The sequence below is a fragment of the Lagopus leucura genome, unplaced genomic scaffold, assembly GCF_019238085.1.
Source record: "Lagopus leucura isolate 7727_CA_CO unplaced genomic scaffold, USGS_WTPT01 Super-Scaffold_100043, whole genome shotgun sequence".
NCBI lineage: Eukaryota > Metazoa > Chordata > Aves > Galliformes > Phasianidae > Lagopus > Lagopus leucura.
The window spans coordinates 3,717,483-3,784,227 of record NW_024962290.1 but is presented as its reverse complement, the minus strand read 5'-3'; the positions used below and the strand labels follow the sequence as shown (position 1 = coordinate 3,784,227).

General features: G+C 49.9%; 6 protein-coding genes across 15 annotated transcripts in view; 3 read left to right on the top strand and 3 right to left on the bottom strand.

Annotated features, from left to right (window-relative positions):
• Window positions 1-3,553, bottom strand: part of LOC122187140 (apoptosis facilitator Bcl-2-like protein 14) — a 4,065-nt gene extending 512 nt beyond the window's left edge. For both annotated transcript variants that reach the window (XM_042884412.1, XM_042884413.1), the window contains exons 1-5: window positions 3,514-3,553; window positions 2,064-2,785; window positions 1,417-1,536; window positions 946-1,007; window positions 464-727 (exon numbers count right to left, since the gene is read on the bottom strand). In XM_042884412.1, the coding sequence (XP_042740346.1) occupies window positions 464-727; window positions 946-1,007; window positions 1,417-1,536; window positions 2,064-2,785; window positions 3,514-3,521 (1,176 nt within the window). In that variant the 5' untranslated portion in view covers window positions 3,522-3,553. The remainder of the gene's footprint in view (window positions 1-463; window positions 728-945; window positions 1,008-1,416; window positions 1,537-2,063; window positions 2,786-3,513) is intronic.
• A 2,798-nt stretch (window positions 3,554-6,351) lies between these two features.
• ETV7 (ETS variant transcription factor 7) lies at window positions 6,352-10,384 on the bottom strand. 3 transcript variants are annotated; one of them, XM_042884388.1, is made up of 8 exons: window positions 10,023-10,384; window positions 9,096-9,216; window positions 8,821-8,985; window positions 8,510-8,617; window positions 8,140-8,388; window positions 7,578-7,720; window positions 7,293-7,393; window positions 6,352-6,895 (listed from the first exon to the last, which is right to left on the bottom strand). In XM_042884388.1, exons 1-8 carry the CDS (start codon window positions 10,041-10,043, stop codon window positions 6,643-6,645), a joined length of 1,161 nt encoding a protein of 386 aa, XP_042740322.1. In that variant the 5' UTR covers window positions 10,044-10,384; the 3' UTR covers window positions 6,352-6,642. The 3 variants fall into 3 exon arrangements, with proteins under 3 accessions (XP_042740322.1, XP_042740324.1, XP_042740323.1); XM_042884390.1 differs by having other exon boundaries at window positions 8,140-8,331; XM_042884389.1 differs by having other exon boundaries at window positions 9,105-9,216.
• Window positions 10,385-11,161: 777 nt separating this feature from the next.
• KCTD20 (potassium channel tetramerization domain containing 20) lies at window positions 11,162-30,919 on the top strand. 6 transcript variants are annotated; one of them, XM_042884088.1, is made up of 10 exons: window positions 11,186-11,200; window positions 12,435-12,631; window positions 13,678-13,736; window positions 23,402-23,592; window positions 23,931-24,201; window positions 25,058-25,160; window positions 25,627-25,747; window positions 26,555-26,752; window positions 27,240-27,350; window positions 27,903-30,919. In XM_042884088.1, the coding sequence occupies exons 4-10, from the start codon at window positions 23,451-23,453 to the stop codon at window positions 28,193-28,195; spliced, it is 1,239 nt and encodes a 412-aa protein (XP_042740022.1). In that variant the 5' UTR covers window positions 11,186-11,200; window positions 12,435-12,631; window positions 13,678-13,736; window positions 23,402-23,450; the 3' UTR covers window positions 28,196-30,919. The 6 variants fall into 6 exon arrangements, with proteins under 6 accessions (XP_042740021.1, XP_042740024.1, XP_042740022.1 ...); XM_042884087.1 differs by lacking the exon at window positions 12,435-12,631 and having other exon boundaries at window positions 11,162-11,200; XM_042884089.1 differs by lacking the exon at window positions 12,435-12,631 and having other exon boundaries at window positions 11,196-11,213.
• A 153-nt stretch (window positions 30,920-31,072) lies between these two features.
• STK38 (serine/threonine kinase 38) lies at window positions 31,073-43,100 on the bottom strand. Its single transcript, XM_042884093.1, has 14 exons — window positions 43,003-43,100; window positions 41,914-42,046; window positions 40,073-40,124; window positions 39,812-39,934; window positions 39,465-39,548; window positions 38,351-38,474; window positions 38,054-38,208; window positions 36,988-37,090; window positions 36,326-36,387; window positions 35,726-35,843; window positions 35,417-35,540; window positions 34,650-34,745; window positions 34,327-34,421; window positions 31,073-34,127 (listed from the first exon to the last, which is right to left on the bottom strand). The coding sequence occupies exons 2-14, from the start codon at window positions 42,042-42,044 to the stop codon at window positions 33,997-33,999; spliced, it is 1,398 nt and encodes a 465-aa protein (XP_042740027.1). The 5' UTR covers window positions 42,045-42,046; window positions 43,003-43,100; the 3' UTR covers window positions 31,073-33,996.
• A 7,263-nt stretch (window positions 43,101-50,363) lies between these two features.
• Window positions 50,364-56,233, top strand: SRSF3 (serine and arginine rich splicing factor 3). Its single transcript, XM_042884426.1, has 6 exons — window positions 50,364-50,485; window positions 51,193-51,400; window positions 52,128-52,262; window positions 54,416-54,454; window positions 55,106-55,192; window positions 55,418-56,233. The coding sequence occupies exons 2-6, from the start codon at window positions 51,195-51,197 to the stop codon at window positions 55,443-55,445; spliced, it is 495 nt and encodes a 164-aa protein (XP_042740360.1). The 5' UTR covers window positions 50,364-50,485; window positions 51,193-51,194; the 3' UTR covers window positions 55,446-56,233.
• An 8,519-nt stretch (window positions 56,234-64,752) lies between these two features.
• CDKN1A (cyclin dependent kinase inhibitor 1A) overlaps window positions 64,753-66,745 on the top strand; it is a 3,033-nt gene continuing 1,040 nt past the window's right edge. Inside the window, exons 1-3 of one of the 2 annotated variants that reach the window (XM_042884352.1) lie at window positions 64,753-64,790; window positions 65,924-66,334; window positions 66,714-66,745. The exon at window positions 66,714-66,745 is cut by the window's right edge and continues 1,040 nt beyond it. In XM_042884352.1, the coding sequence (XP_042740286.1) occupies window positions 65,929-66,334; window positions 66,714-66,745 (438 nt within the window). In that variant the 5' untranslated portion in view covers window positions 64,753-64,790; window positions 65,924-65,928. Of the gene's footprint in view, window positions 64,791-65,291; window positions 65,675-65,923; window positions 66,335-66,713 lie in introns of those variants that run through there. The other variant, XM_042884353.1, reaches the window with a different exon arrangement.

The window sequence follows — 66,745 nt, the reverse complement described above, 5'->3', positions numbered from 1 at the left end:
GAGGAAACAGCCGTGAGGCCCTTCCCAAACCAGACGGTGCTGTGGGTCTCCCCTACTGGTCAAGGAGGAACTTCATTCCTATATCTCAAGATGAAACTTCTCACAGTGCAGCTCGTATCCATCGCCCCTTCTTTTCTCCTTGCCAAGAGCCTTCATCCTCTTTGCAGCCACACTTTAAATGCTGGCATGCTGTGACAACCCCTCTTGAGCTGATGCTGCCATGACCTGAGCTTTCTGCTCTTCAGAGTGAGAAGACTCACATCCTCCAGGTCCCCCTCGCAGGGCAGTCCTCCAGCCTTTGGCTCCTCTCTTACAGCCACACTCCCATTGGAGAGCCCCTGTCCCACAGGTCTCCCGCTCTCCAGCATTGTGTCTCCATGCCCCATCACTCCCAGCATGATCCGACTGCCCACCCTGGCTGTCATCACACCCTGACCCCATCCTCTGCCCAAGCCCTCCTTACCTGGAGGACTTTGCTGTAGGACAAGGGCGCAAACGAGTCTTCCAAGTAGCGGGTGCCGAATCCCATGATCCTGTTCACAGCCTGGTTGCAGATGCCGGCCACTTTGGCAGTGAGGTGCACTGTGAAGGCAAACTGGATCTCCTGGGGGTTGACGTTGGGTCGGCTGGCCGTCATCTCCCGGCGGACGTAAGCATCAGCCAGGTTCTTGAAGGAGCTGTAGGACATGTCTCTGAAAAACGTCCGCAGCCGCACGTCTTCCCTCACCTGTTGGAGAAGCAAAAGAATTGGGTTCATTGAGGGCAAACAACGCGGTGTGTCAGCCTCGAGTTGACGCCTTCGCATCTCGTGAGGATTGCAGATGGGAGAGGGCAGGCAGACAGGATCACACCCTGGTGGGGAATTCGAGGGCACCGTTTCCTTGATTTCACTCAGTTGTTGCACTGTGTCAGAGCGAAGGTTCCCCTGGCCCCATAGGCTCTCACCTGCCTGTCCAGCTCATCTCCAGCCTCCTGCAGCAGGGCCACAATTTCTCTGATGGCTTCATCTGCAGAGAGAGCACAGCCCCACGTCACCTCCAGCCCCACGTCACCTCCAGCCCCATGTCACCTCCAGCCCCACATCACCTCCAGCCCCATCCCCAAGCCCCATCCCCAGGTGCTCTCTGGGCAGCACAGCTGCTTTGCCCTCCTAAGGATCCCCCAAGCAGCACACATCACCCTCCATTCCCATAAAAGCCATTCCAGCTTGTAGCCAAGTGCTTTGCCTGGAAGAACTGCCCTCTGCCTTTGGGTTTGTCCCTCCCCAAACCAAGCCCTGATGCCATAAATCCCCCCAATGGTTCCCTATGGCTCTTTATGTTGCATCCTTGGGACGCAGAGACGAGTTCCACACAGGCTCTGCACGGGGACAAATCCCACTCCACAGTGTTTTCAGTACCAAAGTGCAGCACTCACCGACCCCATCGGTGCAGGTCGGCCCTGGCAGCCGCTCAGCCCTGCGCTCCCCACTGCCCTGCACGATCAGCCCGACCTCCTCCGAGACCCGTGCATAGTAACCCTCCGGCTGCTCGGCCTCTGCAGGGAGAAAAGCACTGGTCAGAACCAGGGATTGATGGAAAGGCCGGCGCAGACCCCGTTGGCACGGTGCCTGCACCCACCCCAGGTTGTGGGATTGCCTCTCCTGTTGGCGTTTAGGAAGGGGTGAGGATGTAACACAGGCGCTGCTGCCGTGGTGGCTCCCACCCTTCCCTGCAGCAAAGCAAAAGCAGCAGGGGATGGCACTTGGGTGGTTCCGGATTCAGTGTCTGGTCTCAAATGCAGGTTGAAACTAAACTAGGGTGAACTGTTTTTGCTGCAGGTGCACATAAAATTCTGTGCGTGGACAATTGCCCTGGAGCAGCGTGCAGTAACTTGCTGCATCACAAGTCACCATAACAATGCATAGTTGTGCTCCTCACCCAGGGGATCCAATCAGTTCAAGCAAAATTGACCCTTTCCTGGGGCAGCGAGTCAAGATTGGAGCTTCCAAAGGAACAAGAGGGTGATTCTTGGGTAGGGTCAGCACTCCCACACCCCAGGTCCTGTTGATGGAGGGCTCTCACCTGTAGGGCTGGATGCAAGGACGTGCCGCAGGGGCAGGCAGCTGGGGCGCTTGGCCCTGGCCCCCGCCTCACCACGCTCCTCCTCCACGTTCTTCTTGAAGGAGAAGACCTTCTTGAGGCTGGGTCTCTTCCTGGAGGCTTTGCCCAGTGTAGGGGATGTGCTGGTGTCGGCTCTGGGTCTCCTGGGCCCTTCTGTTTTGCTGCTGTAAGGAGTCCTGACATCTTTTTCCTTCACTTTTTGCCCAGCGTTTTCCTTCTGCTCCTCAGGACTCCTTTTGAACAGCAGATTTAAGAAGCTCTTGAACCAGGTGCGCTGGGCCTTGCCCTGGGGAGAGCTCTTTGTGCTTTTCCTCTTAGGCTCCAGCTCCTCTTTAAGTTCCTCCCCAGGAGCCGACGCTTTGCTCTCCTCAACCACAGCCTCCTCCAGCCCCAGCTCCTTGGCTGCCTCCTCCTGCTCCTTCTTCAAGCTGTTCTTGGCATGCGAATACTTGCCAAAGTCGCTCTCTGACCTTTGCAGCAGAGCTGCTTTCCTCCCTCGTGCTTTGGCTCCCTCCTGAAGCCTTTCCTTGGCCGCCTGCGTGTTCTCACAGCAGCTCAATGAACGCCTGACGTAGATCTCCAGCACTTTCTTGGCCCCTCTCCTGTCCAGAGAAAGGATGGATCCCGATGGCTGCCATGCTGCGTCCCATCGCTGCTGTTCTGTGGGCACAACCCGCGTTTTGCTGCAGAGGAAAACAACATTTTCAGCCCAGTGTTTGCTTTCCTGAGGACAGAGAGTGGGTGGGATGGCTATGATGGAAACTGCTACTGTTTTGACTGCAAGCTGAGGGTGTTTGAGGTGTCCAAGGGCGTATGCGCCCTTGGTAAATGATCAACCTCTTTTATAGTGTTTGTGGATGTAGGCTGCACGCTTAGGGTTTTATGATGGGGTAAAGACAGTGCTAATGGGAGAAGTGAAACTGTGCAGAGGATGAACTCATCTGGTGCCAAAGGGGCTGCTGGGTTTGCACAGGTGTAACAGGCATATTGCCCTGCTGTGTCTTCCCATCACAACACAGCCCCTAAGCCCAAATCTTCAAGCATCTCCCCTTGAAGCTGCTAAAAAAGCCAACCACAGCAAAAACAAACAAACAAAACCAAACCAGCCACAGCTGTGCACCTTCCAGAGAGACAGACCCAAACCAGTCTGCTTCCACTGCTGAGCAGAGCGCGGGAAGCCAACAGCAAAACCTGTGGGCTGAGCCATGCAGAGCGCGGAGCTGCTTGCAGGGCTGGGCACACAGAACACACATCTACCCCACACAGCTCGGCTGTTTTCCGGATCAAAAAGACAACCCCAAACCCACCCGTGTGAGCACCATTCGTAAATGCAATCACAGCAAAGCGAACCCCATCCTCCGATTGACTCCCACTGGGAGCATCGTTCTTGATTTGCTCCTTTGCTATTTACCTCTCCATTGGGATCGCTGCTCTTCTGGACGCGTGTGGAGGCCAACTCCTCAGCACTGAGCAAGGGGAGCCCTGGCCCCTCCAGCTTTATACCCGCCTGCTTTATACCCTTTGGGGCCGCTGACTCAGCCCTATTTTTAGCTCTCAGGACGGCACTTCCGCATGGGAACCGCTGTGCGTGAGTTTCAGTAGAAAGGAGAATCATTTCCTTGTGATAACCGACAGCAAAACAGAGCAAAGCATCCGTGTCACCTGGTGCACCTTGGAACCGTCCATCCCAGCCCGCCGGCTGGTGGTTTTTGTTTATTTATTTTTATCTCTTGTGGGCCGATGAGCCGTGGAGGCTTTGGAGAGCTGCTTCTGTAGGAAGAAACCGAAGTATCTCAGAGAAATGGGGCCTCGGAGCAGCGGCAGGATCTCCCCACTGCCACCCCAGCAACACTCAGGACATGGGGGCCACATAATGAACATGGCCGGGATGCAACATCCTTGAAACCCCCCCCTGGGGCCCTTCAGGCAGCCTGCTTGCCCACCCTCAAACATGAATTGGGACCTTAATCACAGAACCGTAGAATGGTTTGGGTTGGAAGGGACCAGAGAGATCACCTGGTTCCAGCCCCCCTGCCTCCCTCACACCTCATCCACCTGTGTCCATTGCCTCCTCCTGCCGGCTGCTGCCTGCCATCCCCATTGCTACTTTGCCATCTGATGGCAATATTTTGCACTGCACCTTGCACGGCGCTGGACACGGATGCATTTGCTGGGTGGTGATCTGTGCAATGACTGGCACGGTGATTTTGGAAAGTCCTATGGGGTTTCCATGCGAGCAAGTGCTTTGTTTTCTCCAGCTTTCAGCCTGGATGACGTGCTGCCCAGAACCATCCTGGATAGGAACAGTCTTTTCTTGATAACCGGTACAGCTCACAATTCAATGTGTCCACAGTTATTTCCTTTCAATCTCTTTCTACATTTTCTCTGGGCTGTAATTTCCTACTGCTTGAAGAGAAACAGCCCATTTCCCTCCACCTCTTCTGAACGCTGGTGCGTCAGTCTGCTATCGATTAGGAAATACCCAGTTCTGTTTTCCAGGATCCCCACCTGCTGCTGATAAACAACCCATCCAGCAGGAGCTCTGGGGCACCGAGTGGCACGTGACCACAGTGAGTGATAAGAACTTTCACAATCAACTTAATCTGCTTTTCCCCTTCAACATCCAGCTAACAAACAGCCACATCACTCTGGGAATGGAGCACAGTTTGGCCACCTCTTGTTTGCAGGTCATCCAGGATGAGTCTGTAAACGATCCCTGTTGGTGGCGGAGCTCTCATGGCTGCACGGGGATCAGCACTGATCAGCATTGAGTTAGGGCCTCTTCCAGGCTTTCCCTCTTTGTAGCTGCATTTCTGGATGTAGCCTGAAGATGCCCAAGGCAGTTTATTTAGAGATAACCAAATATAAAGCATATGATCGAGAGTATTGTCCAGTGCCTCTTGAACAACAAGCATAGGGCTTCAGCCACCTCTATGGAGGCCTGCTCCATCCCTAGAGTAAGGGATTGAACCTTCTCTGGTGCACAGGGTTTGATTTTGGGTGGCCTGGTGTGAAGCCAAGGGTTGGATACAATGATCCTTGTGGGTCTGTTCTACAGCTCTATGATATGACTCCATTCTGTGGTTTGCCCCAGTCACTGACCCTGGAGGTGATCCAGAACACGGAGACGTGGCACTGAGGGATGCGGTCAATGTGCACAGTGGGGATGGGTCAGTGCTTGGACTCAATGATCTTAATTGTCTTTTCCAACCTTAATGATTCTGTATTTCTATTTGACTGACCCAAGCAGATGCTGTGTTTTAATTGTAAGGACACCGGCCACAAAGATCCCTCTGAGCCCTGGGCACAAAAATATCTGCAGTTCAGACCTGAACCAAGACGCAGAGGATGGAGGCAGCCCAATATGGGCTGAAAAGAGAGCACAGCCAACTCACAGCACCTGCATGGCTTAATGAAACCTCTGCTCCAAGGTGCTGGTGGGCATGGGCACACGGGGGAAGCATGGGACCCCTCCCCACATGTTACCACATGGAGCACAGCCACAGCAGAAATCCCCAGCACTTCACTCCCTCTTCCCACGTGCACATGTTGAATTCCCCAGTGCAGGTGGCATTTGCTGGGCTGTTTACTGAAAGGGATGGGTTGTGTTCCAGGAAAGCAGAGTGTTTATGGCTGTCTCACCTGCATACACTGTGGGAAGAGCAATGGCCGCATTGCCCTGGGACAGAGAGACACGAGCTCATCCTAGAAGCTGGGAAGGATTTCTCATGGCACAGCCCATCCTTGCAAAAATGCCCTTTGCTTTTTTGCTTTCCGAGATCACTCCATAGCACAGCGCAGCTCAAGGAGGGCTGAGTGCACCTGGCAGCTTCCCAAGCTCAGGAGGAAATCCCCATCCAAGTCCAACGGGATCCTTAGTCATCGTTGGAGGAACAGATGGAAGGCAGCCACACGCACTGCCTGTGTGTGCTGGGGTCACCACCAGCTCCAACGAAGCCAGCTGTGCCAGCCTGGGGAGCCATGGGTTGCTCAGGAGTCACCAGGGCTGCTTCCACAGCAAGATGGGGATGGGAGAGCAGTCAGAATAAAGGCACCCATGAGTGTGTATCTATCCCAGGAGTGGCACACGACCAGGATGGGAGCCCCACTGAGCAGCTTGGCTGGTGCTGAGTGACCTCCAGCTTTTGCTCCTAGCAGAAATGTTGGCATCCTTCCCTGCCAGCACCTCACCAAGGCTGTGAGGCAGCGCTCCTGTACCCCAACAGAGATCACATTCGCTGCTGACCTGTTTCGTGTCACATCATTTAGCAGTATGGTTACACAAAGTGTGATTAAAAGCAGTTAAAACAAGACCCAGTAGAACATCTGTACAGCCTGAAGCTCCAGCCAGGATTCAGACCATCTCTTCAGCACATTCCCACCCCTAATCCCAGCTCCACAGGAGACAGATCACAGTGCACAGCACATCTGCAGGGTGAGTCCTACAGCAGGTCAAGGCAACATCAGTGCACTGGTGACCCTGCACGTGTGTTCATCTCACTGCAACAACCAAGCAGCCTTTCCCAACAGCTTCGAGGCATCACAGCTTTGGCTCAAGGCAACTTTTGGAATCCAGGACCCCCTCTGCTGCCTTCTGTGCAGGGAGCAGGAGGTGCTGGCACTTCCCAGCAGAGCACAAGTCCCCCTGCACAGCACTGCACACACAGCTTTCCGTGGTGTCCTGCACTGAAACCTCCAGCAGCTCTTCCCTGAGCTCCTCATGCTCCTCGTTCTCCAGCTGCTCCAGCCTGCTGGATTTCTCCTGGATGATCTCCTCGGGTGTCTTCAGAAATCTGCAAGTCGTTTTTAGTTGTTCTAAGCACCAGGCTTTGAATGCTGGAGCCCCTGCCCTGAGCTGAGCTCTCGAGCTCTTGCTTTGCCCTCAGGATGCACAGAGCTCTCAGTGTTAAAGCAATAAATGGCACATGTCAGCCCAGCATGGTATTTTAAGCCCAGGGTAGTCCCAGGGAAGCAGCCAGCACTGGAAACAGTGGGCTCACAACTTATTTCCATCTGTTCTGTCCATAGGTGGGCTTCAGATCCACGTCCCCATGCAGTACCCCAAATGCACACAGCCAAAATGCTGCAACTTCAGCACAGCTCTGCCCCATCAGAGATCCAGATGCCAACACCTGGAGCCCAGCACCTTCCCATGCCCCATCCACACTGCTTCTCTGATCTTCAGCTCACCTGAACAGCAGCTTCTGCCCCGGTTCCCTTTTGATGATGTTAAGCTTGTAGTAATGTCTGAGCGCTCGGGACATCTTCTCATAGGTCATGTTCATGCGGTTCTGGAAGGAGAAATGAAATCTGGGGCTCTGAGCCAAAGCAAGCGCCCATCCCTGGCCTGGATCTGCAGCAGGACCATCAGGGTGGCTGCCATGGCACTGCAAGCCTTGGCACAGCTCTGCAGCCCGCATTTGCCTCTGGGCCCACAGGTCCCATGGTTTCTGGGGCTAACACCTCCCTCTTTACCTTGTGGTTCCCCCAGAGATGGGCGAGTCCATGGGGGTTAACGATGCGGAAGAGCTTGGCCTCTTTGTCCTCCCACTTGATGTAGGGCTCGTAGCGGCTGTCAGACAGGAGCTGGTAGATGTAATCCCACAGCAGCCTGCAGTCTGAGCACACAGGAGACATGACAGAGCTCCCACTGTGGCTCCAGTGAAGGTCGGTGAGTGTCAGGGCATTAGCAGTTATTATGTATGCATTAAACATGTTGTGGGAAGCGTAAGTGCAAGAAGAGCCCAGAGCTCACGTTTTATTTCTGCATCTCAAAGCGTCAGTGTGAACTACATACACTTCTTCAAGTGGGGAAACCAGTATTAAATGGGGAGGTTGGTGGCCCTGCATGTGGCAGGGGGGTTGGAGATGCATGATCCTTGAGGTCCCTTCCAACCCTGGCCATTCTGTGATTCTACGATTCCGTGAAACTGAAGCACACACGGATGGAATAAACAGAAGGGGGCAGGAGGGCAGAGGGGATGGAGCACAATCTCATTTCCCCAAGGAACCAGGATGAAAAAAAAATAACATTCACCTGCGATTTTCCCATCCACTGGTGCCAATGGGGCTGTAGGAAAAAAGCGGATGGATTCTGCCCTGCAGCTGCCCTCAGTGCTGGGATGGGAGAGGTTCAGGGGCTGATGGAGGCTGTGGGATGGGGGCAGCTCAGTGTGTTCCAGGCAGGGTGAGGGAGCAGCCAGGGCAGCCTCTGCACCGTCATCCATCCCTGAAAGGGAAAACCTCGTGCTGCACTGAGGTGGATCCCAGGACATCTTCCAGAGCCCTGAAATAAGCTTTGTTTAGGGACTGTGGGATGGGTTCAGCTGCGTGCTGCAGCCAAGGGCAGGCACTGTGCTGCGTGGAAAGGCAGCATGCCCGCCATACAGGCAGCATGCCCACCATACCTTCCCCTGTGCCCTTGGCCTCTCGGAAGGGTGATTTCAGCAAAGGGCTGTACCTCAGAGCTCTTCTTTGAGTCTTAATGTACTGAAGTAATTCATACAACACATCGCCTGTGGGGAAGGAAAGTGAGCTCAGGTGGTTTTGCTGCTTGTATTGCTGCAGTGCTCACAGAGAAAGACTTTCCTCACCATCCCTAAGAACGTGGGGTCTGTAAGAGGTTTTTCCTGGTCTCCAGCACCCACCCATCCCTCCCACAGCAGACCACAGCCTGGGATAGACCTTGTCCTTGTAATGCCTTTCTGCCTCACCAAACCTGAGCCAGGAGCGCGGAACCTGAAGTCGTCCTTGGTGAGGATGCACAGGGCTTTGCCATTCATTTCAAACTTGCTTTCATCCGTTTGCTGAAGGCAATACTCCCTCTCTGCCCACCTGAGCCAGTGGATGACATCGTCCTTACTCCACAACGAGGGCTGGATTCCTGAAAGTGGTGACAGCCCCTGAAACAGCTCAGTCTGCGCCCCCAAACCCAATGTAGAGGTACAGTGGTCTCCATCACCACCCTTCCCCTCTATAGGAACCAAAACCCACCCCACTCACTCAGCCTGCCAGGCAGTGCCAGGCCATGCCCCTCATCGCTGTGTGTGTGTCTGCCCCAGGATGAGAGCAAAGCTGCAGCCACTGGGCTGGAAGAGCCGGACGTCACTTCACCCTGGGGAAGAGAAATTAAATGCATTGATGGAGGGAAATTCCAGCTTGACATGCCCCTGCACTGGACACACCTGCACCAGGGTGAGCTGCCTTCCCCGTGCTGTAACGCGCTGTGTTCTTGCTCTTGATCCTCACCAGTCCCAGGTTGCCCCAGACAGGAGCCTGAAACCCCCACTCTCTTTTTCCCCTTTTCTTCCTCCATCAGCAGGAGCTCCCCTCCAACATCACCCCTGGTCATGAGCCAGCGTGGAGCTCAGGTCCTGCTTGCAGCATCACCCACATCCTGAAATGCCACCAGCAGCAAAGTGGATAATGGTTCCCCTTAAAAATCTGTTAATGTTTGCTTGGCTTCGTTCTCTGGAAAATTAAGAGTTTTGCCTGCAAGTGCTGTTTTCTGAAGCAGTTGACTCCAAGCAGTTCCATACGCCCTTGGGAAAATTTCTGGGGGGAGAGGGGTAACACAGCCCCCTTAATGGGGTGTGTGGGGGGGAGCTGAGCCCTAAAGAGACAGCAGAGCCTGGCTGTGGCCTCAGTGCAAAGGTGGTGGCACTGAAGGTGGTGACCCTAAAGCTGATGGATCCTAAACGTGGAGCGTGGGGGACTTAAGCTGAGCCCCAGGGCAGGGGGAGCTGCAGCAGGCAGCATTCAGCCAAAGGCTGAAGGTCACCAGAGTTGGTGACGTGCTTCATATCCCAACACTACTGACGGATGACAATGAGGAACTATTGCTACTGCTTGGTCTCTTGATGAGAAAGATCAGCAAGAACTGAATCACTCTCAAATTTCATCTCAAAGGGTTTTCCTCACCCGAAGGACAAATGTTAGCATGTTTTCTGCTGGAGTTGATATCGTGGCTTAGCTGTTGTGTCCAGGATTTGGTTTTAGCAAAGCAAGCAGCTGCATGGAATCATAGGAAGAAACCAGAGCAAATCCAGCAGGATAAACTCTATTTAGAGAGGTTTTGCAGCAATGCAAATTGTGTTTTGGATTCATTCTATGCAGTAAGAGACAGGAAGATAAGAGCAAAGGGAATTAGCAGTGCATTTTGCTCCTCACTTCTAAAGGTTTCTAGAGCATAACGACACACTCTTAACTCCGGTAACTTTGGCCCTATTTTATCAGAGTCGATTTGGCGTTGTTTTGTTTCCTCCTTCGCTATTTTCGGTCGTGTATCTGAGATGGCATTTACTCGGTTCGCCTCGGAGCGTCCGGAGCCGCAAACTGGGAGGAGAGCGGTGAAAAGGGGCAGCGCGGAGTCCGGTGCTGAGCACGACCAACCTCACTGCTCCACTCCGAGAGGAGTCCGCTTGAAAAGGGCTCCTCGGGTGCCACAACCGGGGGTGGGCGGCTCTTACCTGCATCCCCGCCGCCCCCCGCCGCTCAGCGCTGCCCCAACGCGGCTCCGGCGCGATCCTTCCGGGAAGCGAAATCGAAACGATCGGAGAGCCGGGAGGGACGGGGGGAGTGCCCAGGGCCGTGTACCCTAACCCCCCTTCCCCACACACACACACATATATACCGGGCCGTGTCCCCGCTGCCCCCGGGGGTTCCTGTTTACTTTTTGACCCCGCCCGCTGCCAGTGCCGAAGTCCCCTCCCGGAACACGGCTACAGGCTCAAAGCTTTTAACTTTTTCTACCCTCTACCGGCTCCGGTCTCCACAGAGCACAGCCGAGATGGGGCAACGCTGCGCAAAGCGGGGCGCAAAGCGGGGCGCAAAGCGGGCGCGCGCCGACCCACGTGCACCACCGACGCGCGCCACCGCCTGAACCCCGCCCCTTTTCCCGCTAGGCCACGCTCCTTTTGCTAAGCCACGCCCTCATTTGTACTAGGCCACGCCCCATTCTTCTCTCTTTGCCTCTTCCTTGCCATTGGCCCACCGCCTCCACGCTCGGGACCAATCAGAGAGCGGAGGAGGCGGGGCGCGGCCTCATTTCCAAATCCCGCCCTCCCGCCGCCTCCAGGAGCGGCGCGGTGGGGATGGCGGTGAGTGCGGCCTGTACGGCCCTGCGCGCGGCGTGCGGGCTGCCCTGCCCTCCTGCCGGCCTGGGGAAGGGGTTGCGGGGTCCTTCGTGGCTTTTCGCGAAGCTTGGGGCTGTTGAAGGCTTTTCTCAGCCTTCGAGGGGCCCGTGCTGCTCCGTTCTGGGCCGTGGGGGTCGGTGCGGGCCTGGTCTGTTACGTTCCCTCGGGCCGCTGAGGGCGGTTTGGGGTCGGGCGGGTCGCGGCGTTCTGTGGGAGCCCCGCGGGGTCTCAGTGTGGGGCTTAGGGCGCCCATCTCGGCGCCTGTGGGGCTCCGTCAGCGCAGGCGGGGGCTGTTATCCCCGAGCCGCGCGTCAGCCCTGCCTCCGTTGCTCGGCACGAGGCCTCGCTGCCCTCGGGTGACGGATCTGCTGTGCCCAATGGCTGCCTGCTCGCAGTACTGCGCTGTGCGCATCCCCAGGTGTGTCTGTAGGGTTAGTGCTGCCGTCCCTTTTCTCCCCTCCTTTCTGGCCCGGCAGTGCTTTGAAAGACCTGCGGTTTGTGCGGGATTTTCCTGTGAAGAGGAGCTGTGGGTGAGAGCTCACCTTGCCGCTGCTGTGGTTTCCCCCTGTCTTTAATCCTGCTCGCTCTGTGCTGCCTTCCTGGTGACCTTAAGCTATTCAGGAAGGGAGGTCAATAATTCTGAGTTAATAATTCAGCATGGGAGATTGAGGACACACGTCTGTAGGATGAATGTCACAGATTACTTTGCCAGGGTGGCTACAAACCCGGATCCTGTTGTAGCAGCAGGTTATGCCCCTAAAGAAGAAAGTTCACCTGCTCTCTCCATGGCCTTATCCTCAGCACAGAGTCGCAGTCCTTCCTGCTGGCATTGCTAGCAGTCACACATCAGTTACAGGAAGGGCAGTTAACGGAAAAACAGGGTTGTCCCTTTTGAGGTGTGTCCTTATTTACCCCATAGCCTGAGTGTCACTTGCACTTATGGGTTGTAAATACTTACACCTTTGGTTCATGGAGGTGTTTATAGTCACGTGGGCAGCCAAATTGTGAGTTACAAGGCTCAAAAGCTGCAGGTCAATGTGTAAGCAAAGCTTCTTGCGTATGTTATCAGTTATTCTGGGCTTTTGCATATCTTTGCTACAGTTTTCTTTAAGAAAACAATGTCAGTTCAGTAAAATAAATGGACTGATGGCTATTACAATTCATAGGTACTTAAATCACTAAAAATTGTCTTTTTCAGAGCAGATTGTGGAGCAGTTGCTTGCAGTGGTGCAGTTGCCTTTATTTTCTGTAATAATGTCCACATTAAAAGGTCTTCAATGATCTGATCCTGTTGCTGAGATGGAGCAATGTCTGCAGACTCATTAGTGAAGCCTGTGCACAAGGCTGTGTCAGACTTATCTCACGTTATCTCAAAGCAATTGAGAGCAGGATGAAGTAAGTTGTGCTTTGATGGAAATAGGTGTGCACTGAGTTAGCTAAATTGGTGTTTATTTCAAACCAGACTTATCTTGCTTGCTGCTCGTAGGTTGTTTTGTTGTTGTGCTGTTGCTTTGGGTTGTGTTGTTTTGGAGGGGATGAATCCTATGATTGGAGCTGAAGGTCGTCTTTCTTTTGGGAGTTCCTCACACAGTTCTGTGGAAAGGAAGAAGGGGGGGGGGGGGAGCCATTATTGGCTTTAATTGAGTGGTCATCTAGGAATCAGAGATGTGTGACAAGTTGTTGGGTATCTGCAGTAGGAAATAACCCCCAGGATTGAGAAACCTCATTATTTCAGCTGATCTGATCACAAATCCCAGCTCACCTCAGTCCTTTTCTGCTCTGCCTTCCCATCCTGACACGTTCAGTCTTGCCTCCTCAGACTCCAAGAGGTTTTGTCATCACCTGCTTTGAGCTTTTGTTAGGGATGTTGTGATGGTTTGGGTTTTTTTGGGCGGGGAAGAACCAGCAATGCCTGCTTTTATTAACTGACAGCCTCTATTTTATGGGACTTCAATGCTGCCACTCCTCCTTGTAGAGAATAATGCAAAGTGAACCTCCTTCAAATGCTTGCTTGGAAGCAGGCTGTGGGGCTGCAGTGTCCCAAGGAGATGTGAGGAGCAGAGTGGTAATGAACTCTTGCTTTCCAGGGCAAATGCTGAATTGGTGCCTGCTGATAACAGCTATTGCAGCTGTCCAAAGAGTCTCCTGATTTTTAGATGAATTGCTTAATAGAAAATAAAATTAGTTAGAATGTAAGTTCATTACAAGCTGGCTTAACCCAAACACACACAAGCAACACAATTAATTCTTTCCTGTGGGGAAACATAGATGAACGAGGAGCTACCACCGTTTCTCACCCACTTCATTCACAAATTGCACAGGAAGAGCTAATGATGATGTTAGAAGCTCTGTGCAGAAGCAGTGTGGTTGTAGTATCTGTGTGGGGGAGCTTGGCTGTACTGCTGATGAAAGCCCTGCTGATTTTGGGTTTCTGATTCCAGCATCATCTCTGAACGCCCCGTGACCATTGGGTAGAGTCTGTGGGCCAGCTTTCACCAAGGTCAGTACAACTTCACACATCTTTGGATTGTCTTGCTGTTCAGATCATTGATTCCCAGTCAGGAGTCTCCTAGTTTGGAAACTCCTGAATTTTTGCCTCTGTCCCATGGCCCGGTTTGATCCTATCTGCGTTCTGATGAGCTGAATTGCTTTGCAGGGCTTCTGTCTTAGCAGTGCCTGTGTAGAGAAGCTGGGACTTGTAGGGGAAGAGTGGTGGTGAGGGCAACCAAATAATGGCACAAAGGAGCATGCAGTTGTGTGTCAGTTCTGCATTTGCAGCTCGTGGACAAATAACACAGGTTAAAATGTATGAATCATAATTCCAGTGGCAAAAACGTGTCTTACAAGAAGTGAATGCAGTTAGCAGCAGGCTCTCATAAGACGGTGCTGTGACCCTGAACTGGGTGCTTGGGTGCAGTAATCCAGTCCATCAGAGCAGAGGGTAACAGGAAGGAAGTACAGCTTGGCAGCCAGAAGAGTAACAGAAGTGAACTTTGTGCTGATGCTGTGCTGTACGTGCAGCAGTGTGCAAGCAAGCCAGTGTCAGGCTGCTCTCATCACTAACACTGCTGGGATTCCACCCCCCTGGTTCAGCCTGCTGGGACAGCAGGTGATCGTGTTTCCTGTGATGTTCATCTGTGTGCCCACACTGTGCTTTAGGATGTCCTGCCAGCTGTCCTGATGGAGCACATGCACCAACTTCAGCAGTTTTCTCAGTTCAGTAACTGATGGCATTCGTGTTTTCTCAGTTATCTGTTTTGCCACTTGAATGACTGCAGTTCTCACTCGGCGTGTCGTCAAAACTGAAGTGAAGGATCCACAAAGGAGGGGAGCAGGGAAAAGGCAGGAGGAGAAAAACCCTTTGCATTTGCTCTGTTGCCACAGCTGCAGTATTTTTGAAGGTATTCCCTGGGATATAAGCTTAGCTGGGTGAGTTTCACAAGTCTCCCCCAGTTTGCTTATGGTGAATTTCATCCACTGGATCAACGTAACTAGAACAAATGAAGGAGGAAAACTGAATAAGGAAGCTTTAGCCTTTGTGTAAGCTGGCTAATTTCTTCTTCCCCTGGATGAGAGGATTAAAAATCATGGCCTTGCATAATCACTGGCTTTGGAAAGGTTACATCTGCCTGGAACGTTATCTGCTGCAGCAGTTGGTGGTTATGAATGAGTTCCCCAATCCATTGACATAAATGTTCTGGCAAACCTCCTTACAGCCTGATGCTTTGGGGTAAGACTGGCCTTCACTGGGTGATGGTGGAACTTCATGATGGCACAAACCTTCCATACCAACATGGATGGGAATAACGGGATAGCATTTGTCAAGGAGGGATCTTTGAGAGGTTTTGAAAACCTGACCTCACTCATTGTGCCTCTGTTCTCCAGATCCCCTAAGGAACACAAGAGAAATGTACAGATGACCTAGATTTCAATAGGCACCGATTTCCTCTTGCAGTTCAATTTCTTACATCTTTAAGAGATTCTGTAAGATGTATGGGCACTGCTTTTTTTTCTTCCATGGGCTGTTTTCTGCAGCATCCAGGTTCTTTCAGAGAAGCCACTTCTATGTGAAAATGGGGTTATTCAGTGATCTTCAAAGCAGGTCGTGCTGGTTTAGTGTTAAAATAAAACACCACAGAAGTTCAGTTTTTTGCTAATCTCCACGGTTTCAATGAGACCTGTTCTTGCAGTGTGCTAATTAGGCACTATCTGAGTAATTTTGGACTAGACAGGTTTTATCTCTTGCCCTTAATGCTGCTTATCTCTGATTTAAGCCGTGCAGCACAGCAGTTTAAACCTTCTTTTGGAACATGACTGAAAGCCACGGGTTTGATTGCTTCTCTAATGGAGGGAAAGTATTGATCAAGCAAATTCCTTGGGTGTGTGTGAGCAGCAGGTGGGACAGGAGCTCTTGCAGCATCCAGAATAGCCCTGCTTTCAGATCCCATGAAGGGCACTGAGCGTCGCCTACCCCTGTCTCAGCAGCAACCTGTCCGTTTCCAAACGTCAGCGCAAGCCAGACGTGCTGCTATGGCTGCTGCAGAGCAGGAAGGTTGCTGTGACTCAGCTCTGTGTCACAGCTCTCAGCCTGCTGCACGTGGCATAGAATTATAGGACGGCTTAGCCTGAAAGGGATCTTAAAGATGCCCAGCGCTGCCCTTGCTGTGGGCTGGGCGCTCAGCAGCCCTGAGGCCCATCTGTGGCCTCAGGCACCTCCAGGCATGGGCACAAATGTGGGCAGCAGAACCGGGGCCTTGCTGTGCTCTGAGTAAAGGATTTCCTGCCAACATCCGACCTGAATCTCATTCTTTTAGTTTACATCTTTTCCCCCTTGTCTTATCACTATCAGACCATGCAAAAAGTCAGACTCCTTCCTGTTCATAAGCTCCCCTCGAGTACTGAGCGAGGCCCAAGTGAATGTATTTGGCAGTGGGATGTGTTGACGTGTGGGCTTGCTGTCAGACTCAAGGAGCAGCAATAAACAGCTGGGTTTGAGATGGTTCCCTTTGAATGTTCTGCGCAGTGTAGAGCAGAGACAGCAGGCTAATGGCTGCTCTGAGCACTGGGTGAGCGAGGGGGAAACTGGGTTTCTGTTTACTGTTAATTATAAAGCTGCAGAGCTTAGTGCATTAGGGCTGTGCTATATTTAAACGGTCCCCCATCTGTCTGTCTGTCCCTATTACAAAATGTTCTTTGAGAAGATCACGGGGCGAGCTTCTCTCTCCTCTTAAAAGCTGTTTTTGAAGCTCTCAGTTGCTTTCAGAGAGCTGTCTGACATGCCGTGGCATCTGTGTCTGTCTTTGCTTTGTGCTCTTAAGTCACTGCAGTGCTGTTTTGAAGGCGTTGCAGACTACAGGGAATGGCATTTCTCTGCTTGTAGAGTGAAGTTCATGCATTTCTGAAAGGTGAAGCTGCTATTCACAGAGGAAATGGAATCTTTGGTCATTTGCTGTGTTGCAGACTGTTATCTTCAGTTAGGAGACTGTTACAACAGCATTAAGAATAACGATTCCAATCAAAACCTCTTGTGAACTCGGGCCAGCCAGATTGGCAGCCCTGAGGCTTTCAGGCTTTGCTTATCCCCAGAGTATTGGAGCAGTGATGAGCACAGCAGCTCCTCATCTGCCCCAGCTGCATCCTGTGGGCCTGTGCTGTGTGTGCTGGGACTTCTGCCCATCGCTTCTGAGTTGGGCTCTGCTTTTACCACCCAAAGGGTCACTTAGTGCTGGTGGTTTCTAGAAAGCTGGCTGCCAGATTGGAAACAGCCAGCTCATTTCACACAGTCTGCATTATGAGCTCTAAAGTCTCAAGGTTTTGGGCACTTGTGGGCTGAGATGAAATCCTTGCGTTGTACATTAACAGCCCTTTAATTAGCAGGCTCTGGACTAAGACGTGCTCGAGGCTTATTAAAGTCATTCTACTGAAGCAGGGGAATTGATTTGTGAGTCTTGTGGATTATTCAGCTGAAGAGTAGAAACCCCCCCCCCCCCAAGGACAGACTTGGAAGGATTTCCTTAAAATAAATGTAAAAATCCAAGCGTTTGTTTCCCTTGTTGTCTTTGAGATGGGTGCTGTGGAAGCCAGCTGTCGCTTTGGTTGCATGCTTGTCAAATTACAAACAGGCTGGAGTGGGCTCTTCTGGAACAGGCTGCCACTTTAGAACTTCCCACTTCCAAGAGCATCCTCACTCGGTGCCCAATGGATGCCTTTCCTCTGCACCACCACCTCGTTATGTGTGTTGAAATAGGCACCGTCTCTGCTTATTCAGTTTTATTTTTGTGTGCGTGGTTGTTTTCCTTTTTAAACCCACAAAATACGGCTCCAGTTCCTGGTTCATTTTGCTGAAACACGACACTAGCCAAATATTTTTGCGAGAGCCTTATTAGTCACATAAGAAAGAATGCAAGGAAGTATTCTTAGAAAGTGTTATAGCTATGCTTGACGTGTAAAATATTTACCCAGACATGTAAACACAGCAAGGAGTGCTGTGCCAGTGTACCATCATATTGAGCAAGATGTTTTCCAGCTCTTGGAAGTAAGGTGTCGTGTCCTCTGTTGACATGAACCAACAGTGTTGATGCTTGGCTTTACCCAGCAGAACTCTTAGCCCCCCCCTCTCCCCCATCCCAAAAATAAATTGGGATGAGCTGCATCCTCAATTGCAATCGAAGAGCTGCAATTGTGCTAAATAAATCTCTTCTGTTTGTTTGGCTGTAGGGTTGTTTTAGCATTACTAACGTGACCGCAGTCTGCAGGGTTTGTTTTGCTTTCTGTTGTCTGTATCTTAACGTGTATTAAAAAACTTTCTGGTTCCTGCAGAGCATGCTGCCCCGGTGCCTCTGCTCGGCAGGAGTGTCCCCATGCTTCTGTGGATTCATCTGAGCCATTTCCAGCTGTTCTTTGCCACGGTGAGATAGGAGAGATAGGCAGTGCTGCTGGGGCTGCCAGATAACCGCCCTGACTGAGATCCTGCGTTCTGCCCAGCTTTGGTACAAAGCTCCTCCTGTGCTGGGCTCTGATGTGAGCTCTGCCACGTCCTCAGCGCTGCTCTGCTGGCTGCAAGCTGCCACTGTCCTCTGGTCACTGTCAGTGCCTGTGCTGGAGGTGCAGGGCTGTGAGCTGTACCAGCAGGGCTGTGTAGGCAGATCAGAGCTTATCCAGCACAGCAGTAACCCCTGAGTTCCTCCGTGCTTCACTACAGATCAGCCACTTTCTCAAGGCAGTGCACTTTGATATTTAATTGCGTTTCATTCAATAGTTTTCCTGCTGTGGGTCTGGATCGTCTTTGCTCGTTTTGTTTTTAATGCTGCTTGCTCTGTTTTTCTGAACTCTCATTGGTTCACAGTTACTGTAACTGCTTTCAAAACTCTTCCCTCTGTTATTAGTTGGCTCAAGCTGCTGCCATGCAACTGGTTAAAAATGAATGGCAGTTGGAGTTGTAGCAGATGAGCTGGGAATGAGTTAGCAGTTACTTGCTGGGATCCCTTCCAGAGGAGGAAGGTGGAGTTCTGGGCTGCTTGCAGCATTTCCAAGATAAGAGTCGTGGCAAATAGGGGCTGCGTGAAGCATCAAGAAACTGCAGCAAACTACAAGTGAGGAGTTGGAATTCAGGTTATTCACTCTACCAAAGAACCAATCTACTCGTGTTCAAACTGTTCCCTGTGTCAAAACTAAGGGGGCTGAGCCAGGAGCCTGGAGGGAGAGACTCAGGATGGTGAGGTTTGTTGGTTTGTTTTTCCCCCTGGAAATAGGAGGCTTAAAAAGAAGGAGGAGGGGAAAAAAAAAGAAAAGAAAAAAAAGCTGTTTGCTGCCACGTGGGTTTTGCATTGAGCTGTCATGAATCAGCTCTGAGGTGGGAGGGGACTTTTAGACTGAAATATTTACATGAATCAGACAGCTGGGCTTTGGGGGAGTGACCAGAGCCGTCCAAACAGTTTAAACTCTGAAGCTCTGCTGTGCCTCCGTGCTTCCCTCTGATAAAGAAGGATTTGGGGGACTGGAGCCGGTAGCACTGAGAACATATGAGCCGCCAGTGAGTAAAGCTGTGCTGTGTGGGTGCTGGGGGAGGCTTTGCTCGGGGGTTACGGCAGGGAAGGAGGTGATTTGTGTTCGGTTCTGCTGCTGCAGGTGTGTCAGGATTGTCACAAGTCTTTATGCTTTATAGGACAGCTGGCGATGAGAAGCTTTGGATTCTGTAGTGTAAGCATTTGTGTGAATGGGAAACAAAGTCAGATTTAGCTGCCCAGGACAAAATGGTGTTTTAAGATCTGAAGGAATGTCTTGCTTTTATTTTTGTTTCAACTTTTTGGTTGTTTTGAAGCTTTTCTCAGCTCCCCTGCTGAGAATGGATACAACTCTGTCGTCTGTTGCTGTTGTTTCTGTTGAGGATTTTGTGCTTTGCAGCTTTATCTAACACAACTGAAGACAAATCAAACTCATAGGTGTCATTTGGCTTAAAACTTCAGCTGGCTTGGTCTTTTGTGTGTGTTGGACTGGATGATCTTTGAGGTCTTTTCCAACCTTGGTGATTCTGTGATTCTAACAAACTTGCGTTATGGTGTTCGTAGTTACATGATATTAAGGTCAGTTGAGGCACCATAGGATTACATCTGAACTCACCTAGGGCTTCCTGCTGCAATGCTGGTATTGCATCTCCATGGGATGCCTATACTTGAGAAAATATTGTTGCAGGCATTTAAAAAAAAAATCACATGCATGTCTATTAACTGCTTTTATACACAGAAATCCTACATGAACAGGAGGCACTCGTTAACAACATACATTAAAAAGGGACCCTGTGTGTCTCCTGAGTCTGAAGATCCTGCTGGTGTTTGCAGTTTGGCCCATCTTCCACCAGGTTCTGACTGAAGGTAGTTGAGCAGAACCAGCAAAGCTGCCGTGACTGCAGTGATGAGAAGCTTCTCATGAGGATCAGCTGTAAGAGCTTTTTCAGAAAGCTGCATTTAACCCTGAGTGGGGGTAGCAGCAGTGGTTCCTAAAGGCCACCTGGCTGTGCTCGTTGAGCCTCTCAGGGAAGACAGGAGCTTCAGCACACGCAGACCTGCTGCCTTATTCAGCAAACAGTTTCCTTCTGATACATCCAGCAGCAGGGCTGTGCTGGGTGCTGGATTCGTCTCACCCTGCTGAGTGTGCTTTGGTGTAACTTTCCTGCTTTGGGAAAGGCCATCGTGTGTTACTGCAAGTTAATAAATCACAGCAAGCTTCCTCTGTGTGTTAGTGCTGATGGTGGCAGCGTGGAGTGCTGCAGTGACTCGGTGCCATTGGTGGTGATGGAGCTGTGTGTGTGTGAACCAGTCCCTGTCACTTAAGGAAGAACGTGGCAGACCACGAGGCTCACATCCAGGGTTAGACGGTCAATGTGAAGCTATTAAAGCTGTGCTGCAGGCTGAGCTCTGAATTGCACTTGTAGAAACAGTAGATTGTTGTTAAGACTGAAGTAAGTGAGTAGGTCTGTAAACTTTGCTAACAGTGGAGCACTATGCACAGAATAGGAGAAAACAATCGAGCATTTCATCAGCCTCCTTGCTGTCTCTGGCCAGAATTTGCAGGCTGCTCTGCATTGCATCAATCCTGCTGGACATTATTTTCCATCTATAATTTGAAACCAGATGGAAAATGAATGCACTGTACATTGATAGAGATATTTCATGAGAGGGGAGAAGCCTTTGCAATGCGTCTGTGTGAACTGAGCCTGTAAGGCACTCTTGGATTGCCTGGTTGCATTTGTGTCTGTAACAGAAAATGAGTAGGTATGAGATGAGCATCTCAAAGGCTCCAGGCAGACTTTCTCTCTGATGCAATGTGGATGAATGCACTTTATTTTGTTCTCCTATGGTGCAGGCCTGTCTACAGGTGGGCAGCACCAGGCCCACTGCATTTCACTTGGCCTCGAGCATCCTTTGTAGGATTCAGGCCCACAGGGCAGAACCTGGGGCTCAGCGCTTGCCTTTCCTGCTCTGTAAGCAAACCCTGCGTGCCAGAGGTGATGGGAGGCCGCAGTGCTCTGTGCCCAGGGCAGCCCATCACCATGGCTTCCTCTCTTGCTATGTGACATTTCACATGTGGCATTTCACCTTCTGAAAGAGCAGAACTGTGCTCGTAAATAAGGCCTGAGCTTCAAAGAGAGGTGGCAAGTAAGGAGCCTGATTTGTACGTGACAGTTCAAACTCCAAATGAGTGTTGGACGCACGCTGTGGTTCTGCATGAAGGTGCTTTAATAGGGAGGTTTTGGTTACAATTTGTTGATGATGCTGTAATTGTCTCTTGCTGGGGGTGCAGAAGGGAACAGAGCAGAAGAGAAGCTTGGTCAAGGCTACAGCAGGCAAGCAGGTTGGGTTTTCTTCCTGTGCCCTTCTGTGCTGTTTCCTTTTTGTATTTTCTTTATTATTTTATTTAAGTCTGCACAGATCCCCAGGTTAAGGGTGTGGGAACGAACAGAAGCTGGGGCCAAAGCTCACACAGGTTGATTCTGATCTTGCTCACGTCGGCTCAGCCCTGCTGTTTTCAGCGAGCTTCTCATAGCCAGGGCAAAAATTACAAGTGTAGCCTTTCTGAGCAGCTGGGTTGTGCTGTCCTGCACAGCCCTGCAGAGCTGCTTCAGCAGCACAGGGGGTGAGGTGGGCAGCAGGGCCTTGGCTTGGGGTGTCCGTGCCTAATCCTTACGCACAGGAAATGCTTCTCGTTATTTATCTGAGGTGAGATTTCCCTTTTTGTTCTGCAGAAGAGGAGTCGGCCATCACTGACGCGTGGTTCTGCTTTGGACGTGTTCCAAGGATGCGCTTTCAGAAATGAAAGCCAGGCTAAACTTTTCAGAGAGGCGTGCAATGATGTTACAAATACGTCTTGTTCCAAACCGGTACACTGCAGAATTAGGTCAGGCACACCCTGAATATGAACATTTCCTGCTTGCTCATGTTTCTGAGAATTTGTATGTGGGAATGTTTCTGTAGATTTAAAGGAGCGTCGTCACCTAAAAATGAGTTGTTGGGAGTTGTATTGAAGTCATCGTGACGCTGTGATGTAGGAAGAGCAGCAGTTTGCCAGCTGCCCCGTTCGGTTGCTCAGTCTGGTTGTCATCCTTTGCTGTTTTTAAACCATGGGATGAATTTAGATCACTCTCTTCAGCTATTTCTGCTGCTTCCCGAGTTGCTGCTCGTTGTGCTGGGTGACTGCAAAGCAGTGCTGAAGCTGTTGGATGTTCCAGGCAAGGGCTTTGCTATTGAACAGTCTGACAGCACTGCTTTTTCTTTGGAGTTTCTATGGAGTTCTGCAAACCTGGGCTCCTCAGCTGTTTTAGAATTGCTTTTAAAAATATCAAGAAAAAACAAAGAGCACGAGGGTAATTATAAGGAGCAACTAATGCTAGATGTTAGAAACCAGCAAGTCTGCGCTGCTAATTTTATTATCTTCTGCTTGATGAAATGTTTTGCATCTGTCCTGGATTTCCTTTGCTGGTTATGCTGTTTGCATTCCTTTCTTGCACACCACCTCTATGCTCTTTGTGTTGGTATGAGCAAGTTGGGCCATTTGAAACGAAGCATTTCACTCCTGAGAGCTGTGTGTGTTGGAAAGCGGGTTTGGATGAGAGTTCAGTCTCCAGTTAGAAATGGTTACAGCACTCTTCTTTCATTTTAGGGATTAGGAATGCTCAGTGTGGGCCTGTTCTTGAGATAGCTGCCTGTGTGCAGCCAGGAGCAGGAGGGGTGGATGCATCAGCGTTGGGGCTGCAGTTGATCCCAAAATTATCTTCTCTTTTGTCCCTGTTTTCTCTAAGGCTGCCCTGCAGTGTTTCCCAGGGCCGTCAGGAGGCATGAGCTGTTAATGTATGTGAAGAGCTTTGAAGGTGAACAGTGCTAATTATTATTTATAGGTATTCAGTCTCACTCCAGGTGCTTCACCTTGATTGTAGGCATGAAAGGAAAGCAGGACATTTGTCAGCTGGTCAGACTCAAGTGTGGCCTTGTGATGCACTGATTTCCCTCCTGGGCTGTGTGCATGACTGCAGTGTATTTGTCGTGTTGAACAGTTGGGCTGTTTGTTATACAAGCCAGATCCAGGCCTTAAGCTGTCCTTCCTGGTTTGCCTTAATTCTTCATTGCTTGAGAGCTTCTTCCAAAACCAACAACCTGCTGTTTTCTCTCCTAGCTCTTCTCTTAGGAAACGCAACCAACACCTTGCATCACGGAGGCCCAGCATGAATATTAACTGTGCTGGTGGGAAGAGGAATCTGGAGTCCACTTGCTCTGTAGAAAGTGGAACTGTAGCAGTGCGTGAGACAGAAGAAGGTGATGTGGTGCTTGGAGGTCACAGCCCCTCTGCAGGCCTCAGGAACGAGGGTGAGGATGATGTCTTTACCTTGCACTGATCTTTAAGGCAGATTTTGGGGAGTGGTGCTGCAGGAAGTGTTTAATTTCTGTGCTCCTGCTCTTTAACCATGGAATGTGTCTTGCTCTAACAAGCTGTGTTAAGCATGGGGGAGATTTTTTTCTCTGAAAGCCACATTCTGTCTAAATTTGAAAATGCAGACTGGCCTCAGGTCAGATAGCATTATTCTGACAGTGATGTATATCGATGTGCTTTGTTATTGCCTGACTCATTTTTCTCACTGCAGTAAGAAGTATTACTGCTGAATGATGTTTCAATAAGCTGCATCTTCCCTTTGTGTGTCTCCCAGGTTTAGATTCTGACTACAGACACACTGCCTGCCCAGCCAGCCCCCAGTTCAGCAGCATGTTGTCTGCTTCTGAAGACACACACAGTTGTCACTTCCAAGATGGAAATAAAAGACAGGCAGAATATTTTAACGCCCAGGAGCGCCATGCTTTGTCTTCAAGCATCAATTCACAGACAGTGGCTCCAGAGAAAGTGACACTTGTGGTCGACGGCACTCGATTTGCTGTGAATCCACAGATTTTCACTGCTCACCCTGATACTATGCTGGGAAGGTGAGTGATTTCCCCTATTTTCAATATATCTCAAGAGAGTAAGATGCTTTCTGAAATGGAATGAACATGTTTGTGTTGTGATCTCATCACTGCACACATGCAGAGCAACGTTGACCTCGTTCAGATCTGTGCTGTTAGTAAGGCCTTGAAGGCATGAGTAGATGTAGAGAGACTTAGTAATTCTCTAGGTAACGTTCTCTCTATGGCCTGCTTCCTTCAAGCAGTGAGCACTTCTAGCCAGATGCAGCTTGCTTTTGCCTTCTGAGTGTCTGCCTTGTTTGTGAGTCTGTGCCTGTTGGCAGCTGATAACTTCATCCCTTACAAAATGGGGAAAAAATGATAATGCTTCCTCCCTGCCCTGCTGTTACCTTTTGATGCTCTCCCAGGAGAGAAGTCACTCAGCTCCCTGTAGCATGAAGTACAGGTCAGTCTCTGATGCCACAAGAAACATTCATTTTCCATGTTGCCAGCCTGTCTGTGACCAAGGAGAGACTGCTTCTGCTGGGCTGCTGACATTGCACAGGTTGTTGTGTAAAGCAAGTGATCTCAAGGCACGTGATCCTTGCCTTGCATAGCTTCAGTGAAAGGGCTTTGTCGACTAGGAGTGTTCTGACTCAGGCTTGACTGGTCTGTTTCTTTGAGCTGTGCCTTGTTGCATATGATACAGTAGCTACAGCAATGGAATTCAGCTCTAGCAGGACTTAGGTGAGACAGCTCTTGTGCTTGTTTGCTATGGGGAGATGTGAGTACTGGTTTCAGGTTGCTGAGTGCAGGTGTCACTGTGGGTTTTCTGTAACCTCAGTGCACCTCTTGCTCTCTAGAAATAATGAATTTAAATGTATTTTTATCTGTTCAGAATGTTTGGACCAGGAAGAGAATATAATTTCACCAGGCCAAATGAAAAGGGAGAATATGAAATTGCAGAAGGAATTAGCTCAGCTGTGTTCCGGACTGTGCTGGTAAGATGATGTTTGTAGTTGTTTTGTCATGTGCAAAACTGAGTCCTCTCTGTGCCCCTGGGAGATAGGCTCTTTTATTGCAGTTTTGCATTGTGATTTTATAGAAAATAAATACATATGTATGTATGCATCTGAAATACTGACTCGCATCAAGATCAACTATTTGCTCATGTTGCCTTTTACCTTTCCTGTGAGCTTCGTTCTCACTTTGTGGCTGCATGTAAATGATTACTGCATGTGTTAGGAAACCCAGTGCCATGGAAAAGGTTTGACTGGGGCTCACAGTTGATCAGAGCCAAGAGGGATGCAGAGAACTGTAGGTTCTCAGACAGGTGGGTGTTTCTGTTATTCACAGGCCTATTTATATTTCCTGAAACTCAAGTGCTTGTCAACGAAACAAAAAGCTAAATAGAAAAATGATTGGAGTCCAAATTCTTTATTTTCCCCTCCAAATTTTTCTTTGCAGGATTATTACAAGACTGGAATAATAAACTGTCCTGATGGGATTTCCATCCCAGACCTTCGAGACACCTGTGATTACCTCTGCATAAACTTTGACTTCAACACAATCAAATGTCAAGATTTAAGTAAGTATAAAGATAAATCAGCTCTCAGGAAAATCATGGCTGTGGTGTTGAGCACTCATCCTGATTTGGTTGGATTTTGCTCAGAAAAGCAAAGTGAAACTGTAGAACTTCTCAGCCTCTGTTTTATGGGGGAACTGGAAGAGCTTACTGCTACAGCCAGGCAAAATGAAGGCTAAAAGCAGGTTTGCAACCCCCTGTCTGAAATGTACCAGAGAAGTGAGAGTAATTTAAGCAGAGATGACCAGGCAGACTGGGTGTTGAAGACACACAAGTTGTGAAGTAGCAGAGTTCCTAGCAGTGAAGGAAACTGACTGGGAGCAGCATTCTGGTGGGGATGCTGGCAAAGAGGAACTTTTCACATAAGGAAATCTGTGAAGAGCACTGTGCTGAAATGGGACTTGTGATACTAAAGCACAGACCTTGGGTGGAATTCCTGCTGTCCTCTGATGAGCAGGCAGGTGGCAGAAAATGTGCTTTGAGGTCCAGAGGTAATTGCTGGAAGTTCAAAGATCAGAATGAATGGATTATTCTCTCATTTTGCTGTCTTGATTCAGCTTTTTTTTTTTAATGGTAATTCAATGGTTCTGGGGTGTAATTTGCATCCCATTTGAAATGCACTCATTTTTTTTCCAGTTCTGGTACTGGGGACTATTGGTGCAACTGAACATACGTGGAGGAGTTTGTCTAAAGATGAGTGAATATCTTAGAAGTGCAGAGCTGGGCTGTGTGTTCATGTGGTATCTTAATATATGCACACCTGTATTTTCATGATTAAAAGCAGCTCATGCTGTTGTTGTGTCTCTTTAGGTGCTCTTTTACATGAGCTCTCCAATGATGGTGCTCACAAGCAGTTTGACAGCTACCTGGAGGAGCTCATTCTGCCTATCATGGTGGACAGTGCCCGGAAAGGGGAGCGTGAATGCCACATTGTTGTGCTGACAGATGAGGACACTGTGGACTGGGATGAAGATCACCCTCCTCCCATGGGCGAGGAGTATTCTCAAAGTAAGGCAACTCCTGCCTCAGGTTCTGCACGCTCCCAGCCATCTGGCTGCTAGGGAAGGACCCACTGTCCAAACAGCAGCCTTCCTCCAGGAAGGGAGGCTGGCACATGGTGTTCTGTTTTGTGCATTCCTTCTGAATTGGCTGCTGCTGCAGGCAGGATACTTGTCTTGTTACAGCTTTGTTTTGACTTCCTGCAGTGGTAATGGAGGGCATTCACTGCATCTTTTCCATATCTTTACTGCCTCAGCCTTTTTCTGGTGTCTGAATACTTTTTTGCTTTATGCACCCATCGCCTCCCTTGTATCCATACTGTAATGTGTATGGCTACACTGCCACCAAGGAGCCAGAGCTCATCCTACTGATGAGAACAGATATGTGAGCAGTTTCTGGAAACCAAACCTGCTTTTTTGATGCTCCCACTGCTGAGTATGTCAAAAACAGGGAGAAGGTCTCCCCTGTGGATTCTCATTGCTGTTTATTTCTCCAGTCCTTTACAGCTCCAAGCTGTACAGATTCTTCAAGTACATTGAGAACCGAGATGTTGCAAAAGCTGTGTTGAAGGAGAGGGGCCTGAAGAATATTCGCATTGGCATTGAAGGTAAAATTATCTCCTCAACAAGGGAAATGCTAAAAGGAGCGACTCCATAGCGTGTAAAGCCTGTTTTGTACTGGATTTGCATCAGAGGAGAGCTCACATTGGCTATCTCACGTGCTGTTGTGCTTTCCTGTGTCACCACCTGGGCTCTGATAATGCTAATGGATTAATTATTCTGTCCCCACTTCCCGGCACCAGGAAGGGAAGAGAGAGGTGGTGGTAAATGACTACTTAAAAGTCATGGATGTTTGCCATACCATTGGTTATGCTAAGCATATTATCAGGGTTTGGAAGCAGGGAATACCAGTCACGTGTGCCTGCAGCATGGCTAATGCTGTGCAGCCATGGATGCTGTGGCTACACATAGAGCTGCATCCTCTTTTCCAAGGAAAAGAAAGCAGTCATGAAAGGCAGTAATGGTGTGAAAGGCAGTAATGGTAAATGTGGGAGCTCACTTGTCTACTCAGTCCCCTGTGTGCCTGCAGTCACTCCTGTCTGTCCTTTAGGATCTGTTGAAGGTGTGTGGTGCAACTGACTGTCTGTCTGTGTTCTCAGGATATCCTACCTGTAAAGAGAAGGTGAAGAGGAGGCCGGGTGGCCGCTCAGAAGTGATATACAACTACGTCCAGCGGCCGTTCATCCAGATGTCCTGGGAAAAGGAGGAGGGCAAAAGCCGTCACGTTGACTTCCAGTGCGTCCGGAGCAAATCTCTAACAAACCTGGTCACTGTGGGTGATGACGTTTCGGAGGACCATGAGGTTATAATGCACCACCCCCCACAGGTAGATGAACTGGATAGGCTAAATGCACCATTCTCCCAAATGGCTGTTAATGATCTACCTGATTAGTCATGGCTCCGGCTTGATGTGGGAACATCTCAGCGTAGTTTCATCCTAGTAATGGAACACAGACTCCTTGCAAGGTGCTTTATCCTCATTCGTCTTCTTACTATGTTGTCATATTTCAAGCATGTTAATAAAGAGCCACGCTCTCTAGCCTAATTGTGCAATCAAAAGCAACATCTCCAACAAAAAGAACATGTCGCTTGTTTCCACTACAAAGGCTTCCAGACTGATGGGTGCTGAATATTTTAAGTAAACTTCTGAAAGAGGAGCAGAAGTGTTTAGAAATGACATGAGAGAGGAAACTGTGGGCCTGTCAAGACAAAGCTTCTATTTGCCATTAGATACTTAGGTTTGCTTTTGTGATAATCTGCACCAGACATCAAAGCAAGGCAGGTGATGCTCTTTCATCAGCCAGCAGAAATGTAGCACGGTTGTGGCAGCAGAATGCTGAGAGTGGGGAAATGACAGCAGAATGCTGCATGAGGGAGTCTGTTTACACTGCCACCTGGCTTTGCATGCAGTGTGTACAGCTGTTCTAGGGAGCACCTCTCAGGGGTGTTCAAGGCCAGGTTGGATGGGGCAGCCTGATGTGGGCTGGAACTGGATGGTCTGTGAGGTCTTTTCCAACCAAAGCCCTTCTGTGATAATAGGAAGTATGAGACTCTTCACAGGAGCTTCCTGTATATACTTCTGCATCAGATGAAGTGACTGTTCAGAGATACTGTCTGTGAAGTTCATTAAAATGAGCAGATTGTGCTGGAGGAAAAAGCCAGAAAGAAGACTAGTTGATTTGTTAGCAACAAAGTCAGTCAGTTCAGTAGCATAGAAGATATAAGAAGCTTTCTAAAGGTGGCTGTGTGCGTTAAAGAATTTCTTTCCTCGTCCTTTCTAAGAAAAAAAAAATAATGCTGGAGCTGAGCAAAATCTGTTTGCATCAACCTCATCAGTGAAGATTTCCATAGGCTGTCCAAGGAGCATTCCAATCACAGGACCTTTCAGCTTCTGAAGGCCGCTCACTTTCCTCCCGGTTTGGAACCGTCTGGACTCTGTCACAGTCAGGCACATAAGAGACATCAACAATAAATGAGACTTCAGCAGGAAAAAAATGCACATAGCTGGGAACAATTGCCCTCTGCTGCTCTAAGTACAGTGTTCTGTTTTTAATTCTATTCATTTTGGATTCAGGGCCAACGAAGCTGTGACTGTAGGTGTAAACACGCTCCGGGCTGCTTAACTCACTTGTGTTGGAGTGTAGCTGTCCTGTTCCTGCTGTGTGCAGTTCCCTACAGGCTGCTTAACCCACAGGTGAGCACACAGTGCATTCAGTACAGCCAGAGCCAAACAGGCAGGTGAGCAAGCACAGGCCTACCTTACACAGCCAGCATTTCTGAGGGCCACAGAGAGACCCAAAGCAACGCTGTTCCTAACTTTGACGTTGTGCTGGTACAAAGCAAAGCTGAAACGCACTCCAAAAGCATGAGAGGAAAACAGCTCCTGTAAGTTCAGGTCAGTTCTGCTCTTGTAATTGACTGGTGTTTGTGCTGCTTGGTGTGTGAGTTACTTGGCCATACTTAAAGTAGAGGTAGGTGTCAGTCTGCCCCTAGAAGCTTTGATCCTTTTGTCGTCAGGGTTGCATCGAGCAAGTTCTCATTATTTTCTGTCTGCAAACTGTAAGGTAGGCTTGGTGCTGAAGTTTGCTGTTCCTGTTTTGTTGCTATGGATGTATTGTTTTCCTTTTCTGTGTAAGGAACATGAATGCCTTTCTGGTTAAGAGTAACAGCACCGTCTCTGCCAGCGCTGTGCTGATGCGTTTCGTTCCCATTTGTATGGATATGGGTTCTGTTATCAGCAGTGTTCCTTTTTCCTAAGTGCAGCAAATCTCTCTCTTCTTTTATAAGTGCCTACGAGAAGATTTCCAGAAGTGCTTCAGGCCCTCCTGAGAGTCTTAGGGGTTGAGGCCCACCTGACTTCTGAAAAGTCCTTTCTGTGTGTTAGTGGATCAGCATAGAGAAGTGTCCTTCAGTGTCTGCACAGAGGCAGCGTAAGTCATGTGCAATCACTTCCCGTTGTTCTAGATGGATTTCTATTGTTGTATTAGAGAACAAAAGCTATGGCTATGGCACATTGAGCTTCCAGCAGAGGTCCAGGCCAAGTCCATTAGCTGCCAAAGGACTGAGCAGCTCCCAGCATTAAGCATAGGCAGTGGTGAGGCTGCCCCCTGGCAGTGATGGAGCCTGGCTCCAGGCCCTGTGGATTTTGGGTGTCTCTTTATTTTTACAGCAGTGTGAGTTTGAAGCAAACCTGTGCTCAGCTGGGATTGGGGTTTACACATTCCCCAGGAGTGTGGGTCAAGCAGGCCCTCACTTGGAGGCTCAGAATGTCACTGCCTTGTTAACTTTCTGGTGCTGTGCAACCAGTGGGACCTTCAGCACAGGATGGGGGGCCTGGCTTCTGTGCTGTACATGCACTGTTCTGCAGACACTGAAATGACACTCTGTTGGTGTTCCCAAGTAGCTGGGGGTGCATTTGGGATTTATTTGTGGTAGAGTTCTGCTGGAACACTACATCAAGGTGAAGAAGTTTGCATTTGCTTTTCCTCCTTTTCTTGTAGTTGCCCGCCATTCAGGCAGAAGTGTTTGGTCTTATTTGAGATAGAAGTGTTAACTGTGGTGTCCATGAACTCCTGCAGCTGTATGGTTTCTTTTATGTATTAAAGCATAAATTATATGTGGTTGTTTGGGCTCTTTTAAATGTGGAATAAAATAGGTAGGGGATTTTGCTGCTATAATAGTTGAACTAGATGAGGTCCTTTCCACCCCAAACTATGCTATAGGTAACGTGGAGCCCAGCTGACATTTAATGGATTGACTGACAACTGTGTGTTTACTAAGAGGATTTTATTTACATACCCAATGCAAAGACCAATCCATACAAAGTTGGCTCCCCTGCCCTCACACGATACATCTGCCAAATTTTACAGTGCAATTTAGTAACAGCTTTTAAATATTTACAGAAAACACTTGTTCAAATTACAGCTTAAGGCAGAGCCAGGGCACAGTGATAAGAAACACTTGGTGCAGGTTTATGCTAGGCATGATAGAAAGACAAAGTGGCAGCAAATTCAGGTTCAGACTCATTGGAAATTCAGATTGGGATCTTTCCTAGAAGTCCAGCTGGGTAACAAAATGCAATCAATAAAAACAGCCCTGCTAGCAGCTTGAAAAGAGAGCTGAGATCCACATGAGCTCAATCCACAAACCAGCAGCTCATACAGAGGTTTGGCTGACAGGGAGGGGAGGGAACAATCACACACCAATCTTCAAGTACAGCTCCTGGAAGCAACAGGGGCTTGGTTAGCACCTGCAGCAGGAAGCAGGTGCAAGTGTGATCCAAAACCTACCAGTGGAAAGGGATGCCCAAGGTTTTCAGAGGACTGCATGCAGCCCTGTGGCTCCTACTGAAAGGCACTGAAATGAGGTACCCAACTGTTCCTTGCGCCTTATGAAAGCTTTAACTCAAAACTGAGGTGTCAGACTTTAAAACACACGCACTAAAATGCACAATATGTATTATTACAGAGATTCTCACAGCAAGTTGTCACAACTTAGAAGCTGTACCACTCTTATCTTTGGTATTTGTAAAGAAAGTGTCCGGTCCCTTTAATAGAGGGCTAATAATGCCACTGCTGCCCCCAAATCCTTCATCCTCATCCGCTGCAGCTTCAAAGGATTTTGCTTTCTGAAGTCTTAAGGCAGTAACTAAGCTGTTGGGAATTTCTAAGCATTCATTCCTCTCACTTTCCTTGTGGTTCATAAGGCAACATTTCCCAATGGTTCAAAATAAACTGCAGGATGAGGACAGGACAGTTGGACAAGTAGCTGTCAGCCCTCTACTGAAAATAAAGATAGGATGTCATGTTACTGACACAAAGCTGGATCCTGTAATCATTACTTCAGTTAGCCCTTATTCATGAGTAATTCCTCCTGGCTGCAGTGCTCCTGGTGCTTCTGTTAAGGCCATCCTTGCATTTCAGCTTTTCTAGGATCCAACTGGTATCTAAGCTGCTCATGGCAAATAGTTCAACTCCAGGGACACGTCCTAAAAGCACAGGGGTGGCCATGGAGAGGATGCAGCGAGGCACCACCCAGCCTTAACTACATACAGGCAACTTTCAGTCCCCCACTCAGGCCCTCGCAATGGCACTCAATTCAAAAGACATCTGGCTGAGAAGTCCTTAAAAGCACCTATTAAAAAATTCACAACAAACCCTATTTTCTTCTATTTCCTAATCTAGAAAGTTAGAACTAACAGAACGTTCCCATTACTTTGAAACGCTGCTCTCTTTGTTTCCAAATAGCTCTTCTGGCCCTGCCATGCCATTACTGTTCAGCACCAGCAAAGGTTTAACAGCCTTAAGACAGTTCTAACTGATCCATGCTTTTAGAGACCTCATTCCAATGTTGAAAACATCTAATTGCAAATTGCAAGAGTGGCAGCAAGCAATCCTGAAGGGTGATGCCACCTGCCACTGGAAGTGCAGCTGACTACAAAACAGGGGCAAAGTGGAGCTCGTGATTATAAAAAGAAATTACCAAAAGCTCAGCTGAGGCAGAATCCTCCCTCCCAAAATGCAGACGTGTTCCCAGAGATGTTCAGGCATGGAAAGGCACTTTGGGGCTCTCCCAGAGAGCGGCCTGATCAGAACTTGTATAAACGACACAAGGCAAAAACGTAGAGTAGGCTGTGGGTCCGACCACCCCAAACTGAGCACGTGAGGCACTGTGTCCTATGGAGACCGCAGGGACTGCTGCTGCTGCTCCCATCCCAGAGCAAGAAAGCCCCAGAAGATGGTTGTTACAGCTGGTGAAGGATGGCCGTGTCAAAATGGCCAACAGATGGCAGCAGCAGGAAGCAGACAGACACACCGAAATCGGTTCTTCCTCCATCCGCCTGCAGGAATGCAGCCCCAGCTGTAGCCTCCATTATCTGCACCGCTTGTAGGTGTGCTGTCACACAGGAACTGAGAATGGCTGGTGGGAGAAGCGGCCCGTTTCTCTTAGCACTGTCTGGGGAAACAAAACCAAAAGTGTGCAATTGTTTTTAATGGCTTTGAGGGGTCACTGCTTCAGTACCAAAAGTAAAGTGCGCTGCAACTTGAGGCCACTGCTACGGAGCTGAGAAATGCTGCTGAAGAGGCTTCCAAGTAGCATCATAAAATAAAAGAAAACCCATCACTACAAACTAAAGTTAAGGCAATACAAGTTGTCTCCTCCTAGATAGTTTTACCACACGTTTGTCTGCCTCAAGCTTTAATTATTGCTTCGTCTCCTCTGTACTGAAGTCCTTTGCCACCAGGAAAACACTGCTGGTAGAGCTGGCAGATGGAGTGCATCTCTTAATGCAGGGCTGGCGAAGGGCCTACATGAACATCACACGCTGCAGTGTCACATGGAGGCTCGCTCTGATCTCCCAAAGGTTTGCACAGACTGCTGAAGAACTTAGAAAGAAAACTGTATCTCTTGCTCCCAAAGCAGCAGAACGTGCTTGCAGCAGTGATGGCAGCTTGTGGAAGTTTGCAATGGTGCAAAAAAAGAACAAATCCTTAGTAACAGCCAGAGTGTGTAACAAAACAGCATCCTGAAGTCTTCTCCAAGAGGTAATAGCCCTCAAGTTTTCTTCAAAAAATACAAAATAAAAAACTTTTTTTTTTTTTTTTCCTTAAAAAAAAAAGTTCATTTATGGGTAAAAACCCAGGGTACAAAATGAATTCCACGGCTCAGAAGCTGTCCCAGGTAAAAGGTTCATCACTTTCCTGCTTTCATATAGGATGGGATTGCTCCTCGGGCTGTCAGGCCCTCAAAACGCTTATAGGTGTAATTGATGAAAACCCAGTCCTTGTTCTTGTAGTCTGTCTCTGGGTGGTTGCTTGTTGCCACTGATGAGACAAAAGAAAAACAAATTATCATTTGGAAACTGCAGTATTTCCCCCTCCCCAGCACACACACCAAACACTGCAGGTAAGATAGGATGCTGCTGAAGAAAGAGATGCAGATCAAGCAGTCGATTCCATTCTTACCTGTGTGTTTTTTAAACACGTGGAACAAATCTCTCACATGCACAAAGCAAGCATTTACCTGTTGGCTTAAGGATATCAGATTCTGGAAATTCATCAAAGTTTGAGGTATCATCAATGCTTTTAATTTCTATTGGGATTGCTGCAGGTCTCTCCCTGCCAAGAAGAACAGATTGAGCGTTAAGGATTCAAAGGCAGAAGAAAGCAGGATTCAGACGCTTCCCATTTCTTAACACAATCAAGGACCAAAGGCACTTAGACCTTAGCAAGCTTCAGACACAGCCCAGAATACTCTCACCCACACCTAGGCATGAGAAATGCCAGCCAAGCTGCATACTGATGCTCAGCAGGACTGGCAGTGAGTTCTTCTGTAAAGCATCTTACCTTATGTGCTCCCAATCGACCCCTTCAAAGAATGGATTACTCTTTATTTCCACCACACCAGATGCTCCAATTCTGTGCTCCCATTCACAGCAAAATCTGGGATGAAAGGAAGAATGAAAATGAAGGCAAAATGAAAGCATCCCATCCAGAAATGGAACAGCTTTCCAAACTGACAGCACCACAATTTCCCCACGTATAAAATGGAGAGAGCTAAAGACTCCCATTTCAAAGACAACACATGAAGTTACGCTCAGCAACATCACATCAAATGCTGCAGTTCAGATGTGATACTCTTCCATAACAGAAGTGGAGAGCAATAAAACATACAGAGCCTGAAAGCTAAACATGGATATTTTTGTCCTTAAAATGGATAAGTGATTGAAAATATCAGGTGTTCACATACAAATGAAGGAGTCAGCAGGCCTTGGGATGCTGCATGCTCCAGCACATCCATGCCATGAACCTTGCTATGTTCCCTAGCTAGTTCTGGCCAAGAGATAAAGTCACTTCCAAACAAAATAGGAAGCAGAAACATTCCCACTGCCATGGGAACACAGCTTTTGAAGCACAGTGCAGTCAGTGCTCCACTGAGAGCTCTGAAAGAAATGCATCTGATGAGGGAGTTCAGCATTTGATACAAGGGCATAACAAACTGTGCAGCAGTCATGAGGGCTTTTTCCCCATGTGAAGCTGGCTATGGAAGCTTTATAGTAAGCTTACATGACAAAGTTAGTGCTGTATGAACAGGCAAACTGTGTAACAGGCACCTTAAAATAAGGTCCTTGGCTTTGTCAGATATTGGGACTTCTGGAGGAAACGTGAGGGTCTCTTTCCAATTCATTACTTTCTTGTAAGTTTCTTGAGGAGTCTCAGAACAGAAAGGAGGATAACCTGAGGGGGGGAAAGGAAGAAAACATCTTGTGTAAAGCAAAAATAACTCCTTTAGTTATCAAATTTACACTGCACCAGAATGCAGCTTAGAAGCCATGCAAGCAGGAGATGCTTTGAGAGCCTGACCCCCAGCACGCAGACACAGCTGATGTCCTGCACCACTCCTGGCTGTGCTCAGTTCTTACCAATCAGCATCTCATACATGATGACCCCCAGCGACCACCAGTCACAGAGCTTGTTGTAGCCCGTCTGCATGAAAACTTCAGGAGCAATGTAATCTGGAGTCCCCACAGTAGAAAAAGCCTGAAATGGATGCCATGAATTACACATCCTTAGATAGAACTTGCTGATATGCAACTTGAGCAACAGCAGTGATTTCAAGGGAGACACCAGACTGACTAACTGAGCCTTCACAAAGTTGGTTAAAGGCTTTCTGTCAAGATATGCAAAGAAAAAAATTCAATCATTTACATGAAGGAGTCTTAAAATACCATTGGGGAAACTGGGGAGGTCCTTCTGTCCACACATCATCATTAACCCTTTGTTTGCCTGTCAATGGTTTCAGCCAGCAGGCAGCAGCCAGCAGGGCAGTGCTATCTCAGGCACAACTGCCTGGCAGCTGGGTGAAGGACAAACAGGAATCATCCCTTTTTGAAAGAAACACCACAAATCTCATCTCACACGTTGTTCACACGTGGATGAATGCCTGCCATGTGCAAGGGTGTGCTATCTGAGAGCAGCAGCTCCAAAGAGAACAGCTCCAATCAGGTAAGCATTGCACTCACCAACTGCCGTCTGTTTCTCTTCCACGTCTCTGCTTTCCGTTTGGAATTCATGTTCTGGAAGGCTGAAGGGAATTGGGATGTTTCAATCCTACTGATCACCCAACAGGCAGTTTTTACTCCAAAACCGTGACGCTAAAAGTCTCCTTTCCAACACCACAGGGTTGCATTTAACTGTGCCCTAAGGTTCCAACCATCCCCACCTGCTCACCTCCGTCCCCTGTGGCCAAAGTTTATCACCAATTTATTGGTGGGTGCACACTGAATTCAGCTCACACAGGATAAAGCCCCATGGGCCACGAAGCCATCAGCCTGCCTCAGCAAGTGATTAAATGCTCAAGGAGACTGCGTGCACATTTATTAATCTGAGATAACACCTAGCATCTACAGGTTACACTGAGCTCTCATTTGTTTTACTGCACATGCTAAGAAAGGCTACAGCAGTGCCTACCTGAAATATGAACTCCTGGAAATGAAGATGTCTATTAAAGTAACTGACACTGTTTTTATGAAGTAGTTCTGCAGAAATTCAAAACCACACTTTGAGATGCAATGTTGGTTATTAGACCCAAGCAGCAGCTCTCTAAGTTGATGCTGAAATGTGCCATTGGGCACCAAGAGCCAGTCAGATACCACAGACACCACTCTGAAGCCAGATCACTTACTGAAGTCACTGGGAAGGGAATGGTTCAGGTTCCTATAGAACTCTGTTCTATGGGCTTTCTTCAGTCCAGTGCACAGACCGAAATCTGACAGTTTCACGTGGCCCTAGAAACAAAAACACCCAACAGTGTGAGAATTATCACAGCAAGTGAAGCTGTACACTTCTTACAGTGCCTTTACTTTGGTAAGGAGCAGATGTGCTCTTTGTACACTCCTTGTTTTAACCTGACTGGATGATACACAGCACTGAGCTGTTCATGTTTTCATCACCACTATCCAGACAAAGCCCTTTTTCCAGCAGCAATTGAGCTCCTGCAAGCCCTCTGCTTCAGAGTGAGAGCAAACATCCCCAGAGGGAGCTGCAGCCCCTGCACCGCTGGATCAGGAAGACACCTTGGATCCCCCCAGCACTCACCACCACCTCCACGCTCACTGGGTGCCATTATTTTTTCCTTCTGCAACTAAAACCCAAATCCTTTTCAAAGCCCCGAGTTTATCTGTGTCTGGATGTGGACGCAGCACTAATTCCAGCAGCATGCTATTAGCTGCCTGGTGGCAAAGTGTAATTTACTGTTGGCACACTAACAAACTAGCTAAATCTTAAGGCAACTTGCAGCAGGCAACAGGGTGGCAAGACAAGCAAGCTTTCTGCAGAGTGCCTGCAGTAACCACTGAGAAGCAAACTGATAACAGGACAAGCCTTCAGAAAGACATCCTGATTCTGAGGGAGATAATATCTCCAATTTCAGTCTCACTAACAGAGCAGTTAGATGCTTCACATTTGATATGATCATCTGCCCAATAGCTGGCAAGGGTGAGCATAACAGAAGCGAGACAGAAAGGAAACATCTTTGACCAAGAGTGAAGAACTGAAACTGTATTTCAAATTGCAGCTGAAATAACCAAGAATAGCTGAACAACAGTCACAAGGCAGCTCCTAAGTGAGGTATGGATAAAACAGAGGATGGATTTATTGGCTTTTCCTCCCCCCAGCAACATGGTGAAGGCCAGGCTATGAAGCAAGCAGTACTCCTACCACCAAGCCCCTGGCAAGCTGTCAGTGCATACCTTGCTGTCCAGAAGAAGGTTGTCTGGTTTGATATCTCGATGGATAAAGCCCAGCTGATGAATAGAATCAATGGCAAGCACAGTCTCAGCTATATAGAACTGTGTCTCTTCTTCTGTTAGCGTGTCTTTTTTCATCAAGAGTGTCATCATATCACCTAGAAGCAACACCCCACCCCCACAAAACAGCAAAGGTGAAAAGAACGAATCCACAACCCCCAGTCCCTGATCACAGTCATAACTGTGAGATTAGAAACCCTCAGAGGGAAGGAAAGCAGCCTTTTGACTTCATGCAGTTACCTCCAGGCAGGAACTCCATGATAAGGTAGAGGTTCAGCTTATCCTGAAAGCTGTAGAACATCTTCACGACCCACAAGCTGTCTGCTTCCACAAGGATGTCCCGCTCAGCACGGATGTGGCCAACCTGTATGCAACCATGTATGCATTTCATTCACTACAAGCCCCTGTTTATTAATGCTTTAATGCCACAGGAAATTCAAGTATGACACTGATGCTGCTGTATTCCTGCATGTTCTTCTCCAGTCTGGGAATCCTATTGAGCACCAACTCCACATTGGCCTTCAGCAGGAAGATGTGTGAGACCCTTTTAGATTCAGAGAAGATCCCACTGGAAAGCTTTCAAGGACTGCTGCCTTTGGACTTTTCTACCTGAATTACTGCCAAGCACTAACACACACACAGGAGGGCAAGACAGCACTAACCCCAATATTAAGCAAGGATACAAGCAAGAGAAATGTAAACCAACCCATACAGAAAGGGACACTACATTTTAATTTTCAAGCCTGAAGGGATTCGGGTTGCCTTCAAGTCAGAAGTGCAACGTGCAATGAAGGATACTGCTAAAAACAATCATCTTAGAACTACTTCAATAACAGAGCACTCCAAAACATATTGCCATGGGAAAATTCAGAAGGGGAAACACATGGTTGATTATATAAGCAACTGAGTCGTATATACAGAAGTATCTCCACGTTTATGAAGATCTCTCACAACTGGGCACCTTGAGAACCAGCTCTTTTCTAAGCAGGCTGCGTGTCCTTCAGGCCTTTGCTTCAGCTCCTTCCAACAGCCTGGAAGCAGAGCGCCCTTCAGCAGCGCTGCGCCAAGCAAGCACAGTGCTGCTGGGTTTGGTACAAGTCTGTTCAGACACGGAATCCAGTTCCTGGTTTTATGACCACACAGCACCTCCCAGATTCATCGCAGTGCTGAACAAGAAACGACTGCCTGACAGCATTCCCATTTCCTCCATGCAAAATAGGGAAGAAAAAGCCACGTCGCTGCTTTTAGCCAGTAACCCTAAGATGCCCATCGCTGCCCTCCACACACGTCACAATTACCTCCCAAAGTCACCCAAGGCACAGATGTGGCACTGCTCATTAAGGCAGCTATTCACCTGCTCTTTCTCCAGCATATCAGCTTTACGCAGGATTTTCATGGCATAAACGTGGCCCGTGTCTTTCTTCTGGACAAGACGCACCTAGAAAGCACACAGAGCTTGACTCAGACACAGCACTGTCACCACACCTCTCCACAGATCTGGGTCTCAGCTCCCATTTCATTCAGTTGCACCAGACTCCCCAAACCCAAATCATTACACAGCGCGTGGCAACAGCAAGGCAGTTCTGTTAATTCCAAGAGATTAAGTCATTTTAACAGCCTCCAACTTGTGTAAACTACATAAGCCTTCTGCAAACAGCAGTGGCACGTGAAGAAGCTTGTAGCCATCCTTCCTGGACCCACCTCTCCAAATGCTCCTCTGCCTATGACTTTTAAAGACTCGAAGTCCTCCAGGCCGAGCCTTGTTCTCTTCAGGCGAAGGAACTCAGTCTCTTTCTGTGCATGTGCCGACCTCCTGATCCTTTTCTGGAGTTCAGGGAGAAGAAAACACAGCTTTGCAGTTGTGACAGTCACAGCAATTCCATGGAAGGATGCTAGATTGCCATTTGTACAAAATTCACTGCTATCACTTCACCGTTAAAATGATTTTCCCATATTAATTACCTCCTCATCTTTCAAGCCTTCTTCTTCCATCATTTGTTCTAGCTTCTTTTGTCTGAAGGAAAAACAGATGTCAGAAGAAAGAAGTTGAATTCTTGAATGTTTTCTCTTAATCACACGCACATACCTAACACAGCTCTGGTCTCTGCCTGCTGTGGAAGGAGTAACAAACGTGTGTGATCCAGAACAGAATCAGATACAGAAGTAATTCTGAGGAACCTACTACTGCTGCTTTACCCTTCTACAGCAATTTACATCTCTGCTTCTGACAATCCAAACCTGCCTGAGTTTCACGTGTCTGATTCAGGTGCACATTTTCACTGTATGGAACACAGACCGAGGAGATCTGAGGTCAGTCCCTGCTCCTATCTGGACAAGTGCTCTGAGACCACATAAACACTTAAGCACCAAAGTCTCACTTCTTCCAGGGATGCATCTGTGGATCTGTGCCACAGCTTCCCTGCATCTCAGATGCACCAATGCCAAACATCACTCTCTATTTCCTGATACTGCAAATATTTGAGAAAAGGAAACTTGCCAGAATGTATCTTCCCACCTAAGGAAAATCAGATAGCAACTGGGAGCAGAGAAGGGAACGAGATTTCAGAGAGGAGAAGGAGCTCAGGGAACACATGCTGCGATTATTGGGAGCTCCTTCCCAATACTGAGCGCATTTACAGCTGGCTGAACTGGGGTTGGGAGTTTTGGGGTTTTCTTTGGTTCGGTTTCTCCTGTCCTGTGCAAATTCCCTTCAGTACAACACCACAGATGTGCTGAATTCCCTGACTTCATGCAGGTCATTCCTGATGAGATCCCTTTCTGATCCCTGCGCCACTGCGCAGCTGCTGTGATGCCATAACATTTTGGGCTATCACTCCCACCATCAGGCACATTTCAGCTGCTTCACCCTCACTGCAGTGCCAGACTTCTCATCTCACCCTCAAATAAAGAAGGCTCAGCACAACCGAGCTATGCTGAAATGCCCCTGAGCACCTCAGCAGATCCCAGCCGTGCTTCAGCTCCAACCTGCGCATCCACACATCAGTTGTGGGAAGAAAAGCAAAAGTTAAACAGAAAAAAAGCCTCATTATGGTTTTGGGAGCAGACAACAGCACTCATAATAGAAAGCCAGGAATTTAATCAGTGATATTTTCTGTTTGGATTAGACGTCAATCTCTCCTTAATGTGAAGCTTAGAAGAAAACGCATACAGAAGACAATATCTCTAAATTGCTTCCACGTTTCTGCAGTTACTGTCATCACCAAGCAGCCCTCTTGGATTGAGCTCAGATTTTGGCAGTGAGTCTGCAGGCAAATAAACACTGAACCTCTTAGAAAATTCTGATTATAGGCTGCATGGCAAGCTGGGAGCACTGCAGACATCCCTGCGCTACAACTCGAGGGTACCCAGCAAATTAGAGGCTTCTAGCCAAAGGAAAACAAAATTAACACTTGTCAGTGCAATGACTTGGTATATTATGGCCAACCAGCTTAAGGGGGTGCAACAGTTAACTCAGTTAACTCACACACACAAAGGCAGCACTGGGTGACAGCAGTGACAGGTGATGGTGGTGCAGTCTCAGCACTGTGCCACAGCCTCACAGCCCTCTCAGCAAAGGAACAACAGAAAGACGTGGGCTTTCTACCTCCAAACCACCCTGGAGCCAACCCAAGCACATCTTCTACTCAGTCCCATAACCTGACCTGATGGACACAGGGTCTGTGTCCCTGTGCACTGCAGGGAGTGGGACCAGCTGACTGCTGCAGGTCCCTTCCAACTCAATAATTTCTATGATATGCTATGATTTCAAGCTCGCTCGCAGCCCCACCACTGCGTGCCGTTACCTCATCTCTCGCTCTTCATGCTGTGCTATGAGGTTGCTGTAGAAGTTCTCCAGCGTCACCTTCGTCATCGTCACTCGCTCCTTGGTGTGGTTGCTCATAGAGGAGCACGGCGTGGGGCCGGTCATGGCCATGGCTGTGAGGACAGGAGGAACAGGTGACAGGAGCAGCACACAACCCTCAAAGCAGAAAGGTGCTCAGGAGGGAGATGCTGAATCACAGGGACCGGAGAGGACGTGAATGAGACACAAACAGCACAGCTGCCTGAGCTCAGATTGAGCAGGGAAGAAGTCTTACAAAATAAAGGTAAAGTCAAGCTTCCTGTTTTGCACATGTTTGACCTGAGAATAAGAGAGAAGGAAACTTAAGAAACACGGTGCCCCAGAAACCACAATTTCAGGCAGCACTGAAAGCAGGCATTGTTCCCAATGGGTTCTCAGCGTTCCTCTGCTAACCGAGGAGCTCCTGTGCCCTCGTTGTGATCTCATCTAACTCCCAAAAGCCAACCAAGGAGGGAGAGGGGCAACGCTGCTTTAAAGAACTCTCCATTTACATTGGAATCCCCACAGATCCAGCGGGTTGAACACCCACAGCACTTTGCTTCACACAGAATCACAGCACCACCAAGGTTAGAAAAGACCTTCAAGATCATCCAGTCCAGCCATCCCCCATCCCCAGTAGTACTCCCTAACCCACGTCCTTCAACGCAACAACAGCCGCAGCCGGGACTCTTTTTAGGCAACACCTCGGCGCACACCGGGCTGCATCGCTCTGCTCACCGAAACGCAGCAAAACGCGGAGATTTGAGGCAAAAAAATCAGCCTTTGGGGAGCGTTGCGAGCGCTGCTCCCATTGACGGCACGGCGCTCCATTTGGGAGCCCGAGCACCGCTTGGTTTCCCTTCCCATGGAGCGGAGCGGGAGCAATTCAGGAGCCGCAGGTGGGAGGGGGGAAGGGTAAAAATAAAGGAGAAGAAAGGAGAAGTGCCGCCAGGTGCTCCCGCAGCGCGGAGCGGACAAAGGGCCCCACCCGCCCCGCTGCCGCCCCCAACCCCGCACACAGGCACGATAAACGGCGGACGGCGGCTCTTACCAGAGTCCCCCCTCGGGAAGGGGGCAGTGAGGAGCGGACCGCAGCGCTGCGATCGCGGCACAGGGACCCGGCGGCCAGGGGACGGGACGTCAGCGAAGCCGAGCGGAGCGCGCCCCCTCGAGAGCCGGCGGACCCCCCAACGCCGCACCCACCGCCCCCCACACGGGCCGAGCGCCCTAAGTACCGCCGTGGCACTGCGCATGCGCCACCACCACCCCCGGCCTCGCCCCCGTGGTCTGAGGGGCGGGGTTATCTCTGCTCCCGCCCTGCTTGAGGCGGCGCATGCGCGCTGTCGCCTGGCCGTTGGGCGGGTGTGAGGCGCGTGTCCTGAGGGTGGTGCGGGGCGGTGCGGTGCGTTGTTTGTTGGTTTTTGTCTTCCTAACGATAAAATGCACGAATTCTGTTCGAAATTAACCTTGCTCTCTTCTGGGCTCAGCTCTGTGCGTTAGAGCTGTAAGCGTGAGGTGTCTGCAGTGCAGCTGCGGGGAGCTCCATCCTCCTCCTCACCTCTCCAAAATGGCGCTCCGTGGTCTCACAGCGCTGTGTGCTACAAGGAGGGCTGTTTTTTCCTCATCTGCACGGGCATGTGTTGGACTAGCTGGGATGGCCTCTTTTAGTGGGTGATTCCATGTTCATCCCGAACGCACGGAGATTGGCAAATGGTAATTTCACTTACATTTGTACAGAGGAACACAAGCGGTTCAGGGGGTGGGACGGTTTTTATTACAACACTGAGTTACTGGGCTTTGAATCTAGCACTGCAGAGCGCTCTTTGCACACGCAGTTGAAATCTGTCGGCAGCAGAGGAATGTCAAGATTTAAAATGCCAGGCATGGGGACCCATGTGGTGGAAATGCGGATATATTCGTATCACGACTGATATTTCATTTCTGAAAGACTGATTTTGCAGTTAAATCTGATGTTGCTTTGCTTAGAGCTGATCAGCTTGAAGGTGAATAACGAAACTGAATCGTGAGCGATCTGCTTCTATTTGTGGAAACACAACTGGCCTCATTAAGTTGGTTTTCTGCTCAGAAAACGCAATGCATTGTGTGGGCTCACAGGAACACAGAAAAGGTAGAAATTCTTGTAATAAAAGGCTCAACTATGGAGTCTGGAGGGTGATTCTCATCTTTTTCACCAGCAGGGGGGTAATGTGCAATGCTTTGGTGGGGAGTGGTGGATCTGCTGCCTGTGGCATTGCAAAAAGTTTGCTACTCTGATGGTAAAGCTGAAAGATGAGATAGATTAAAAGAACAAACACCACCTTTGGACCTAAAGCATAAGGAGCATCATTACTACTACAGAGCAGGGGCAGAGCTGCAGGCAGGTGTGAAATGAAATAAAATGTTATTAGGAGGTAATGGCTTTCTTAGGAGACAAAACGTAAAACTTCAAGTGAAGCTGTGAACGTGCAAGTTAATGAACTGAACGTCCTGCTTTGCCTGGGCTGGGCTACAGAAATCTGCCACAGCCCTGCAAGTTACTGCTAACAGACAGGGAGGGCCTTGCCATGAAAAGGAAGATTTCTGGCCTCTTAAAAATCACTGCATCTCACAGTCATAATAGTCACTGCCTGCTTGGGAGGGAACCCAGGCCCTTAAAAGACTCTCTGTTGGACACTCACAAATAGGTAATGGAACAAATAGACACTATTTTTCAGCTCACCTTTGCAGGAGTGCTTTTCCTTATAACATCACGTATCTAAAGCAGTGCACAGGCTGAGCTGGAAGGGGGCTAGTGGGAAAAGTTCTGTGGCTGGTTGCTAGGATTTCTCTTTCTGCCAAACTCTTTGATTTGAAGGAGATCAAAAACATCTTGTGGGTTCCAGTTACCCTCTGGGGTCTTCAGATTCTGCAGCAAAGACTGCTTCTTCAGTGCGGGGAAGCTTTGCTCATCTTCCAGCAGTTTCAGGAGCTGCTTCATCGGGTTTGAGGTCTCATCACTGCTGATGCTGTTGTAGAGATCTGAGGGATCTCTGGTCTTCTGTGAATCCCATACGGCATTTGAAAGGGAAATATCCCTGCTGCTGGCTGTGTGCACACTACCCAGGGCGTTGTGGAGCCACATCAGGCGCTTCAGCCCTTGAAATGCCCTCCCCTTATCATGCATGAGCTGGTGCTCCGTCACTGCTCTTCTACTGCAACAGCAAAAAGGGTTCAGTTAGCAAACAAGCACAGCTGGTTTTCTGTTCCTATTTCAAAATCACTGCTTTGCATCCATCAATCTTAGATTCTCTATGCTGAGGAAGGAGATCTGGTCTGTGTAGGATATGGAGGGCAGCCCTGATGCCACGCTCAGAGTCAGCAGCCTGACCCATGAGAGCTCGCTCTGCAGTGCAAGGCAGCAGGCAGTCAGTTCCTGAAGGTGGAAATTAGACCTTTAATAGTAAAACCCTTTCCATGAACAATACAAGTGCTGTTACTGGCATCCAAATCGGCGTTGCACATGAGCCATTGCAGCTCTAGGCTGCAGCTACAGATTGGGATCTGAGTGGGAGCCTCATTATGGAATTGTAGTATGTGCCATTTCCGTGACTTGCCTTGCACACCTCTGCATGCTTTGCTACACTATTCTCAAAAGCATCAGCAGCAAGGCACTGGATATAGTATAATCCATGCATCTGAAAATGCAATTGGTATGATTCTGTACTGCATAAAAGCAGTAAAATGTATGCATTTTTTCTTCTGCTACGCCTGAATTAATGACAGTGAAGAATACAGCCTCTTAAATCAAAAGCAAGCAGTCTGCTTATGATATTAAGTAAAAGGGTGATATTGCTTACTTTTCAGTGTCTTGACAAGTTGCAAAACAGGCAAGAAGAAAGATTGCAAAAAATGTAACCATCTGCAGAGATCTCTGGGGCAGGAACATTTTCTCTCTTCTTCAAATCTGATCAACAGGACAAGAAGCTGAAGGTATGACCAAAAGTCTTTCCTTCTCTCGTCATTCATTCACCTGATAAAAAAAATTTCAGCCTTCAAGCACGAGTGAAAGTGGAGCAATTAAGTGATACATCACCCCAGAACCTCCCAGAACATCAGACGTGTGGACTTGTACAATAGAAAAAGATGAGGAGATTTCGTGGTAAACTTATGCATTTCTTTGCTGAGAATCCTAAATCTCCTTTCCCTCTCCCACATCTCAATGTACTGCTTCCAACTCTTGTGCATTTGCAGGCACAGACTTTTTCATGTGGAGCTGGAAAGATAAAAACCTAGCAGAAATGTAACAAAAGGATTAGGATTGCTGCTTAAAACATCTCACAAAACTCAAAAAGAGTTTAAGGCTGGACCGTGCAAATCAAAGTGAAAATGCAGACACAGCCCTGGGGTTTGGAGCTGAGTAATGCAGCCTTTTCCATGAGCAACACAAGTGCTGCTGTGGACATCCAAATCAGCCACTGCACGTGAGATCCGATTAGTTTGATAGTGGATATTTTGTCTGTAAGGAAGTGGAGTTCTGGCTTAAGAGAAGCAACTGCAAAGTGTACAGAGGTTATTCTCATCTGAGAGAATTACTTTCTGAGCGATTTCCTTGGACAGTTTGTTCACATTAAACTAGGCACGAAAGAACACATGCTATTTCCCATTAAAATACGTAATGATACATAAAGTACATAGCGATACGTAAGAGGTACAAACATGCTTACATCCTGCATGATATCTTAGCTGTGCAAACGTAGATCTGCTCACACATGACGGTTAAGCTGTGCTTACAGACTGTGATGAACAGAAAATGATGTAATAACTACAGAGCACCCCTGAGTTGCAGGGCTGACATCTACTCACCGCTGGTCTCGCGGAGATGGCAGTGAAGGCTCTGTCTGCACGGCTGCCTCTCCTTGCCAACCTCTCGTGACGCTCTAGTCGCAATGACAGCGAGCGCCTTTCGCCTTCTTTTATACCTGCCCAGGAACCACAGAACCAATAATCACTTCAGCACTTTGTGACTAAGACCTTTCCTCTCGTGTCAGTGAAAGGAGAGAGCTGGCTATTTCCAAGGAGAACAAATCTCGGATTCTAAAGCGTTCAGCTGTGACTAAGGAAAAGATGACGAGATTGCGGGAAGTGTGTTTTTCTTCTGCTGTCTCCTGTTCTGTTGTTGTTTGGGTGTTGGTTTTTTTTTAAAGACCTTCATTCTGACGCAGTGTTACTGTGCCCCGAGGTGATGGAAGAAGGGATGTTCAAACTTGTTCCACTGGTGATCGTGAAAAAGTTCCCTGGTATGCTTTGCTGTGTTCTTGGACTTGTGAATAGGTCGCAGTGTTTGCACAGGTGGAATCTGAATCAGCAGTGCTGTAGGTCTGTAGTGCAAATCTCCATGCAGTGTGAACGGAGAGTTACTGGCAGAAAACATGAGGGGTTTGTGAATAAGATCCCGCTGGATTTTAATGCTCAGCACAAATCTCACTGAAATTGCTTGCACAGTAAGATGTTTTTGTTTTTGATTTTACGAAGTGGGGAGATATGGAGAGGCCTTATCGACTTAGTGGATGATAAAAACGCAAGCAGTAGCTCAGGCAAGAAGCCAAATTCTGATGTGAAACCATAGGACTCAGTGAGATGCAAGTCTGGTTACTCACTTTATGATATCTAGTCAGGTAGTTCAATACAGTTTGGGGACTGAGGATATGGATGGACTGGAGCACCAGGCTGAACCACTAAATCTGTTCTAGAGGACCAGACCCTATTTCTCCAAGCAAATGAAAGTGAAGTGAATGTATTTGTCTCCTGTGAGAAAAGAATCCCTGGAAAAACTGAGGATACCATTTGCTTGGTGTAACCATAAGCTACTCGTTCGTTTCCCATAGGCACCACCTCACCATCCCATTGAATTCAGTGTCAGGTGAGTGGAAATGCATTCTCTGATAACAGGCCAGGCCCTGCTAGCAGTGCTCTCACCTTCTCATTCATTCTCGCAGCTTCTGTGGACATCAGGTGCTCTTTATTACATTCCTCGTGACAGCTTGTTGGGAGCCCTGCAATCAAATAAGCGTTCTTGATGACGTGAGTCTCAATTGTTAGTGTCACTCATTAAAGGGTATGAAGTGTGTCACCAATTACAAATGACATTTGTTAAATGTGGCTAAAGCAGAGGCCTGCTTCTCATCTTAAGTTTCCAGGGTAGCCTGCAGTGTCACTGAATTATCTGCCCATGGAGGCAAAGTTTCGTAGTTACATCCTCAAGGATTAATGAGCATTGGCCAAAGTCGGGACTGAAGTCAGGACTGAAACATCTGGTCTAATTTGTCCCTGAACTTTTTGAGTCTCTGTCGCATAATGGGCTCCCATTGACTGCACTTACTGGTGTCTGCAGCGAGAGAACAGGCATTGCGTTAAGCCAAGTGCCTGCAGGTGGGTCAGAGATGCTGCCAGGCTCAGTAAATGGGCACTTGAAGCATTCTGTAACGGCCAAAGTGCATTGCTGTGGCTACGTGCCTCCATTTGACGTTTGTTTCTACCCAAAGACTCGAAGAAGAGAAATTAACCTGTGTGCCTTCCTACCAGCTCCCTGAGAGGTGTCTGAGAACAGACTGCACTGCAGGAGCGGTGCGGTTTTCACAAACATTCAATGCAAACACAGTGGCACGAACAGCGCAGTGAGTGAAGATGCTTGCAGGGATTGCAGGGATCTCTGTGCTCTCTTTAGCCTACCAGGCTGAAATTCACCCGAGCTGCTCACTGCGGTGTGTGGAACGAAAGGCACCGCCCTGCTTAGAGGAAACAGCCTGACCACAGTCGGATGGTAAATATAGTTCCCCCAAGCTGCTGGTGAGGCAGCTGCTAATGAATGGCTGCTCTCCCTTCCTGGCCTTCTTCATTGAGAGATCAGAGGAAATAACACCTGGCAGCAAACCCGGGGGCCACAGAGATCTTTGCACCCCCACAACCTGCAGCCGCCGCCATCGCTCTGCCCCAGGAGGACGGAGCAGCATCCCTGGTAACTGCTGGAGGGAGGTGAGAGTCATGGGAGGTGAGAGTGGGCTGCAGGCTTCCTTCTTTCTGCTGGCTGTGGGGAATTCTGTGCAACCCAGAGGGGACGGAGAGGAAAGGAATCCCACGTGCAATCCTCTGGATTGTGTGGGCTGCTGTAAATCTCATCCCCGAATCCATTACATCATGCCAGAGAGCGCTCCCATCTTCCAGGGGATTAAAACACGAGTCGAACAGCAGTTCGTTGGGCTCAGAGGTTAACTTTCCATTTAGAGATTTCAAGCCAGAGCTGGAGAAGCATCAGACACACAGCAGCAAAGCTGGCAGTTGTGTCCTGCACAGCCTCCCCTGGAGCCACACTGGGGGCTGATTCCACTTCCCCAAATGGAGTATTTTCTGCGTGCAAAACAAACAAAAGCCCAAACAAAGCCTCCAGTCCCTTGTGCCACCTCTGCCACATCTGTTCAGCTTCGCCCTGCACCCAAAGCAAAAACAAAACATAAAGGAAGGGGGATCGCCCAATGCCCCCCAGCGCGGAGGTTCCCAGCAGCGGGGAATGCCGCCCTCTGCTGCTGGCGTCGGCTCAGGGAGCGCTTCAGAGCCCTGGGGGCGTTCTGCGGACAAGAAGCTCTTAGGAGATGCTGCAAACGGGCTTCCGAACATTGAAGCGAATTGGACGTGCTGTCTGTCCTTAACCCGCGTAATTCTGTCGTGCTGGTACGGTGCTAGCAGGTGGAGGAGGATTGCGTAAATCTCGCTTGGAAACACACCGCTTACGCTTTAACGCGTTCAGGAGGCTTTATTACACCCATCGTTACTCAGAAAGCTATTAATTGCACTTGTGCCAGATATATTTATCTCATTTAGCAAGTCTGGACTAAATACAGCCTACAGATATGGCTGCCAAGTGACGTTTTAGGAAGTAAATAAAACACTGTGTGCTGAAGTTAATAACAGAGCTATACCAAAAAGACACCAGTTTGCTCAGTACATTTGTTTAGAGCCTCTGCCCTGGTAAAGCGATGGCTCTTCCTAGGTGCAAAACCCAAATTATGAGGGGAACATCCTAAAAAGCACGACCTGAATATATCTTATGGAGAGAAAACCAGGAAATAAAAATTGTCCCTTTTAGCTGATGAAATAGACTTCCCGGCTGTGTTGCCTTTTTCCTAATTCTGTGTCTGCAGCCTTCCCTCAATAACCAGCACCCAAAACTGAATTTTGGGGTGAGCGGCGGGAAAGCTCCTCAGGCAGCGCCACCAGCGCTGAGGAAAATCCCGCCTGCCGCCATTTTGGGCTGGACGGCGGGAACAAGAGCGTTCAGTGAGGGCGGTGCACGGCGACTTGTCAATCAGAAGAACGGCGCCCTCTGATTCGCCTCAGCGCGGCGTCATGTGGGAGGGACCGCCCGTATATAATGGCGGGCGGGGCGGGCGCCAGCCGCCATTTTGTCCAGTGAGGAAAAACGGAACGGGAGCCTCGTTGAGGGTCGAGTCGGCTGCGAATTTAGCGCGGGCTCCCTTCGCGCGCCCTCCCTTTTAGCATCGGTGAGGACCGTCATCCTCGGAGGGCGGGCTGGGAGCGGCGCCCGCAGTCCGTTTCCCCAGGAGGGCGGATGGAAGCGGCGGGGCCCGGCGGCGGCAAACAAAGAGCCGCCGCCATTTTGTAAAGCTGGGCCGGCGCTGCGCTGAGAGAAGCCGGGCGGGGAGAGGGCGGGTAGGCCGCGGGTCGGCGTTGGAGCCCGCTCAGCTCTTTCTCTCCACGGCTGCGGCCGGTGAGGCGAGGCGTGGCCGGGCGGGAGTCCCGGGGTGCGCGGCGCTTCTCCCCGCCGCACGCGGAGCGCTGAGCCAAGGTGCGGACGGATCGGCCGGGCGCTCCGCGTGGCTGCGGCCGGGATCGGCGCTGCTGGCCCCGCGGCGCGGGCGGCTCTCCGCGCTCCGAGAACAATGGAGCGCTTATCCCGCGCGGCGCTCCCCCTGCAGGCCCGGCTCCGGGGCTGGGAGCGGGGCCGCGTCCTCTTCCGCAGTAGGGAGCACGGAAGTAAACCCATACCCCTGTAATAATAAGCTTCGGTTATCGTGATATCAGCCAGCTTTTTTTGTTTTATCTCTGCTTTCCCTCACCGCATTCAGAGGATGACGTTTTTACCATATAGCTGTTAAAGCTCCCGAGAAAAGCAACTAACTGAATTATTCCTTCCTTAACGACATTTTATGTTGCTAACTGTGAGTTTTTTCCCTTTTTCTTGTCTTAGCCATGCATCGTGACTCTTGTCCGCTGGACTGCAAGGTTTATGTGGGTAACCTTGGGAACAATGGCAACAAAACTGAACTAGAGCGAGCGTTTGGCTACTATGGACCACTGCGCAGTGTGTGGGTGGCCAGGAATCCTCCCGGTTTTGCCTTTGTGGAATTTGAAGATCCACGTGATGCAGCTGATGCTGTAAGAGAACTTGATGGAAGGTAAAACGCGCTTACTGTGTGTTGGGCTTATCTGGTGAAAATGAGAATGTGGCCTGTGATGGTTGGAAAGCTTCAGCTGGCAGCATATCCATTCTGCAGTATTTATTTGAGCAACGATATATAATAGGCCTATTTAGTGGTCCAGAAATAGCACTGGGATGGTTAGTTTTATGTCTTAGAGTGGAACTGCAGTTAGATGCAACTTCAACTTGGTTAAAATCAGGGACAGTTTCTTACTAAAGAGGCAGAACTCAATGAGATGCTGCCTGGTTCCTGCTCTGCCTGCTTGAAGAGCATGGTGACCTTTCAGAAGTGGTCAGACTTCTTATCTGTTAAGCTGTAGTCTCCTTTGAATTCTGCATACTTTGCTTATTGCAGAATCCCAGACCCATAGGGGTTGGAGGGAACCTTTGGTGATCCCTCAGTCCAGTTCTGCTCCCCAGCAGGTTCTTTAGAGCAGGTTGCCCAGCAGAACACTGAGGTGGGTTTTGAATATCTCCAAAGATGGAGACTTTGCCACCTGTGTGGGCAGCTTGTTTGAGCAGAGGGGAGGAGAACCTCCCTCACTCTAGGGTACCGTTGGCCACAGGGGCACCAGAGTCCTTCTCTGCAATGTTAACCCTTATTGTCTATTCCTTTTTCTCCATCTGATTCTGTAGTTTGTCTTTCTTGTTTCTTGCAGATAGTTGTTGGTGGAAATGTAACCAATGTCAACCTCTCTTCCCAGAACCCTGTGTGGGTGTCGTGTCAGAGTTGAACTCTCCAACGGTGAAAAACGGAGTCGGAACCGCGGCCCACCTCCATCGTGGGGCCGGCGCCCTCGAGATGACTATCGCAGGAGGAGTCCTCCTCCCCGCCGCAGGTACCCGGGGTCGAAGTACACTTGTAGAGCTCTTGGCACTTAGCATCATAGGAGCAGGCTTTTAAAAAGCATGTTGAAAACATTCATCTATTTGATCACAGATTGGAGATGCCAAATGCTTTTTTTTTTTTAAAAAAAAAAAGGGGGGGGAACAAAAATGGAGGTGAACATAAGTTGTGTTGAATGTTGGCTTTTGTCCTTAGGTCACTATGCAAGTTGGTAGTCAGCGCCCTCTGTCCCGGATTTATCCTCGCTCCTCTTAAAATCTGCTCATCTTCTAGTCACATTTTCCCTTTCTTCCCCATACTTCAACTTAGGTTGTTCCTTTCCTTTATTCCATAATGGCAAAACATGACATACAGCAGCTAAGCATTTTCATGCAGATGTGTTTCTCCGCTTTGTTTGCGCAGTTTAAATACTTAATAAGTAGGCAGCTGTTTAATAATAGATGGAGTAACAGTTGCTCTGAACATCTAGAACCTTTGCACTTAGCGTCGGTTTGAAATTAAAGCATCGTGTGGCAATTCTGTCCCTTGAGATTTGCAAACCCAGCTCTAGAATGTAGCAGCGTTTTTGGTAACTGAGACGTTCTTGGTCCCAGACTAGTCTGTCTGGTGCTTAAGTCTGCAGCGTGGTTTTTGCAGGACTGAATTTGCCTGTTGCAGGTGAGTGAAGTCCTCATGAGTCAGGGTTTCGAGCTTACCCTTTTGCTGTTGAAAAATAACACATTAGGAGTATTTGTTAGCTAATAGACGGTTGTACTGATGGCTTGTTTTTCATTTTTTTTATGCTTTTTGGTCCATCTATTAATAAAAATGAACCCGTTACAGAGTCACCATCATGTCTCTTCTCACCACCCTCTGAGTCTGCATTAGCCAGCCAACTAGCCCTTTCAGCGTCATGTGACCAGCGCGCCCCATTCAGCTTGGCTGGTGTCGTTTCACATGACCCAGGCATGGCCAGTCGTCAGGTTGCACCGCCCTTTGGTTCCCGAGCATGCTGTTTTCTCTCAGCCTTCTCTCCAACCTTAACCAAATCGGCAGCAGCCACCTCGACCGCCCACACATTCCCGGCCAATCAGCTCAGCTGTTTATTTACCAAATGTCTTCACAACAACTACAGCAGCAGCCTTCGGCTAACAAAAAAGCAGGAAAAATCCACAACACCCCCTTCGCCAACCAACTAAATACAACGCAACATCTGGCAAAACCTTTTCAGCAAATTCTTCTTGGCAGTCAGTCCGGCAGCCTCACCTCACCATTTCTAGCTTGTTGAAACCAAAAACTAGTAAGTTTTTCCTGCTTATACAGTTTACTGCTGGTTAAAATAAGGAGTAAGCGGCTTATAAGTAATTACTTTTCTCAATCAAAGGCTGGCTGTGCATAATTGAATGGTAACGTACCTATGTTGCTTGAGGAAACTTTTAAGGGTGATATGGAAAGTCTTACTGTAAATAACATACAAACAAGTCTATTTGCATGTGAGATGCCAAGCTAAATTTTAATAAAGCTCTAACAAACTTAGCTTTTCCTTGCAAAAAAAAAAATAAATAAAAATCCTATCACCTTTAAACGGTTTTACTAACAGTTTTCAGAACTTAAAACAATTACTTTTTGGGATGAACTGGGCCGAGCTAAGGTTATTTACTTTTTAAAAGTAGTCTAAACACACTATGGCATTAAGAATGACAATCACAGATATGCAGTTCTAATGTAGCACTTAATGGCGTTATCAATATTTACACTGAGCGCATTTTCACTTTTTTCCACTTGGTATCTCTTTATGTCTTGTCATGGACCTTTTTGGCTTGCATGGGTTCCAAAACATTTGGTCTGTGCTATTTTTTGGAACCACTTGTGGGACTTTGGTGTGGTGTTTTGGGCAGTGTATTTAGTTGAAATGGAAGTGTTGCATTGGACAACTCTGCTATGAAGCATTCTTAGCTATAAGTGAAACGGTGATTGGAAATGTGCTGTTGACACTGAGCTTTGTTTACTGCCTAATCTTTCCATGCCTTTTACTGGATGATGGATGCCAGTTATTCTTGGCACGTTCCCAGGGCCCAACAGTGAGTTTGACAAGTTGGGAAATGCCTCACCCCGTTAATGCTGGAAGGATTGATAAAAAGCCTCACATTCTCTTTCTGGTTTTAGATCACCGCGAAGGAGGAGCTTCTCTCGGAGCCGCAGCAGGTACGTGTGGATCTGACACTGGCTGTGGGCTGCTCTGAGATGAGGGAAGAGATCAGCAGGCGGCTTCACGTTGGAGTTGAATCTGGGCAGAGATGCCCACATAATCACTGTAACTCAGCACGGAGGAGAAATGGGTTTGCTTGACCTTATTCAGCTACAGGAGATTCCACAGTTATCAGTTGACAGCTTAGTATTTTCACTCTTAATATACTTCATGTTACTGGAGTCCCTTCCAGTTCTTTCAGGTGCTGTGCTGCAAACACAGGTGATGAGGAGCAGAGCTCTCACATGCTGCTGTGTGTGTGAAGCAGTGAAGGCACAGTGGGTTTATATGTGTTTTTTTTTTCTGTAGCATTAGATAAGGTGTAGTAAAGGGTGCTTAAGCACATACTGATGCAGTGATCTAGCTGAGGTACTGTTAGTTGGTACTGACTGGGCAGATTTTGTCTGCTGTGGAGTAAAGCATAGCCTGTTCACATCAGCTTGGTTTGTACTGGATGGCACAAGCTGGTTATTCTCGTAGCCTTGGAAAGGTTTTCCCTTGCTGAAACCTGAACGTCCTAAAGGCAATCTCTTGAGGCAGCCATGTCATCTTAACGAGTTCAGCTTCGTTCTGGTGTTACAACCCTCTTGTGCTGCCGTCTCTAACAGGTCCCTCTCCAGAGACAGAAGAAGAGAGAGATCACTCTCACGGGAGAGGAACCATAAGCCTTCTCGTTCCTTCTCCAGGTCTCGCAGGTAGGTGGCTCACAATCATCTTCGTAACACTGAGACGTGCAGTGGGGGAGGGCAATCTTCAGCCTCTTCTGAGGGCATTTACCTTGGAATTAAATGCTGTTTTAATGGTTGGAACAGTATTTTGAAATGCTTGCCTACCACGTGCTGGGTTGGGGTGGGAGGTTTGAAGCAGGATGTGCTGCCCTCAATGCTCAAACTGATGTGTGCTTGGTTTGCTTTTTCCAGTCGCTCCAGGTCAAATGAGAGGAAATAAGACTTTGAGAAGGAGCTGTGTACAGGAAGTCCTCAGATCTGAGTACGGGGGGAGTATGTACAGAACATTGTTTTGTTTTGGAATTTCATAAAGCTTGGTGCATTTTTAAAATGTTTTAGCTGTTGAACTTGCTTTGTTCCTTGTATCTTGTAACAGGTGGCAAATGTAAAGATGTGAATCTGTATATGGTTCTAAGCAGATCATATGAATTGTAATATTAATCACTTTTTACAATGTACCCTTATACTTAATTGTCTGTGTTGAATGGATACCAGTTTGTCTTGCGTAGATGATGTTTCTGGTCTTGACATTCTGCAGTGATTGCTGGGGTTCAGCTTGTGGAGGGGAGCTGCAGCAGAGCTGTTTGTTGCAGGGTGGTGGTGGTGCAGAGCAAGGTGTGGAGGTGCTTCGTTACCAGCAGTCACATTGAGCCAGCAGAGCTAAAGGGAACTGTGAGCTGCTGTTAGCACAGCTCTAGTTCTGACTTCCATTACTGGAACAGAGCTGCTTTGTGTTGTGATCTACAGTTTTCTAGCTTGTAGGGTCAGTTAATTTTATACTTCATGTGACTAGAGTGCTTCGTAAATAGCTGATAGCTTGACCATCTATTCCAGGACCTCTGAATAGACCAAATATACAGCAGAACTGACAACTGGAGTGGATGTGTTGACTGTGTAATGGTACATTGTAAAAGTTGTGAATTAAACATTTCTTTACTGTACAAGAATTTTCATGTCACTTGTAAAATGTCTTTTGTGAGATCCTTGGGATTAAAGTTTTGGTTACAACTTGTTGTTCAGTGTTTAACTCCAGTGCCTGCCGCAAACATCAGCACTACAGAACGCAGTTTAACCTTATGGTGTTACTTGGTTCCAGGGGAGAGAGCTTACATCATGTCAGTGTAACAGAGAAGTGTTAAAATGCTGTTCCACTGTCAGACCATCTTTAACCTCAAAGCTGCCTACCTATGGCTCACCTCTGGGGCAGGACTTCTTGTCTCCAACACGTGTATGAAAGCAGGGTTAGCTTAGTGGGAAATGCCAGGTTGGCCTGTAGGCAAAAGGTGAGCTGTAGAGAAGCACAGCTGGAGGTTTGGAAGTTTATTTTCACAGCCTGGATGTGGGTTGGTGATCTTGAGGTATTTGTAGTAGCAGTTTTGAAAGTGCTGATCTGTAAGCTTTGCATGAAGACTTCAGTTGAAGCGTAAAGCCATGGCGTGGCTGAAGTGGGACCCAGCAGTTCTCACTGTGCACCTGGATTCAATCCATCACACCTAACAGCCCTGATGTCTGGCTGGGGGCAGGATGGCAGCAGGCTGGAGTGCATGGCTGTGACAGAAGGAGGTCCTGTAATTTGTGTGCTGCACAACTGATGGCTGTCAGTGGCATAGGGGAGACCTTGGCTGCTGACGTGAGGTGTTTTTGTTTCTTTTGCCGCTGTTCAGTTTCTCTCACCTGGGAGTTTTGCTGAAGGAGCAGCGTTGTGTCTGCAGAGAAGCTGTGGGTTATGCAGAAATCATTTTACACGTGGATGGTAGGGACCTTCAGAATTAAACGGGTCCGTGTTTGGCTTTGTGAGGAATTTAATTTGGTGTGATGGTTCCACTACGCAGGGCTGCGCTGGTGGTGGAGAACGACTGCTGCGTCTCAGGTGGAAGTTGAAGGCTGACCTGCAGCCCTGCGGTTCAGGGATGTGTGGTTGGTTGGTTCCCTTCAGGGCAGCAGCAGCGCGCAGGGGGCAGCAGGCGCTGGGCTGCGGCTGAGTGCTGTGCGCTCCCTGCCCCCAGCAGAGGTCGGGCTGCTCCCGCTGTTGTGCTGCTCACACCCTAAAGGCAAACAGCCGCTGTTTTTGGGTTTGGTCACAGAAGGTTGGCAGCCCATCTCCCGTGGGGTTATCTGTGTTCGTGTCCAGCCGAGGGCTGGGATGGCATCTTGTGCCACACACAGCTCGGTTCCCTTGTTTAATGTGTGCTTCTCCCAGGGTTTCATTTGGGGAAGGGTTGAAGCTCTCATTGCCTGGCAGTTAGCCTCTCTGCTGGTGTCCTGCTTCAGTATTTTCCACAACCGAGGGGAAAGGAGGGAAAGCACTGTGAAGCACTGCAGACAGTGCATGCTCTGGAGCAGCAGGTTGTGGTTTTTGCACACAAGAGATGGCAGAACTGGAAATATCTCAGTTTCAGGTGGTTGGCTTCATGTCTTACTGAGCACTCGAATGAGGAAGTTGGATCAGAACTGCTGCTTCATACATATATGGAAGTGGTGGTTTCCATGGAGCATACCACTGCTTTGGACTGATGGGAGGGGTTTAGATTAGAAACAAAATCAGCAGCTTCTAGAGAGAGATAAGAAAGGGGTGAGAGCTGTGTGCAGTCCTCCTCATAGGGCTTAAGTGGCAAGTGTCATTTTTAATGCAACGATGTGTTCTGGGATTTCAGCCTTCCAGTTCCCTTCTGTAAGAGGGTAACCGGACTGGGAGCAGCGTGGTGGAGAGCACTGAAAATCATCATCACTATCAATCTGCTTTGATGTTAAATTAACCGGGAGGTTTTTGTGTTGACCTTCCGGTGCCAGGAGTGCTTCTCTCCTCTCCCTGCCATTCCTGAGCAGATCGCTGCTGTCCCCGTGTGACCACAGGCTGCCACAGCGCCTCGTGTGACACCCCATGACGTCCATTTCCAGTTTGCCCCATTTCCTCCCCTTTCTGCTGGCTGTGATCAGTGTCCCCGTGCCCACACTCACATCACACCGCAGACGCCATGTCCTCAAGGCAGGCTCGCTGTCACAAGGCGTCCTGCTGGGACACACAACTGCAGCAACAGCCTCCTAAACCAAACGAGGGGAGAAACACGATTCTGGTAGCTCAGGTCTGACTGTAGAACCAACCCTCTCCTTTGGGCACTGAAGGCCGCTCTCAGCTCTCCCCACAGCCTTCTGTTCCCTGGGCTGCACAGCCCCAGCTCTCAGCTGCTCCTCTCTTGGAGGGGTTCCTCAGGCTGCCTCATGCCCAGCTGCTGCACAGCGCTGCCCCTGGCTGCTCGCAGCGGGGCTCTGCTCCATCCTTACACCCCAGCTCACACGGGTTGTGTTGCAGTGAGCCGGGTGCGTTTTGCACTTTGATTTGTTGAACCCCATGAGCATCCCAGCTGTGGTGGCCTTTGTAGGAACCCTCCTGACTTCCTAGAAATGCCGTTTGGGTATTTCGGTCATGAAGTTTCACCCAGGCTGTTCTGTGTTCCCTGGCACTGCTGTTGGTTATGTTCTGTTGCTGGTCAAACAAACACAGACTGCAATAAACAGCAGATCCAGGCAAACATCAGATAGTCTGTGCGGTAAGAACGCTATGTTCCCAAGTGATTCATTCATCTCTTATTTAATAATTTAGAAGCTGACATAACTATTAGTTGAACAAATCTTCACACTGACTCGATTCCGTTTGGTCCTTAAAGCGATTGTAGCTGTCTGGTTTGGGTTGCTTGCTTTTAGGGAGGAAATCCTTCAAGGAGAGCATCCATCCTCCACAGCCACCTTCTGCTTTCAGCGCCGTTACCCCACGTGCTGCCCTGGGATTCATCCCACGACAACCAGACCCACGTTCCTCCTCTGGGCACGCGAGCACTGCCAGCAGCAGAGGAGCTGCCCAGCATTGCACCTCCATCCTTGTCCGTGCCAGCTTGGTGAGCAGCAGTATCAGGGTGGAGCAGCAGTATCAGGGTGGAGCACGCTGTCACTCTGTCACCCTGGGTGCCACGTTCCTGCTGGCTGGGAGATCGCTGCCACCAGCTGTGAGTGAGGAGCGTTATCTCTGCTGCAGCCCGGCCTGAATGCTTCCTGGTGCTGCCGAGTGGGGAATTGATGGGCTTCTCATGTGTGACTACTATAAGCTCTCTGGGAGGAGGTTGCCACAGCTGAAGATGGGGTTCAGGTGTGGTGTGCTGCTGCTCCTGTCAGTGCTTCTTCTGGTATCCAGGCTACACGTCCTGCTCTGGAGCTGAGGCTCACCAGCACTGCTGTGAGGAGTTCTGCTGCACTGTGGTGGTTGGACATGAATTGGTGGAGAGGTTTTTGACCAATTCTATGGAGGCTGTCAGGTTTTCATGCTATTTCATCACCTCTTTTCTCTCCTGCTCCTTTTCATGCATGTTGGTTGTCTACAAAACTCATTTTTGTTACAGGAGGACAGGGAGGATTCTGCACAGGGTCACTGCTGGCGGGTGAAGCATGGGGCACTGCTTCACTACTGGCAGCACCTCCAAATTCAACAAATCACCTTTCCTGGGCTCCATATGGATTCATAGAGAAGAAACTAGCCAGGAAACCAAAAGGAAAAGGATTTATATGAATACCAGCAAACTCCCAGCTCTTGTCCTCCTCCGGTGGGGCTGGGCTGAGCTCCACCTCAGCATGGTGCACCCACACTCGTATCAGCTCACGCTCATATCAGACCAGGGGTGAACTGCTGCTGGTGGGACTGACGTGTGAAAAGGAAAGTGTAACCGAGCCTCTCCTTGACAGCTGTCACGCCGGCTTTGTAGGATGTTGTGCACACAACTGCTCTGCTCTGCAGCAGCTGAGTCACCGTGCAGCCTGCCTGCCTGCACTGCAACGTGTGGCACGAGTGAGGAGATGCTGGCACACGGTGAGGCACTGCTGAAGAGGGCTGGTCCTGCAGAGCCGGGCTTTGGGGCTCCACGTCAGGGCATGATGAGTGCAGCCACTGCTGCTGTGCTGGTTGCTTTGGTGCTGTGCTGAGCCAGGGCTCTGAAAGCAGACACTGTGAGTCAGCTGCCCTCCGTAGGAGCACGCGTGGCTGTAAAGGACCAGCCTGTGCTCCTGGTGGATTCCAGGCAAACCCACGGCTGGTGCAGAAAGGCAGCCTCCATCAGCAGTGCTGTGTGTGTGTGTTGTCTGCTGGGAGGAGGTGACGAGGGTCATCGGCTTCTCTGTGCATCACCAACCCACACTGCATGCTTCTGGATGCCCATAAGGAATGCTGGCACACAGAAGGTTGGAGCAATCCCTGTCCTCCTCTGCCACCCCAATGGGAAGCTTCTCCCGTGTGCGAGGAAGGGCTGGACTGAGACAGGAGGCTTTGGACCTTCTGGATTGATCTTCCCCTTTGCAAGAAGGTTTGCAAGAAGGTAAAGAGGATCTAAAAAGGCCCAGAGCTGTGCCTGCAGATCTGTGTTTCAGCCCTCCTGGCAGCACCAGGCTCTGCTGGTGGCAGTGGCCCCGTCCTTGGAGTCCTCCTCATCTAAGGGGAATTTGGCACCCCGTGAGCAGCCAGTAAATAACCACCCAAACACACAGCCAGGTACAGAACCACGAGGAACAATGAGCCCCTTTGCTGCCAGCTGAAAAAAAGTAACAGCACAAAGCTGCCGAGCTGCTCATGGAAAGTCAGTGAAGCAATTACGTTAATGACTATGAATGGGGCTAAAAACAATCTTGGATGAAAATGAGTGAGGGGCTGAATGAAGCAAACAATTCATAGCTCCAGGAATATTTCCAGTATGCAGCCTTGTTTTAGGGCCTGTCTGATCTGCAATTTGTGCTCGCTGGGACTCTATTTCCACTCTGCTGGGTCCGGTGTCTCATCAAAATGCCTTCATAAATGGAGCAAACAAGGGCTGTATATGGCAGGGAAACAGTCAATTAACACGATCCAAGTTCTTTTAGGGGCAGAGTTAATCAAGCATTCAGCGTTTTGTCATTCTTGTCTTTCTTTCCTGGGAAAATCCTATTAGTTATAAAATCACTTAATTGGGCACTTCAAAGAGCTGATGGGAAAACAGCCTTCGCTGGAATATAAACGCCATTCAGCCGAACACTGGGCTCATTTAGACTTCTGCTGGAGCGTGAGCGTTTCATTAAGAGCCTTCACGTTCCCCCCCTTGAAACAAAAAAGCTTGTTAGCAGAGATAACAAAAAATCCTGGAGATCTGAATCGTGCTGAGGAGGGCCTGGATACTCGCGGCGTTGTTTCGTGCTTTGGTCCCCGCTGGAGCACCCTGCGCCTATCCTTAGTGATGCACTAAGAGAACGTGGAGCTCTGCTTCTCCATTTCACACCTCTTCGGGGTGTTCTCAAGGTTGAGGGGCGTTGAGGAGGGGGACGATTCTTTTTGTGTCCCATGGGGGCTGGGCTCAGCCCCAGCTGCTCCTTGGGGTGCTGTGCTTTGCAGGGCAGGAGGGCTGTGGGGCACGAAGGGCCCTTTGCTGGGAGCACTGGTCAAAGGGGCTTTGTGCTGAGGCATGGAAGCACTGCCAAAGAACGGACGCGGTGATCTCAGTCCCCTCATTATCAGGGTGGGCAGAAATTGAGGCTTTTGTAGAGCTTGAGATCCTGGTGCCTTGAAGAGTAGCAGTGTGTCATCGTGCCATCATCAGATGGCACAAAGGGGCCCATCTGCCTGAGCCCTTCTGCTGCTTCCCCCTACGTGGATCCATCCAATGGCACACTGTGTTTCCCAACAATCCGTGTCTCCCAAACTCTCCCATATGAGTGCATTCAAAGCAGTTCAGAGCACAGACTTCTCTTCAGCAACCCAACCCAACAGGGGGTTTCTTGGCGCACCTTCTTTGCTATGGGCTCAGGTTGTGTGACTCCATGATACCAAAGTGCCCAAAGCCCCATTTCACCCCCCAGCTCAGACCATTCCTGCTCCCCTGCAGCCTCCATCCGCCTCCCAGCACCGGGGTGCTGCTCACTGCATCCCCAGCAGTGATGTCAGAGGAACTGTGCCCAGGCATGCTCCTCCACTGCTGCTGAGCAAGGACTGACTCACAGCTCCCTGCCTGCTGTGAATAATGTTTGCATACGTGTCTGAGGCCGCTTCCTCTGCCCTCGGTGTCCTCTGGGACCTACCTGGGGAGAGGAAATGCTCCCAAAGGATTTTCCCAGCCCTGATAGCAACATCCTGTCTGTTTTAAGTGCCTTACAAGGAGGATACTTTGAAGTTTGCATTCATTTAGTCTATCTCTTTGGCCATCAGCCCTTGGGATCTATTTTCCAAGCAGATTGCAAGGAGGGATTCTCTCACATTGATGCCGTGGGGGTTTGGGACAGCCTTTGTAGTGAGTAAAGATGGGATGGGGGCGACAGCTCTAACGTGGGGCTGCACCTGGAGGGGAGAAGGAAGCACTGTCCCCAGCACTGCTCCCAGTTCCCATCCTGCCTGGTCCCCATCCGACCTCTTCCTACCATGCGTTGTCGGGACTGAACGTCATGAGTCACCTTTGGGCTTTTCCTTAGTTCCTGTACCACCTTCCTCATTCATCACACTTTTTTTTCCCTTTTTTGCTGATGATACCACTGCAGACTTGACCATGCACCGCCTGACCCAGGCCCCGATGCTATTCCTCTCTCCACTTCCCATTTCCTCTGTGTGTTGGTTCCACACCAGCATCTCAACCCCATCCCACCCCAACCCATCCATCCCATCCCATCCCATCCCACCCCATCCCATCCATCGCATCCCATCCCATCCCACCCCACCCCATCCATCCCATCCCATCCCATCCATTCCACCCCATCCATCCCATCCCATCCCATCCCATCCCATCCCCATCCCATCCCATCCCATCCCCATCCCATCCCCACCCCATCCATCCCATCCCATCCCATCCCATCCCATCCCATCCCCATCCCATCCCATCCCATCCCATCCCATCCCATCCCATCCCATCCCATCCCATCCCATCCCATCCCATCCCCATCCCATCCCATCCATCGCATCCCATCCCATCCCATCCATTCCACCCCATCCATCCCATCCCATCCCATCCCATCCCATCCCATCCCATCCCATCCCATCCCATCCCATCCCATCCCATCCCATCCCCATCCCCATCCCATCCCATCCCCATCCCATCCCTGCCCCATTCCACCCCCATCTCAACCCCATCCCAACTTCATCCCCAACCCCATTCCATCTCCATCCCCAACCCCATTCCATCTCCATCCCAGCCCCATGGACACCACAAAGGATGCCTGCCACATGCTGGCTCACCCTGGGCTGTGTCCCTCCAAATGCAGCTGGGAGGACAGGCAGCAGCCAAACTGACACACATTCACCTCACATCAGGAGCACAGGTTGACTCTGTTGCGCCTGGAGATTTGGCAGCATCAGCCAGGATGGATTCTGTGCAACGTGCAATATTAATTTCGGATGATTTTGCATCCCCCAAGTGCCTGCAGGGCCCTTTCCTCCCCATCCCACACTGCCCATCCGGAGGGACCCAACCCCAAAGCAACCGCCTGGCCTGGCCCAGCGCTGCAGGAGGAACCGATGCTGGAAAACGCCGCTGTGTGATGCAGCTGCCTGCAGCCAGACATGTCCAAACATATCCTCAATCTGCTGTGCTGCTGGTCCAGCCTGGAAACTGATGCACAGAGGCTTTGCACAAGGAGGGTCTCACTGCCAGCACGGCTCAGCTGCATCCCCCCCTGCTGCAAAGGCGCCCACCGCCCTGCAGAAGCGCTTTCACCCAGCTCAGCGCATCGCCTGCCATCACGCTGCCATCTCCTCGCACCCCAAGCTCTGTGTTTGCACCCTCACTGCCCAAACCGTCGCATCGAGGCGCTTTGCACCGTGCTGATGGTGCTGCAGCACCTGAACCCCACGCATCCCAGCCCGTGCTGGAACCCCGGGGGAGCCGTGCTGTGCTCGGACCTTCCCTGCTGCGGGCTGGGGGGGGCATTTTGCAATGGGGCCAAACGTCCCTGTGGGCGCTCTGCAGCTCGCTGCATGCAGGACATGCACAGGCTTGTTCCTGCTGCTTGCTGAGCTCAGCCAAATGCTGCTCCCCGGCCCGGCTCGCTGCTGGAGGGGTCCGCTGGCAGAGCAGAGGCCACCCCCGGGGCAAAACTCCGACAAGAGCGCCCTGGAACCCTGCAGGGCCGGAGCTGAGCTCAGGGAGCATCACCCGGAGCCAGCCCCCCCCCCCCCCCACCAACCCCCGTGATTCCCCCGGGGCTCCCCGTGATTTGCAGCGTCCCGCGGAAATTCCGCGCTGCGGTGACCCAGGGATGCGGGATCCCCAAATCTCAGCAAAGCCGTCTTGAAGGTCACCGCATCCCTTGGAGCGGCGGGGGAGGGGGGGGGAATGCATCGCGCTGGAGGCGACGCCCCGCGTTCCGTACAGGGGTCCGCGCAGCCCCGATGAGGGGAGGGGAGCTGGGGGGTCCCGCACCGGGAGATGGGAATCGCCGAACCCCCCCTGATAACAGCAGCACTGCGGGCGGGGGGGGGGGGGGAAATCCCGGGCGACGCCGTGAGGCCCCTCCCTGCCCCATTATAAAGGGCGGAGTGCGGCTCCGGGAACCGCAGAGTGACGCGGAGCGCGGGGTGAGTGCGGGTGTGCGGGGCGAGTGCGGGTGTGCGGGGCGGGGGGGAGGAAAAGAACAGCGACAGCAACAGGGGGTGATTGGGGAGGTGGTGATGGGGTGCCTCGTCCGCTTGAGGCGTTGCGGGAGCTGCAGGCGGTGCCGGGTTCGGGTGTCGGTTGCGTTCCTTGCCGGCGTCCCTCGGAGTCGCTCCGTTCCGGGCTCAGCACGGCGCGGTCTCTTTGGGCGCGGCAGCGGTGCGGTGCGGCGGTTCCTCCCGTGTGCGGGGCTGCGCTGAGCGCTCCGTGCGGAACCGAACCGGGTCCGCCCCATTCCCCCCCCGACCCCCCCCCCCACCTGCCGAGCCGCCGGGACGTGCTGAGACTTGCCTGGCGCTGAGCTCGGCCCGCTGATAGGAAGCGGCTGTTTTGATGGGGGGGGGCGGGCGATCCGTCGCCCTTGGGGGCCGGGGGGGGGGAGGTGGGGGCAGCCGCGGCCGGGGCGGGGGGGGGGGGGGGGGGGGGGGGGGATGGAGGCTGCGCACCTGTGTGACCCCAGCTTTGGGTGGGAGGTGACAAAAGCTGCTGTGTCACTTAGCAGCACCGGCCTCACACCGCGCGGGGATCCGTGTGGTTTTGTCCCATTAATGCATTTCTGCCCGGATTTGATGATTTTCCCTCCCCCCCCCGCTGTACAAAAGCATCCCATCCCGGCTTTGCTCTGATAACCGCTCACCCTATGGGGGTCTCTCTGCCCCTCGTGCGCTTTGGAAGGAGCACAAGCTCATCCCGTGGAAGTCAAAGCTGTTGGCATTGATTTGAAAGAAAACAAACAGGCTCCTTCCCCCCCGGTTACCCAACAGCTCCTTGCAGACAGGAGGTGCTCGGTGGGGCTGTCAGGCTTGTGGTGAGTTCTTGCTCCTGTTTGAAAAGTTTCCTTGCCACTGGGCTGGGTTCTTCAGATGAAGAAACCAACCAGAAAAACAACATCCTCATTGCTTCACCTGCCCCTGTGCCGCTTTGCTCTGCCCTATGGCCGAGACCATTCACACCCCTCAGTGTGAGCCCGGGATTGCTGGCAGGTCCCACGCTGTGCACAGCTCTGCCCCATTCGCCTCCCTGGCCTCACATCCCTCCTGTATCCCCCTCCCCACAGCCGCAATGCCGCTGTCGCAGAGCAGAGCCGGGCCGATGCCGTGCAGCAGCAAAGTGTGCAGGAACCTCTTTGGCCCCGTGGACCACGAGCAGATCCAGAACGACTTTGAGGAACTGCTGAGGCAGCAGCTGGAAGAAGCTCAGCGGCGCTGGAACTTCAACTTCGAAACGGAGACACCCCTGGAAGGGCATTTCAAATGGGAGAGGGTCCTGCTGGCAGAGCAGCCCTCGCAGGGGTGTTTCAGCTTGGCCAAGGCCACCAGCGGGGGCGATCACGGGAGCTCAGCACCCCACAGGGTTCCCCCCAAGGATGGTGTCGGTGGGGCTCATCATGGGGCAGCTCAGCAGAGCTCAGAGCTTGCCAGGGTCGGTTCTCCACAGCGCTTGAAACGTGGGCAGACCACCGTCAAAGGTGAGTGGTGGGGGTGTGATGTCCCTCTGGGCGCCGCTGGAGGTGTTGTGGGAGGGACTGGGTGCACTCACAGCCGTGGACCAGCCTCAGTGCATCCCATCTTTTGAGGGGAAAGGCTGCAGACTGGCTGGGGGGTGGGCAGCAGGACTGGGCTCGGATGTCCCATCAATAAAAATACCCCAGAACAATTCACCACCTTCAGCTCCTTTGGCCAGAAGTCCTCAGGCTCAGCAATGGAGATGTGGTGAGAGCGAGTGATGCAGGGCTCTGTGAATGTGGACCTTTGGAGGTGTGAGTGCACCTGGTTGGGGTGCTGCCCTGGGAACAGCCTTCTCCTTCTGCTCCCTGATGCCTCCCAATTTCTCTTCGTGCCCTGCAGACTTCTACAGCTCCAAGAGAAGAGTTGTCCAC

What these genes read in the sequence shown, in the direction of transcription:
- ETV7 (XM_042884388.1), bottom strand. Translation starts at nt 10,043, where the DNA reads ATGCTAACATTTGTCCTTCGG. An exon ending in TGCTAACATTTGTCCTTCGG is followed by an intron (nt 9,217 to 10,022) that starts GTGAGGAAAACC and finishes TCTCTTCCCCAG; the next exon opens with GGTGAAGTGACGTCCGGCTC. An exon ending in TGGCAGGCTGAGTGAGTGGG is followed by an intron (nt 8,986 to 9,095) that starts GTGGGTTTTGGT and finishes CACCACTTTCAG; the next exon opens with GAATCCAGCCCTCGTTGTGG.
- KCTD20 (XM_042884086.1), top strand. An exon ending in TGCAGGCCTCAGGAACGAGG is followed by an intron (nt 23,593 to 23,930) that starts GTGAGGATGATG and finishes TGTGTCTCCCAG; the next exon opens with GTTTAGATTCTGACTACAGA. An exon ending in CTGTGTTCCGGACTGTGCTG is followed by an intron (nt 25,161 to 25,626) that starts GTAAGATGATGT and finishes TTTTCTTTGCAG; the next exon opens with GATTATTACAAGACTGGAAT.
- STK38 (XM_042884093.1), bottom strand. Translation starts at nt 42,044, where the DNA reads ATGGCCATGACCGGCCCCACGCCGTGCTCCTCTATGAGCAACCACACC. An exon ending in GCAGAGGAGCATTTGGAGAG is followed by an intron (nt 39,549 to 39,811) that starts GTGGGTCCAGGA and finishes TGTGCTTTCTAG; the next exon opens with GTGCGTCTTGTCCAGAAGAA. An exon ending in TGATATCCTTAAGCCAACAG is followed by an intron (nt 34,128 to 34,326) that starts GTAAATGCTTGC and finishes TTGTCTCATCAG; the next exon opens with TGGCAACAAGCAACCACCCA.
- SRSF3 (XM_042884426.1), top strand. Translation starts at nt 51,195, where the DNA reads ATGCATCGTGACTCTTGTCCGCTGGACTGCAAGGTTTATGTGGGTAAC. An exon ending in AGTCCTCCTCCCCGCCGCAG is followed by an intron (nt 52,263 to 54,415) that starts GTACCCGGGGTC and finishes TTCTGGTTTTAG; the next exon opens with ATCACCGCGAAGGAGGAGCT. An exon ending in TTCTCTCGGAGCCGCAGCAG is followed by an intron (nt 54,455 to 55,105) that starts GTACGTGTGGAT and finishes CGTCTCTAACAG; the next exon opens with GTCCCTCTCCAGAGACAGAA.